General features: G+C 30.9%; 1 protein-coding gene and 1 long non-coding RNA gene across 2 annotated transcripts; both read left to right on the top strand.

Moving 5' to 3' along the window:
• Nucleotides 1-30,533: 30,533 nt before the first annotated feature.
• On the top strand, nucleotides 30,534-49,805 carry LOC129965468 (uncharacterized). Its single transcript, XM_056079361.1, has 2 exons — nucleotides 30,534-30,852; nucleotides 49,566-49,805. Exons 1-2 carry the CDS (start codon nucleotides 30,693-30,695, stop codon nucleotides 49,709-49,711), a joined length of 306 nt encoding a protein of 101 aa, XP_055935336.1. The 5' UTR covers nucleotides 30,534-30,692; the 3' UTR covers nucleotides 49,712-49,805.
• A 6,141-nt stretch (nucleotides 49,806-55,946) lies between these two features.
• LOC129967010 (uncharacterized) lies at nucleotides 55,947-57,157 on the top strand. The gene is made up of 3 exons (XR_008784338.1): nucleotides 55,947-56,417; nucleotides 56,643-56,902; nucleotides 57,080-57,157. It is a non-coding gene; the product is annotated as an uncharacterized LOC129967010 (long non-coding RNA).
• Nucleotides 57,158-72,089: the final 14,932 nt, after the last annotated feature.

Genomic DNA, 72,089 nt, shown 5'->3' on the forward strand with positions numbered 1-72,089 from the left:
TTTATAATGAAGTATTCTCTACCTTACTTATGTTAATTATCATTTCCTTTCTTATCTTGTTGTATGCGTAAATTCACCTATTGTGTAGTCCTTTAATATGTGGACTCAAACAAGACATCATTTGTTAAAAAAAAATTATTTTCTTACATTAAGCGCTTTTTATTTCCAAAGAAACATGTCTCTTTTGAGCGTCATAATTTAATTAATACTTAAAAGAAGCTTCAATTGAGCTATTATAAAGATTGTTTTAAGATTACAAATAAAATAATAGATTAAATGTAGCATTCTTAAAATTAAAGTTACATTTTACTTCAATCAACAAAGCCTCTAATTTTGAATATCTTTTGCCGATATACGTTTTGTAAATTTTTATCTTCTTTGCTTACATTCTGTTTAGTTAAAAATTTCATTTAAACTCTTTCTCCTAAATTTAAAGTTTGTTTGAAAACGGAAAATGAACAGTCATTTGTTTAAAAAAAATAAAGATTTACTTCAGTTCCACACAAAATTGAACAATTAAATTAACTAGATATTTGCATATAAGAAAACTCAAGTTTGAATTAATGTTATCTTTCACGAGAATAAATCAAAATTAAGTTAATTACATCATTTTATTCATGCAACGAACAGGAAACCTTGTTTTTCATCTTTTGTATTCAAAGATATATAAAATTAAGTGTTAATTAATATTGAATGCAATATCCACCCCCTTTTAAATTTATTTTGATGAAAGTTTAGTTTAAATATAAGATTTCTCAATTAGCTAAACAATATAGTAGCAATGGATATAGTGAGAGAACTGTTTATCGGTAGTTACCAGCTTTAGAAGGCATTAGTAAGATGTAGAAGCAATATATTGTTATAGAAAACATCATGTGGATATATGGAGAAAGAAGTTCAACACACCGGATCAGTAAAATGATTCTTTGTTCCATGAATATTTCAGAAAACTCGCAGCACAGGTAATAAAAACACAGCCAAGAGGAACACTAAAAACAACTTCTACGGAAACTAAATTAACAACCCAAGCAGATAGCATTAGCGGCTTCTGAAAATTCTACGAATTTAACTCTCAAGAGAGGTGTTCCTTACGAAAGTACCTGTACATATATATTCTCCCTACAGGACTTGAAGACGCGTGCCATTCTCTAGAAGAATTTCCAAATCTCAGTTCCTAGTTAATACAATAAATCCTAAGATATCCTAATGAAGAAAAATTTCTTTTCCAAATGAAATTATCAATATGGTTATGATAATTTCATTATGGTTTTGATATGACTTTATTAGGATTCTGAAAAAGCATTACAAGAATATAATGCATTTTACAAAACCTACCGCAACGGTTGCCAAATTTCTCCTCTAGTAGAAAATTCACAGCCATGCTTTTAGCTAAGATTAGAGATCATTAAACTATTCATTCAGCATCCTTTAATGATATCTGTGAATCACTCTAATTACAGGACTAACTATGCAAGGATATACAGTACAATAGATTCGTAAAAATATTTATTTCGTTTTGTGCATCAAAATTAATATAGAGCAGAAATCATTAAAAAAATGAATATTCATAAAAATGCTTTTACAAGTTTATTAATAAGTAGAATATAATTTTTTAAAAATATAGTGATTAAAACTAAAATGTTAAGCATTTTAACAATTATTTTCATTAATAATTATTTTCTACCTCTTAGTTTTTAAGCTGTTTTATATCTCATTATTACAAGAATCAGATTAGTTTAAAATCTTATGATTATTTTACTTTCAAATTGATTATCAGATGGTGACTTTCAAATGGAATGAAATTTGGGTGCAATTAATGAGATCATTAATAATTAGGCTACAAAAATTAAAATATTGCAGAAACAGGTTATGGAAAATGGAAATTTCCATAAATAGAAAATGGCTATTTTAAATGGAAAATGCTATTATCGAAAAGGCTATTTTTTATAAATTTAAAGTATGGAAAATTAAATACATTGTCATCAGAAAATATATATCTATTAAAAATTTCATTCTTTTCCTAAAAATTAAGGAATGAATGAAATCACGATTACAAAATCCACATCTGGAAAATTAAAAATATAAAAATATAAAAAATGAAATAAAAAATCTGCAGTATTTACTATTACTTACTCTGTGTTACGGTAATTATATGTATTATACGAAATTAGTACTTTTTGGATCAAAAATTTTTTTAACTAAAAGTTTATTTTATAATTTAATATTTATTGCATCATGCAATAAATAAATAAAAAAATCATAAAGATGACTTAACATTAATAAAACATATAATTTACCAACAAATCATCAATTTAAAATGAATTTCAAAATCAGTTTATATTTTAGAGTTCTTTAACAAAAGAATAACAATAACATGATGATAATTGTCAAATCATTTTTTATAAAATTATTTCTTTATTAAAATTTCTTATAGGTTTAAAAATTCGAGAAAGGGAAAATAACTTCTTTTCCCTCTTAGTGAATAGATTTCAAGTAAGCATATAAAAAAATTGACAGTTGCAAAGATGTCAATTTGAATTTCAAAGAAAATTCAGAAGTCGTAGACAGCGTATTTTGTTTGAGGCATTTGTCTTTGTTGACATAGAAAAAGATTTTTAAATCTGTCTTGACAATACAAGATTAAAGAAAACCGTAAACACCAGACTAGCTGTCAAGCGAACAGCAAAAGCATTTTCTAAACGTGAGTATAAAACGTGATAAAAACTAAATCTAATTAGAATTTTTTATTTTCTGTTCCAGCAAACTGCGCAAGCCATTTAGTATTTTCAATCATTCGTTGGAAAAAATTGCTGTGAAATTTATTTAATATATTTATATGGGGGTTCACACTTAGAAGCAACTCAGTGAAAAGTGCGTAAGAATATATCTTTTAAATATTAAGTTATTCCATACAGTAAATTTCAAGTGGTAATTTTTTATAGGTAATCCGAGGCATATGCTAAGGCATATGCGAGGCATAGGTAATCCGAGGTATTTCCATATTTTATTCAAATGAGATTTTAATTCATCGTATCTGATGGGTTGCTCCTCAAACCGAAATTGCAACATTTGACCTTGGGAGACGCCATTCGTTTTCATTACGCTTTCGCGATTCAGTTCTTCCGAAGTGATTAGTCGAAACAAGTATTGAATATGTTTTCTTTTCTCCAGCTACGTGGTATTTTGGTATTATGAAAGAACTGTTCTGATAGATTTATTTTATTTTTAGAATAATGATTCAACATATGCCTTCTTTTAATCGTATAAAGTGTGCAAATGTATTTCTCATTCCCAGGATGTTATTTTTTTTTCCTTTTTTTTTGTTGAGAATTCTGAAGAGCTAAATTCTTTTCAGTACTTACACAAAGTTAAACGCTGTTTGATTATTGCTATACCAAAGACATCTTTTTTTTTATTTGTCACAATTAGACATCTGCCTTTCTTTTATAAAGTGTATATATATATACTTGCAATTAAAATTAACAGTTGAAATATTTTTTAACTTAATTTCCGTCTTCATCTGTTGCTTTCATTTACGGAACTAAAACGTATGAAATTGTTTTGAACATAAATATATTTTTTCCATTATTGAAAATATATATTTATCACCTACTTGATTAATTATTATTATTATTTTTTTGCAATTTTTTTAAAAAAGCGATTTAAATAATTTGTGTTTGCAATAATAATAATAAATTAACTTTAATTATTTTTTTTGTATATTCAAGAGATGCGAACAAGTATTGCAAGAATGAAATCTGGTGTGTCTTGAAATTAAAATTTTTGTCAAATTAAATCAAACGTATCTGCATTAAATTTTGAACAAAATTCTCGAAAGAAAATGAGCATTTTTCGATGTTTTTAAATCACGGCGTGAAATAAAATACTTACAGCATAATAAAGCAAAATAATAAAACTTTTATGAAGTTTATTTGAGCCTATTCATTTTTATGGATTTATGATGAAATCGGTTGGAGAGAGAGAGAGACACTTCCGACTATTTAAAAATGGTAACAGCCAAAATTTATTTCTCCACTATTATTAGGTTGGCAAATTAAAATTCAGATTACTAATCAGAAATATTATAGAATGATAATATTTTTGTACAGATATGTCTGTTCTAAACATAGTTTGGCTTGATGCATCCTATGCTTTTAACGTAAGTAGTTTAAAGAAAGAAAAAAAGCCGACTTAAAATATTTATTAAGTTAAAACCATTCATTTTCTATTACAACCGTCTCGATTGAACATTATTTCGCCATCACATTTATATACAGTTATTAAATTCATGAATTGCATCAAAATATTACTAGACATTTTCATTAAATTTCGAACAAAATTACGCAAGCAAATCTAGGGATTAAATATTAGTGAAATATATATTTATCATTTTTTTAGTCAAAGGCAAATTATTATAAAAGTAATTCCCCATTTAAGAAAGAGAGTTTCAACAGCCAATCATTAGTAAAAAATACACAAAATTAGCCATTGTGTTGTAAATTTTGAAAAAATTCTGAAAAAAAATTAAATTGATCAATGAAGTTAATAATTTTTTAGACTTTTAAAATCGCTTACATTAGTTTTTGTGCCATAATAGGCCCCAAAGCTATTATAATGTTAAAAACTAATGCTTTAAGTCTTAATCTCACTCAATTTAAAATTCAATTTGAATTTTGAAAATTCCTACATTAGTTATCTAAAAAGTAATTACTTCCAAAATTTGATAGTTCTAAATTTGACAGACCGCCTGTTGAGACTTTTGGAATGATTGTATCAGTAAGTTTTGCACAATTTTCTAAAAGTACAGGGTTAACAAAATATAAGTTACCCACTTCAGAGGGCTCTAAAATGCGTTCTATTGGTGCAAATAAGATAAAATTTGATCAACAGATTATTCAGATGATACGCTTTACATTTATTAATTAAAAAAATTTAGTTCAAAAATTTATCAATAGATGGCACGGTAACACAAATGGCCTTTATTTGCATATATTGAAAATGTGAAACATAATTTGCGTTGAATAACATAAGTTGCAAGAAAAAGCGCTACTAGTGAAATTGTTCTACCAGAACCAACAAAACTCCATTGCAGCTCTAAAGGATTTCGTCGTCTGAAGCAGATACGAAGAGGTCCAATGTCTCCAAATGCCCTACGCAAGATGATGCAGAAATTTGAAAAAACTGGGCAACTTGTCATTAAAAAAAATCCCGTCTTTTAGCGTCGAAAATGTTGCGACCGCGCTCGTTAAAGCCAGCAGTCAGTCACCGCATAATAGTGTGAATTTGCCAGTTGTTTCCTGTGTTCTGGATATATATATTCAACTGTATGAAAAATCGCACGGGAGATTTTGCCTTTTTATACATACAAAATCAAGTCTGTGCACCTGTTGCAGGATGGGGACTTAGAGGTCCGTAAAAAAAGTTTTCCCTTCAGTTCCTTGCTCGAATGGTGGTTGACACAACTTGGCCATGGAACATTCCATGGAGTGATGAGGCCCACTTTTGCCTGAATGGGTAAGTTAACACCCGCAACTGTCGTATCTGTGGGCAGAGGAAAACTCTCACGTTATCCAGGAACAATCCTTGCATCCTGAAAAAGTGACAGTATGGTGTGGCTTTACAGCTACCTTTATCATTGGACCATATTTCTTTGAAGAAATAACTTCAAATAGAATCCAAACCTGTTCCGTCACAGGACAACGGTACCATGATATGCTGAGGGATTTTGTAATCTGAAATCTTCCTCAGCGTGGATGCCTTCAAGACATCATTTTCATGCAGGATGGAGCGCCACCTCATACTGATCGTCGTGTAAAGCGATTTTTAATACAGCATTTCACAGAATCACGAGTTATCAGCCGTCATTTCCCAACAGCATGGCCTCCTCGCTCGTCGGACAACACCCGTTGCGACTTTCGGTTGTGGAGTTATTTGAAGGACAATATCTTCCGTCAAAGGTCATCATATCTACCAGATCTGAAGGACAACATTTGGCGACATATTCTTAATATTCCAGCAGACTCACTCCGATCATTTATAGAAAATATGGTTCTACGATTAGAGCATATTGTTGAAAATGAAAGAGGAGAAATTTTAATTTTACTTTATTTGACAATTATAAACTATGTTAAATGGTTTTATGGGTATTACAACATCATCTAACGGCGAATTTTTGCACTAATTTCTTTATTTAATAAATGTAAAGCACATCATCTCAATAATCTACAGTTCTAATTTTATTTCATTTGGATCAATAGAATGCATTTAGAGCCCTCTGAAATGGATAACTTATTTCTTGATAACCTTGTATATCAACATGAAACCATTTTTATGTGAAAATTACTTTTAAATATTAAATCAGAAAATTTATCATGCTGGATATTTCATTATATACATTCATTATAAGCATTTTCTATTTTCCCCAAAATGTTGTTTTTCTGGTTAAATTCTTGTGACTTCAATGATGAATTATTTACTTCAATGAATTGAAAATATTATTAAACTAAAGGTTCAGGAACGATAATTTCCCCCCTTATATTTTTGAAAGTAAATGACTTTTGAATTAGGAAAATCTTAATCAAAGATTTAAGAGTAACTGATATAAAATGTTATATTTCTGCATAAATAAATATTAGAGCGTTTCTCATAAGATGAAGGAAATCAAGATTTGCAACACCTGTTACAGAAGTCATTAAGGCCGGTAATAGTTTGATAAAATGTAGGGAAATTTCAGAAAATATTATGATGGTTTTAGAAATCTCATTACTTTGCCATTGCCAACGAATCATTAGGGATGTATGCAATGAATGTTGACTTGGAACTCAGTAAAACATTCCAATCTATCATTAGTATGAGCAAAATTCGGAAACTTAAACACGAAACGAGTCGCTCCACTTTCCTCTGAAATAGAAGAAATGAAAGTGAAATCACTATCGAGATGAAAAGTGACAGCAATTTTTATTTTTTATTTTATTTTTGTATATTTGTTTTTATACATGTACATAATACATGTATATTAAATCTTTCTTCGGGATGCAAGCACGCATGTATGCACACACTTGGCTATAATATCTATCAGTCTGTCTATCTGTCTATCTATCCGTCTGTATATCTGTCTATCTATCCGCCTGTCTCTCTGTCTATCTATTCGTCTGTCTATCTGTTTATCTATCCGTCTGTCTCTCTGTCTATCTATTTGTCTGTCTATCTGTTTATCTATCCGTCTGTCTCTCTGTCTATCTATCCGTCTGTCACTCTGTCTATCTTTCTTTTTGCCTGTCTGTCTATTTGTCTCTCTCTCTGTCTGTCTATTTGTCTCTCTCTCTGTCTGTCTATTTGTCTCTCTCTCTGTCTGTCTATCTATCAATCTATATAATGATATTTCTTTATCTAATTTAAATCTTAATTGATTTCACAATTTCTATCTTAAATTAAGCCATAATATTTAATAAAATTTTTTCTCTTATTTCCCGATACAAATCCCACTTTTTTTATTTAATTATTTCCAATATGTGCTCTAAAAATTGCTGTCATTAATTTTCCACACTCTGAGCGAAAGGATAAATATCCCTAATACCAACACATTCCTTTTAAACATGCCTAAGATTCCTTTTCAAAGGTCTACACGTGTCTAAGGTATCCCTATAAGAATCTTTTAATAAAATCACTCAGGTAAAAATTACTTCCATTTTGCTCTTGTGTCGCGATGTAAAAGACATGGAATCATTGATCTTCCCCGCGTACAAAAGATACTTCCCGTGGTGAAATAAATTGCATTTTATTTTAAAAGTTTCTTTTTTTAGGCCACACATCTACAAAATTATGTTTACAATATAATATACATATAAAACGTATATATGTATTAGAAAGATGTCATAACATTTCTGGGTTGCTTACAGTTAAAGCATTGCTTGATGCTGGATATTTCAAAATGTCATCTAGAAACTATAGGTGTAAATTAAACATAGGAAAAAAGTTATTTTTACAATAAAATATGAGATCTCTAACCTAAAGGGCGACTGCCCGCTACAGCGAATTCTCTCGCAGAGAATTAAGAGAATAATAAGGATTCTATTGATAAAGTATAGAACACAGGATTAAGGGAATATACATTTACAATTCTTGATTACCAAATTCTTTGAACATTTTCTGCTAAAGGTTGTTGTTTGTATATTTGTATTACTAATTATGAATTAAACTTAATATGCTATTATTTAAGCAATTATATTAATTGTGCTATTATCGATTTAACCTGTTGTCTAACCAAAATAACATTTTCTTTCATTCATTTCATTAATCTAGTAGGCTTTCCCTTTGCGATCGCATTTCGCGATTTTATCTTTTATTGAAAAAAAAATTGACATGTTCTGTATACTACCCTTAAAGCCTTTAAAGTCAAAGTCTAATTTATAAAGATTTTAAGCCTTTAAAGACAAAAACTTACCATTAATGATGTTAAATATCCATTTGGGTATTCTGCGTATTCTCCTTTCGGTGTAGATCCTTATGAAGGAATTATATCGAAGAAGTAAAGGAGGCATGCCAGTTACTGGGACTTTTAATGATTCCGTAGAAACTATTCATCAATTAACGAAACACGGATTCTAAGATGGAAATATGAATTTCTCGACAAGGGCATATTTTGAATGATTTAGAATTTAGATGGATTCAGAATTTAAAAATTTTAGAATGTCTGGAATTGAGTAAATGTAAAACTTGGAGATTCATCAGAATCTTGAAATCAATTTTTTTTATGATTTTAACATTTCTCATATTGCATGGAAAATCAAAGCAAAAAAAAAAAAAAAAAAAAAAAAGAAAGAAAGAAAGAAAGAAATGTATAATAATTAAATAGAAAAGATAATTATTCTTGTCCTATGTTTGAGTTATAAAGCAAGAAAATCAACTGCGTATTTTGATTTTTTAAAAATACTAGTCACCTTCGGCAACCAGCATTTCGTCTATCACTTACATATTTAAAGTGAAACTGTGAGTGCTGCACTAAATATCTTGATAATCAAATAAGAATTATAAATGGTGTATAGAGCTTCGTTTGCTTAAACTAATTTAACAAATCTACCAAGCAAAAAGAGTTTACTTTGAGACAAATTCTAGATAATTTTTGTAATGAAATATTCTCTATTCCTTATTTGTATAAATTATTTCTTCCTTTCTCCTCTTATTGTAGAAGTAATTTCACCTGTGGGGTACTTTTAATATGACGGTTCAAACGAGACATCATTTGTCAATAAAAAAAAAAAAATCGTTCTTATATTAATCTACGTTTATAACCCCCGGGGGTGTCACCTCGAAATGAGGATGAGATGCTTCCGGTATGGTGGTTGGATCTCGTCACCCTGGAGGGTACACATAAAGGTGGGGGATCTAGCTCATCCCATCGATGGCGGGACGTACTTCCTTAGAGAAGGGTTGTATCGTGGCCGGTGATGGCCCTTTGGACTCAACCACAGTTCCCACCAGTGTTGCTGTTGCGGCGGTCAGGTAATTCAGTACTATTTATCCGTGTGCCTTCGGGTGGGGCGGAGAATCAGTGATATGACTAACCTACGTTTATTTTCTCCCCCACCCCCAAAAACACATCTCTTGTGAATCTTAATTTAATAATGATTAAAGGAATCTTCATTTGAGCTATTATAAAGATTGCTTTAGGATCCCAAATAAGATAGCTCATTAATTGTAACATTCCTAAAATTAGCATTACATTTTACTTAAATGAATAAAGCTTGGAGTTTCAAATATCTTTAGTCGATGTACTTTTTGTGTAAATTTTCATCACCTTTACTTGCATTCTGCTATTTAATGGTTTCCTTTAAATTCAAACTCTTTAATTTAAATTTTGTTTGAAGATGAAAACTGAATAGTCATTGATAGAGAAAGAAAACAAAAAGATAGTTTTACTTTAATTCACACAATCTTTTTTCACGCAGAGTTGCTAAGATAAATTAACTAGATATTTACATATGGGAAAACTCAAGTTTGAATTAATGTTACCTTTCACAAGAATAAATCAGAATTAAGTTAATTTCATTATTTATGCAACCAACAGAAAAATCTTGTTTGTCATCTTTTGTGTTTAGAAAGGTACCGATAGTAAAGTTGAGTGTTATTTAATATTGAATACAATGTTCGTCTCTTTTTAATGCAATGCTCGTTAATTTTTACATCGATGCTTTATTTTTGGATCAGATTTCAAAATTCGTTAAACAATATTGTAATAATGGAAGCGGTTGTTCATCAGTTGATACTAATTTTAGAGGGCATTATTAAGATATAGTATCAATATATTGTTAGGGAAATCATCATGTGAATGCACATGGAAAGAAGTCCAGCACTCTGGATAAGTCATATCACTGACTCTCTGTCCCCCCCCCCCCCACCGAAGGCACACAGATAACGAAAACTGAATGACCGGATCGCCGCAACAGCAACACTGGTGGGAACTGTGGTTGAGTCCTAAGGGTCATCACCGGCCACTCCACAACCCTTCCAAAAGGAAGTACGCCCCGTCATCGATGGGAGGAGCCAGATCTCCCACCTTTTTGTGTACCCTCCAGTGTTGCGAGATCCAACCACCATACCGGAAACCACCATTTCCAGGTGCCCCCAGGGGTTCAGAAACACTTTGGATAAGTAAAAGGACTTTCTGTTCAACGCATCCACAAATAATGGAGTGTAGGCAACAAGAAAACAGGTTAGAGTAATATAAAAAATAGCACTTGTAGACACAAAAAAAAAGGACTAATAATTAAGCAAGAAGGATAATTATTTTTGTCCTTTATTTTGAATTGTCCAACAAGAAAATTGGTTGCATATATTATTTTTTTTAATTAATAGCCACCTTCGGGCGATCAGCTATTCACCGATCATTTACATGTTTAAAATAATTCCCAAACCCAAAGAATCATGTCCCCAGCGGCGAAGATTGTACCTATTATGTCAATTTTATTTCGTAAGAAATTAAGATCCCCCAAAATCAAGAACTGAACCGATCTTGACAATTTTTGCCTAATTTAATTTTAAGGACTTTGTAAACTCAGCTAACATTCTAGAATTTTCTATCATTCATATGCAGTCCTAATTTAAAATAGTATTTTCTTTTGTTTTCATAAAATTATTTTGTAGAAATTCATCGACATGATTATATTAATGCCATTAATATGGTTGCCAATGTTTAGTATTAATAAGAATAATTTAGTCATGCCTGTCAACTTTGATGAGCTGCATCTTATTTCAATAAAAGTACAAAGTATCAAGCACATAATAAAAGTACATTAATAATATAAGTAAATATTATACAGTAATGATAAAGTTATCTGATTAATTAGTTACTCGTATACTTCAAACTGGAGAAATTATCAATTTCTTCCGTTGTTTCGACTCCACAATACAAAACTTTTTAATTTGAATATTCCAGGAAATGTAAAGGAAAAGGTTAGAGGAGTAATCATGACATGTCAAACCATCCAAATAATTCACGTGAAACAAAACTTTTATGAAGAACAGTGGAGAATATAAAAACCTTTATGACACATTATGACAGGAGCTTTCGCAAAAAATAATATTTTTGATGATCCATCCAGTGATTGGAGCTGGTGAATTCTGTTGCTAGATTTTCCCACAGAGAATGTAGAGTGTGCCAGTGCTTTTCCGATTTCTCAAAAATTGTATGTAAATAAGTAGAATCGACTCTTGGTGACATATCTAGAGATCATGATTTTTCATCTGAAAACAAAAATTGGCAAAATTGATCTTGTGGTTGAAGGTAAACGACTAGTTTATTGGTTTGTCTTATTATTTTAAATATATAGATTTTTTTTATCAACATGCTGAATGAAGTATTCGAATCTTCTAAAACATTTTACGTTTTGACCTCATCCCTTTTTTTTCAAATAGAGGCAGTGCGATTGAAAGCACGCATAAATTTATAAATTTCAAGTATCAATCATTCTGTCAATCAACTGTCAATCATTTTCTTTGTTTACCTTTGAAGCGCGTTCTTGAAAAATACCAATATAATATTATTGTAGGAAATTTAAAATCATTTTGTGTAAGAGACGTTTAATATTGCCCAGATATTCCTATCTCTCCTTTCCCAATAATATTTAACGCACTAAATGGTACACAACTTTCAGCTGACTTCCTATTTACTCCGCGTCTATTCCTAAGCTACCATTCTTCCTAGTCTGTTGGTCCCAAGAGTCTTAAGCGAGATGTCAAATGCCGTCTTCAGGGACCTGTGTGGCACTTGACGTGTTAATCTACCACATCAGACAAAGATAAGCCTGCTCTTAACATTGAGAGATATGAATATGGATAGAGATTACACTTCTTTTCCTATGCCATGGTTTTATGAGCTAGTGGATTTCGTTTGATTTGACTAAGCCTACTGAGAACAAACTAGTTTAAATATATTTGAATAAAATATCACCTATATTATCTATCTATATATATATATATATACACAAGACAATATAAAACAACTTCTATTTTCTCGTATAAGAAACTGAAAATTAACATTCTTAAAATATATCATTAAAATAATCTGATCAGTGTATTTCGCCACCAAACGTTCTATATTGGCATGAATAAAATTATTCAAATTACAAGTTTCCGCTTTAGTGTTGTTTACTTACTTTTCGTACTTCCTAGTTAATACTTATTTAATTTTAATATTCTCTAGAATAATATCGGAAATTATTATTTTAAGAAAAATATGTACATTCTATCTGAAATTAAAAAAAAAATTATTTATTCAGTAGAGTTATTTTGATTTTTGATGTCATTTTTGCTTGATTTACATACCTATTTTTTAAAGAAATCATAGCTAATTTTATACATTATGAAATGGATACAAAATAAATGTTCGAAATATTTTATTGTATGTCAAGTAGTAAAATTGTTAAAAACAATACAATAATAAAAAATAGCGCCTTTTTTTCACTTAGCCATTAAAAATAAATAAATGTGCTAGTTAACAAATTGAACGCTATTCAAAAACTGATTTTAGAAACACATAAATACTTGTTGACTGTCATAGAATCTTATATAAACTGATTAAAAAACGGCTATTGATTTTTAAAAGTGATTATGTGAGGATAAACATTGGTACAACACTTTTCAACAAAGTTTAACATTTTTTGATGTACGATCACTTGAACCCGTCACTGTGCAAATGGAATAATTTTCCTACAAAAAAAAAAGCATAGATTATGTTTCTTTCGAATAATATTTTAAGGTCAGATGGAAGCAATAAGTAGAAAGGTCCTGTCAGTCACTTTATATAATGAAATACACAAAGAGTGTGACTGGTACACTGAAACGATAGTTCAGCCAGTGTCGTACTTTGACGGTCACCTAAGACCTCCAAAGTCCTACTGAAGGCCAATCCCCCTCCCTCCTCTATTTAAGGTGATAAATATGCTACAGTGGAATTGCTTTTTCATTTTAATTATTGTCTCCTTGATATTTTAAATCATTAATATTAATATAAATGAAAAATGATAATTTTAAAATTGTTTTTTCTCCAAATTCTCTATTATAAGTTACTTTTTCTATGGAATTAAAATTTAATTTTATATTTAGATTAATGAAAAATTTTCAAAAGAAGGAAATGAGGAAATGAATAAAAAAAATCAATTAAAAAATTGCAATTTTACGAATTTAAAACAAAAACAATAAAAACTCGTACTATCATCAATAGAGTCAATGGAAACCGATCTGTGAAATAAAATCTTTTGGACATTTGTTCTATAGTTGCATCGCTTTTATATTGTTGGAAAGAAAATCGGTTGCACATTAGAAAATAGATTTTCTTAAGAATAAATTTCAGTTCCCATTCACTGAGTTAGACAAGATCCATTTTGATTATAGTGGTTAGCATTTGCTACAAATCTACACTGAAGACACTTTATACGAAATATTACGTTACGTTTTAAAATTATCATGATCATATATAATGGATCAAACAAATAAACAAAATTACATAATTAGAGGGATACTTTTTATTACCTGAAGAAGGGGAATCTTAAATGTTGAAGTTCATCAAGCACTAATTTCAACTTTTGTGGAGACTAAAATGCTTTTATTCTATAAATTTACTCTGATTCAGAAATTTCTGAAGGTAATTGATCAAGAGTCAAGACAAATTAATATAAAAAATAGCTAAAAGAAATAAGCTCCTGCAAAATGTTTTTTTGAAATTAAAAAAAAGTTATTTTCGTTAAAAAAGTCAAGAAAAGATAATTTTATCGTAGAATAAGTAAATTGATTTTTTAACAAGACACCGTTACCTAAAATGCAGGTTTGGTTATTAATAAAGAGCCAAGGTAAATAAATATAAAAACACTGAGAGATATAACCTTTCGAATTTTTTTTTTTTGAAAATAAAAGAGGTATTCTTGTTAAGGGAAGCCAAAATTTTTGTTTCTGATTATCTGAATTTTATTTTAGAAAATTACTTACTGAATGAGTGATATATAGAATTCGATTTATATCGTGATGTAAGTATGACTGATATCTAGAAAAAGAAAATGAATGTATATTAAATCTGAGGTATTTTTTTCGAAGCAACATAAAAGTTAAATGAAGTAAAAGCGGGGATCAAAAAAGTTTAAAACAAAACAAAACAACAAGAACAACATTAACAACAACAAAAAAAACAGACAAAGAAAGAGATGGAAAAAGATTATTTCTGATTATCTGAATTTTATTTTAGAAAATTACTTGCTTAATTATTGATATCTAGAACTAGACTTATATCGTGATATAAGTATGAGTGATATCTAGAAAAAGAAAATGAATGTATATTAAATCAGAAGTATTTTTTTTTGAGCAATATAAAAGTTAAATAAATTAAAAGTGGGGATAAAAAAAGTTTAAAACAAAACAAAACAACAAGAACAGCATTAACAACAACAAAAACAAACAGACAAAGAAAGAGAGGGAAAAAGATTTTTTCTGATTATCTGAATTTTATTTTAGAAAATTACTTACTTAATTAGTGATATCTAGAACTAGACTTATATCGTGATATAAGTATGAATTATATCTAGAAAAAGAAAATAAATGTATATTAAATCAGAGGTATTTTTTTGGAGCAATACAAAAGTTAAATAAACTAAAAGTGGGGATAAAAAAGTTTAAAACAAAACAACAAGAACAAAAAATAACGACAACAAAAACAAACAGACAAAGAAAGAGAGGGAAAAAGATTACTTCTGATTATCTGAATTTTATTTTTGAAAAGTATTTACTTAATGAGTGATGTCTAGAACTCGATTGATAACGACGTATATGGTGATATAAGTATGAATGATATCTAGCAAAGAAAAATGAATATATACTAAACCAGAGGTATTTTTTTCTGAGTAACATAAAAAGTAAATGAACTAAAAGCGGCAATCAAAATTTTTTTTTAACAAAACAAAACAACAAGAACAACAACAACAAACAAACAAAGAAAAAAAGAACTAAAACGAGCCTTAGGTGAAAAGGGAAAATGCATCGGGTGTCCAAACACAAAGCCGAAGTTAGAAAATTTCCTGTTCAGTCTTCTCTGTATCCAGAGGTAGAAAATGCCATTTTCCGTTTTCTGGCATATTTCCCTTAGCTATATGCAGAAAGCTGATTTTGATGCTGTTTTGGGCCGTTCGTTATTCAGTGCTATCTCATTGTATTTTGCTAGTACATTTCTTTCTTCTTTCTTCTCTTCTATTTTCTTCGTTTATTTTGTTGTCCAACGAAATCGCAATATGGAAATTTAAAAATACTATGTATTTTTCAATATATTTAACAAAATTGTGATTACTGAGAATACTGAAAGCTGGACTTACAATATTGTACTATATTATAACAACTTTCAAGAAGCACGCAATTTTTAAGAGCATTGTTACGGTAAAACTTTGGCATAAACATATTAGTTTTAGATTAATAATTTGTTTTATTTGAGATTTTATTCCGAAAAATTCAGTGGAACATTTTCAGTGGAATTTTTTTTATTAAAAATCGAATATTGTATAATATTGAACAATAATGCGGGAACAGTTATGAAAATTCCACTTCGAACAATGTTGAACAAAATTGCGAAAACTATATTGTAAATTGAATTTTCAGTAACAAATTCGGATGTATGTTGTGTTGGCGCAGCTGAAAATTCTGTCTTTAATAATAAGTTTATAATTCATTGTTATGTGTTTCACTTTAAATGCCCCAAAAGTTCAACGTCACCACAAAAGTTAAAATAATTTTAGAACTTGCTGCGTATCCATAGTCCTAATTTACGAACCTGCTCTGATTTTTGTCACCCTCCTTCATTAGTATTTTCTTTCATTAATTCATTTACCTCGAAGCTGAGTTTAGTCAATATCTAAATTGTCTTAGAATTCTCTTTTAGTTAAAAACATTTACACATTTACAAAATTAAAGGGCAGATCGTTGTTTCTCATTAACATTTCTAAAAATCACATTAAATGAAAACTTAATAAAGCATAAGTTTTTTATTATTTTCAAATATAGATTGAACAGTTATCATAAATTTTTTTTGGTTATCTCTTTATTTAACGCAAGCTTTTTAATAATGCAATTTTTACATGCGTTTTTTACAACATTCTTATCTTGAAGATTAAGAGAACTACAATTTCTCATTAATATTCCTAAATGGTTTTAAGAATGAAACAGGCTAAGGAATTTATAACTCTCATAAGACATCGCAGAAATAACTCAGATGCCAACTGACACATAAACCATCATAGAAACATTTGGTAAATTTTTAAATTCGGCGCAAAATTGATAGCTTCACAAATTTTACCTGAACTCTCTGAAACCCCCTTTAGTATGACGTTTCAAGAAGCTTATAAATTACGACATTTGTAGATATTTTAAAGAGATTTTTTTAAAGTAAATAGTAAGAAGACGCCTTTTCTGCACAGGTTCTGTTAAGATATTCAACATATCGCTCAAGGTAAAAAAATGAGTACTCTATGCGATTCGTTGAAAAATCCATTTGTAAATATAATATTCTGCTAAAGAATTTAAAACATTGCTCAAGATAAGAAAATGAGTATTCTATGCGATTCTTAGTAAAATCCATTTGTAAATATAATATTTGGCCAAGGTATTCACCACATAGTGTAAGGTAAAAAAAGAGTATTTTATGCTATTGGTAGAAAAGTCCGTTTGTAAACATAATTTTATTGAAAAATAACTTTGAGAATGTTTATATTGATAGCACTGTAATGATAATGAAATAATTCATAGTTAAATATTATTTTTTGTGAATTCAGAAAAAAAATTCACAACGAAAATTGTGTTACTGTCAAAAACCCTGACATGTGATTCACATATTAGATAATTAGAGAATCCGAGTCTTGGTAAATTTACGAGTATTGTAAATTCACGATATTATTTGCTAATAGTTGTAAATTTGCGAGATTATTTGTAAATTTCCCAGAAAATTGCTGATGAAATACAGAAGCAAGGAAGATATTCATTTTTTTGTTTAATATTTCAGAGAAAGTTTAAAGGAAATGTACTCAATAATATGAAGTATTGAACATATCTTAGGAAAAAAATTAATCATTTAATTTGTTATCTTTAAGCTTAAAATAATTTTGAGTTACTGCTTTGCCTATTAAAAAAATAATTAAAATTTGGGTTAAGCTTTTGAAAACGAATAACGAATTTCCATAGATAAAAAATACATTTGTTAAACATTATTTTCTTTTAAAATTACTGCTGATATAAAAAGACTTTGGAAATGCTAATAAAGTGAAACAGACCCGCTTATTTAATATCTTCGTAAAATGGAAATAAATCTTTGAAGTCCTTTTTTTTTGTAAAGATAGCTCTGTTCTTTAAGTAATTCCGCATATTTGTTTTGAGGTTGTCTTTGAAGTACTTTAAGTCATTATTCCATTCAGATTTTTCTAAAACAGCGAATAATCCTTTGTATAATTTTTCTTAAAAACAAAAGTGCAATAAAGAAAAAAGTACTCCGTGTGCAATTTAAATTTTTCAAATAATTTCCAGCTAGCTAACTTAGACTTTTTTTTCCCATAAAAGAAGATAGTTTTTTTACTAGACATTGCTTTTGCTACTTTAATAAAATGAGGCATAATTTTTTACTTAATGCACAATCAGAACAATAAGGGAAAAAAAGGCTTTTACAATTTAGTTGTAGCGTTAAATTTTTTACTGATATTTTAGTTTTTTTTTCAAAAGATAGTTCAAAAGTAAAAAATCGCACGGAAAGAAGCAATTAAAAGACACTTTCTTAAGCAGGCGAGTGCAATTTGAGAACAGTATTAAGTGTCATTTTATGCAAGTAATAGTTTTTTTTATAAATTTTTTTAGTCTGGAAATATAAAAGGTGGTTTTAATTGTTTAAAAATATCCCTTTGCTTTCAGTTTGGATTAACTTACTTTTTGTTACAAGATTGTGTACTCTATATCATTTTAACTACACATTGTTAATAAAAGTGTGGTATTGTTCGAAATTTAAAATTTATGACCATACTTTTTAAGAACTAGTTAAAAGAAAATTCCACAAAAAAAGTAGGCCTAAATTTATTTAGTAGGTACAGTGTTATAGTACTGTTATAGATATACTGTTTAGTAGGTATATTGTATACAGTAATCTGAATAACTTTGTTATCAGCTGGAAAGAAATTAAAAGTTTCTTTTTTTAATATTATTTATTATTTGTTATAGAAGTTTTCGATAAGCTATTTTTCTGGTTTAAAATAATTTACAATATGTTCTAGAGTTCAAAAGCTAAGCATAATTTGTAAAATGCCTACAACTGTGAGTAATTGTTAGTAAATTTGTTCGAAATAACGTCGGGAAGATTACCGTTTGAAGATAAAAATTTGTTCTAATGCAAAACATTTCAATCGACGCTTTCCTGCGCAAAACGCTTACTTACGTCAGAACGCCGATAAACCAGCTCTCATGGCATAAACAGTTCAGACAGATTTCGTGGTATTAATGTTCGAAGGAACATATTAAAGATTAAATGAATATCCATCTGGATGAATTTGTTTTAAGTCTTATTTAGTCTATACTTTTACACTCAATTTGAAGAATTAAATTGCATACATGTGCTTCAATTATAGAAAATCACGTAAAAATTGTATATTTATTAAAAAAACATCAATATTTGAGAAAATTATTAAATTATTTCGGACATTTCTTTAGCATGACTATTAAAAAAATCATACACATTTTCAAAGTCTTCTACGAAAATGTCCAAAAAGTGTGTGAAAATCACAGAATAAATAGCAAAAGAATAAAACCGGTATTACTTAAAAGCCAAAGCTTTTGAATTTTAGACAAATTAATGTTATTTACTTGCTTTTTAAAACTGTGTAGGAAATTTTAAAGATGGTTTATCACTTTTATTAATGGGTAAAAAATCCAGTTTTTTTTGCAATCTTTTATCTTTGATAACAAATTAAAATGATTCTTTACCAGCTACTGAGTACCACCATACTTATTTAAACCACAAGAAGTAGCAGCGGACTCTCGGCACTTCTAATAGAAGGAAAGGTGAGCGTCAGTAAACGTTCTTCTTCGTCTCCGAGGGAAGCATCCGAGATGGTGTAGTGAAAGCTTATAAGACAGTTAACAGCTACCCTACAGGGGTGATTGCTTTTGCATTGTGGTCATGTTACTCGGCTACGAACCGAAAGGTCACAGGTCCTATCCTCGCTCATCGTAAATCCGTCACAATGGTAATGGCACGATGACAGTAACGTGGTTTAAGATTCAAATTTGATCGGAATGTAATTTTGCACATTATATAATTGATACAGTGAATCGAATTGGGTCCGTTCCGCCATGGGCTTTGCACTTAACTGGATCGTTGTGAGTGTTTAATAAAAATTTAAAACGAATTAGAATGATATGTAAATCGGAAGGCTTAGATGCAACATTTTTCATTGATACATATAAAACAATTTTTCTACAACAGTTCATGTTCAAGTTTCTTCAATTACTAAGTGCTATGCATATGCAACTAGTATCTTCTGCGAAACATTCTTGCACTAGCATGATGTTGTAATTGGTGAAAGAAAAGACGTCTTGGGTATCGTCCTCATTACATAATCACTCCTTTCAATTGTGATATTCTTCCTGAAATACTCAGGAATCACAAACTGACGATTCCGACCCGCCGGAAGGCACACATAAAGACTTGAATGATCGGACCACCACAACAGCAACACTAGAGGAAACTGTGGTTGAGCCCTAAGGGCCATCACCGGCCACGGTACAACCCTTCCCTAAAAAATACGTGCCGAAAATAAGTGGAAGGAGCCAAACCACTATCTTTTCGTGTACCCACAAGAGTGGCGAAAACCTACGCGAGTAGCTTCTCATCCTCAATTACAAGGTGCCCCCTTTCCCGTGGTATGAAATGAAATGAAATCATTTTAGTTTAGTTATATTAATATTTCCTGTTGTAGCTACATGTAGATTATTTAAACAACAAAGATCGTAATTTTGCACAGATGTGGATAGATGGTGACAATACCTTTCACTTACTTTCCTGCACTTTCATTCCACACCAGCGTGGAGGCATCTGTGGTGAAAGCTTATAAGCCAGTTAACAGCTATGCTACAGGAGCCGTTGCTTTTGTATTGTGGTCATGTTACTGGGCTGAGAACCACAACGTCCCAAGTTCTACCCTCAATCATATCAATCCGCCCCACGTCTATCGAAATCAAATTGAAATCCAGACTGTTACAATTAGGGATTGCAATACCGGACCAAAAGTTCAATGCCGGTATTCGGTATTTTTTAAAACTTAATACCGGGATACCGGTTTTAATACCGGTATTAGAAATTTTAGAAAAAGAAAGAAAACACAGGTGTTTCTTTGTTTCATTTGCCAGTTTTGTTAGAAAGTGTAAATATCACAAAAAAATAATTTATAAATTATAACAGTATATAATCACAAAAAGTAAAGAAACATTTTATTTATTTAAATCGCAAAAAAAAGTGTAAATATCACTATTCAGTCTGTGGTACTATTACAAATTTTTGAAATGTGATCTTAAAAGAACCTAATGCATCAATTGTATTGTCATTAAGCCTGAAAAGTAATTTTGTGTAAAAATGACCAGCTGTCGAAAACGCTCTTTCGGCATCTACGCTAGTTGGTGGTAACGTTAGCAATGCACGATATACTTTTTCCAAGTATTTACCTCTAAATCCCTCATCTTCACATAAATCGATTTCTCGTCGGATGGTTTTGGATATAGCTGATTTCTGTATTGTATTTTGGTTCGTTGAAATTTTTTTATTTATCGCTAATTCTAATTTTTGTTCAAGAGACAATTCCTTTTCACTATCGACAGTAGTGACATCATAATCTTCGATAATTGAACCGAATTCTTCTGAATGTGGATAGGTTTGTGGGTAAAAAGTTTTAAGAAAATTTACTCTAAACTTTATCAGATTTGAATTGGTTATTTTCTTTTCTTCTTTTTCATTTTTAAAATCACTATAATTATATAAATACCATAAGACATTTTCTATTTCAGTATGCCTATCTTCTGTGCGATTTTTCAATATAATATATAATTCTTCAGATAGTGATGTGTGCTGTTCTTTCAGTGCTTGCAACATGAAATTTATTGTTGCATTAGCTATTAATAAATTAGAATCTCTCCGACATAATGCCTCAATAGTCAGTTTTATTGGAAGTAGAGCTGATATAGTTCTGGATATTAAGTCGAATTCACTATCTGAAAAATTAATTTACAGGTCTAAGTCGATTATTGCTTTTGGATTGGATTTCTCAGTTTCAAAAATTGTTCCATCATTAGGAGTAAACTGTTCCAACGTGTTTTAGAATCTAATATTAACATATATTCTGTTTTATTTTCAGTTGGTATATATTTTAGTAATATATCCTTTTTATAGGGGAACGTTTAAATATCTTAACTATTTTTCGAACTTTATAAATTATAGGAAGCAATTCTTGATAGGCTAATATTTCATCCTCATTAGCAATATCTTCTTCAACAATTACATTGTGATTATCTTCATTATCAATATTACTCTCACTCTTACTCTTTTCAAAGTTGGAATCCGAAATTTCTATATCCACAGTATTTCGATTCTTCTGTTCTTTATTTTTTGGTATAATACATCTATTACTCCTAATTGAATTCCATGTGCATAGCACAACTGCTGATTTGAACCAATCAACTTTCCAACTTTTTTCATAATTGTTGCTCCATCAGTCGTTATGGATACAATATTTTCTTTCAGGGATAATCCATGTTTAGCTAATTTAGATTTAAGCAATTAATTAAGCCATTAATTATCTAATTAATTTCGCCCGTTAGGAAGAAATAAAAAAAAACGTATACTATTTTGGTATGTTCGCGATACCTGAACATATAATGGAGAAAATTTTAAAAATTTCTAGTAAATACCGAAAAACCGGTATTTAAACTTTTGAATACCGGTATTACAAAATTGTACAAATGGCTCACAATACCGGTATTCGGTATCCCGGTATACCGGTATTGCAATCCCTAGTTACAATGTATATGGCGATTATTCTTTGAATAGGATTTTGAACTTAACATCACGGGGCTCCCACGGCCTTAACGTACTAAGAAAAATAACATGAGATTTAAGTAATCCACAGCATTGAACTGAAATTATTTCTCATTTTCCCATTGGATGTTGTTAATAATGTGTACGATAGAAAGAACATAAAAGAAAATCGTTTATATTTCTTCCCACCCTTTATCAACATATTTTTCAAGCAGATATATTCAGCGGAAGTTTATATAGTAGACGCAGATTCAAAACCTGGCGAGACCAAATGTTCATAAAAATTTGATTAATTTGGATTCTAAAAAAATGGTAATATTGAACTGATTGTACACCTATTGCACAATCAGTTCAATATTAACTGATTATACACTGATTGTACACCTATTGCACAATCAGTGCAACTAGTAGACATTTAAATATAATTAGTACACCAAGTTTACTTCACTGATTAGTGGTCACTGATTAAATAGTTGTTAATTATACACTGATCAATAGTTGTTAACTAAATAACTTCACTGATTAAATAATTGGCAGTGTCTCCTGAAACATCATCACTTTTCAACTTAAGTGGCTTTGGAGCCAAGGTGACGATATTTTTAAAAATTCGTAATTATATAGTGAATGTGCAACATCATCTAAACGTTCTAGAGTAAAGGTATAAACAACCGATAAGAAAATATAAAAATCTAAGTTATATTCAAAATGATTTCATGGCAATGACTTTTCCCCTCGTCTAGGCCCAAAGAAGAAAGTTCTAATTTTGGAAGCATTATCTAACACATTCCTAAAGCAGGCATAACCTGGTTGGTAGGACGTTGGATTCGCAACCCTTGTGTTGTGAGTTCGAACCCCGCCAGCTGAAGATTCCCTGTGTATGTGGTGGCTGGTGAAAGTATAAATCTGTCGTGGCCGCAAAGTCCTCCAAGTCGAGACAGTACCAAGTGACAAAACAAGCGATCGTTCTCTGGTTTAGGTACTAAATTAGGATCTGTGATGAATGAATGAATTATATGAATGAAGTCCGCCCCGTAAAAAGTGTTGTTACCCATGAGTAGGTAAGTGGTACTCTTGGCCCTAGATGGCGCTACTGAAAACAAGGGCCCTAAAATCCTCGGCTTAAATCGGTACCTTTATCAGCGGGCTTTTCTATGACAAATGCCATAAGAAACAAAAACAACAATTCGTTCCAATTATTTAAAAAATAATGTCGTAATGCAATAACACGAAAGGTACTTAAGTTCAGTATTATGAATTAATTAAAATTTATTCAGTGAAATCACAGAATAATCTACAATGAAAGGAAAAAAAATATTCAGAGATAAAAATATCTGATGAATCAATCTTTTTCTTAAAAAAATATTCTAATGAACCCTAAGAGGTATGTACGTACGCTTTGAGAGGTTGCTTAGAAATCTTTTATCACATTCCTTCAGCTAAAAGTAAAAATCAAAGCTTAGAATTATGCAGTTATGCGATGGAAAAGGGAAAAAAGCAGCAATCATTTACACCAGTCACTTAAATAATAATAATAATAATAAAAAAAACTAAGATTTTCAATTGACGAAAGTTTGCATACACTCTTTTCTAGAAAATTGAAATTTAATCACTTTTCTTTTTCAAATATCTCAACATTCAGATTTATTTTACAACTTATCGGCTTGAATTTTCAATTTATTACTTCGAACGCTATTTTATTCATTTTTTTTTTTTTTTTTGCTTTGGCAGCAATTTGGCGAAAATAGAATAAAAGTGAGATAAAAATAATAACTGGCACGCAATTGCTTTTTGTAATTCTTTTTTTTTGATAAAAATGATAAAGTCATTAATTTTTAAAACGCAATTTCCACTCCAGTTTCAGATTAAATTTAAGTAATTAATTCCGGGATTCAAAAAGAAAGAACGTGGTTTCCAATTATTCATAAAAGGTACTTCACTCAGCCAGAAGCAGAAGACATTATTTTCCATTTAATTTTCGTAATTGATTTCATTTCAGTATAGAGCAAAAACGAGTTGAGTTTAAATTAAAATGCAAACGTAGATAGAGAAAAAATAAATAAGATTTGAGCTTATCGTACGTGATCGAATTTATTTATTCCTTAAAGTATAAATGAAAGAATGTCTTCGAAGGTTCAGGAAAGTATCAACGCTTGTTCAATTTCCTTTCTAACTTCTTTTTTCTTTCTTCTTTCGTTTATTTTAATTGTTTGATAGAGTGCTGAATTTTCAAATCAGATATTTTACTTTTGTGTGTATAGATATATTTTTTTTCTGAATAATACGAAAATTAAATGAAATTGGAAAAGTAATTCACTTCCAGTGATGATTCGATTCCTTTTGTAGTTTAAATAAATTATTTTTTTTGCAGAATAGATCATTAAATTTTTTTGATTTATTTCGATGAAATGATATTGAAAATAATTTCAGTTCTTTGAGGGAATTGCTTAGAATATTTTTTTTTAAATATGAGTTTATTAGGATAATATATTCTATACGATGTGCATTGTAATATCTTCGTAAAAATTTGCTTCGGATTGAATTTCTTATCTTTTAATAAAATATGCGATGCGTTTGCTTAATGGGAATCTGACACTCGATTGAAGATTTAATACTATTAGATTATTAAACCCCAGATATGCGTCAGAATTTGATCTCCTATTCAGAAGTTTGCTTCTAATTACTAAGTTGGACTACGTGTAGTTCAGTTATATTAACGTCCCGTTGTATAAGACAACATTAGGGCTATTTTGGAATGTATCTCTTAATTTTGAACCGCGGTCAACATCTGAACTGGCACCTCCTCTCCAAGTCTTCCCCCTCCTTCTTAGTTTAGTTATATTAATATCCTGTTTCGAAGCAAAGTGAGGACTATTTTGAAACGGACTTCGTAATTTTGAGCTCCAGTCAGATGACAAGGACGATATCCGAACGGGTGCTCTCCAAACTTCCGCACCACACCAGCGGGAGGTGGTGTGGTGCGGAAGGATTTAACCTGCACCAGACCCGCTTACATGACCGTTTTTCAGTGGAATCGGGTCTCGAACCTGAAACCCTCTGGTTCCAAAGGAGAGACCTTACCACCAGCCCTCTGTGGCCCTATGGGCTATGTGTAAGTGAACGAGGAAACGAAAGGGAAGATTTATATTCTACTGCGTAAAAGAACATTTTGCAAACAGGTTTTTTTCCGGAACCAGTAATCTTTCCAAAACTTTTTTGAATACTCTATTTTAATCAAGTTACTCATCCTCCTCTGCTCCTCGCAAAAAACTGTGGATCTCGAGGAAAGCCAGGGAAATTCAAATTGTTATTTTCAAATTTCCTGTTATGAGAGTTGTGTCTAGTAGTATAGCATAGTAATTAAGACCTGTTAATGTGTCTTAATTCTATAGCACTGGTAAAGAACAATTAAGAAATATCGATGTTTGGCTCGAATCTAGCTTTTTTTTACAGCCTCTAGAAAACGATGTCTGATGTCTTTTCTGATTATTAATCTCTTGTCTGCGGTTTATACACAAGTATCAGAAATTCATATATGTATTTTGGAAGTCGTTTATCCCAATAAATTGAAGCCAACATTTGACATAAAACTGCAATAGTAGACACAATCAAGTATCAAATTTCGTTGATTTAAATCATTGCATTTTTTTTAGTTACCGTGTTTATGTTCATGGGAAGTGCAGACTGACGTTATAGTCAAACTTTTGATGGATTTGCTACCAAATTTGATGCGGATCAACATTATAGATGCCAAACTTGATAGACTTGTGCGCCATATTTTATATTTATAGACCTTCATGTTTTGATTATCTTGTTCCCTTGCAATCTAATAAACTGACAGACCTGCTATGAATGGCTTTCATTTAAAATGTGATAAATAACTGTAAATTTAGTGTTAAAACCAAATACTAAATTTCACACGTTTAGTCCAAAACGTTCTTGAGCTATGCTTACCAGAGACGGACAGACAGACAGACATAACGCCCCCAAAACAAGTTTTCCACTTTTTTTTGTTTTTTTGTTTTCAGTAAAGTCTGATGTAATTCGTTAAAATTTCGAATACGAATTTTTTGATGACTGCAATACTTCCTCTTTGTATATTTAGTGTTCGAGAAAGTAAAAATAAATGCAATTAAAATATTTTTTATTTGAGCCTTTGCATCCATGCATATTTATCATTGCTTATGCAATAATGCAAATGCAAATTTCATGTCTCTTTTTGCAATCTACTAAAGCTGCTTTGCCATCTTCAGAATGTTGCACTTCTTCGGAACTTGAGAATTGTTGTCTTTTAAGTAAATTCTTCTTCTTAGGAAATGTAAAATAAATATCATATCAGAGGAATAAACTAGTTTTGGAAATACCGAAATGTACTTTAAAATTCATTTTGATGCCAGAAGGAACTTACAAATTAACTCTTTAATGTAATGGGGTTCCTGGTGTGTCTTTCCATCGGCGGCAAGTTTTAAATGCCTGTTATCATCAGCTAGGTGAATACTCTGTGCTTGTCTGAACTTAATGAAATTGGCCTTGAATAGTCATACATACTTATACTTTTACTTTTCTACGGAAATACTTCTTACTTTTTCTACGGAAAACGACATTATTCTCTCATTTGTTAAATATTAAAAAAATTAGAATTTTCCGATCTTAATATAATATACCCCCTGCAATATTGCATTTAGTTAAATTTGCGAATATCTCAAATTAAAAGATTTATACCTCTTTTCTAGATTAGTTCAACTGCTACTTTCGATCTCAGTTTTGCTTCTGCACAAAATGTTTACTAAAATCTTTCTACTCAAATAAGAGACACGTTTTAACTTTTAAGCAAACGCATTCCCGATGAAAATGGAAACTTTTAAATGAATGAAAGGAAGTGGTGATTCTATGTTTTTCTTTCTTCTTCTTCTTTACTGCAAGGGATTTTTTTAAAATGTCCTTTACTTTAATTTTCTTTGTGAATTCAAGCGATAGACAAAGCGAGATTTTTTGAATTCCGATCAAAGTTCGTAGTTCTAAAGAATATCGAATAAGAAGAATTTCACTGAGTTCCTATCCAATGGAAGAAATAAAATAAATAAATAAATAAATAAAAGGAACAAAAACCTATCTTAATTTTATCGTGGTCCAAATAAAAGCACTGAGCCTTGTTTTCTTACCTTCTTATTTTCTTGCCTACGAAGAATACAAAGTGAAAATACCAATATCACCAATAACCAAGATTTTGATGAATTTTCACGTTTTAGACATCTCTGAGCTTGAAAAACACATTTTTGAAACTATGTCTGTTTATCTGTAAGTGGAATAATTCAAAAGTGCCTTGATCTAAACTGATGCAATTTGGTACATTGACTCTACACCACATTCATAGATATTTGTCAGAATTTTCAAGAAATCTTTTCAAGAGAAGCTTGTCTGTCCTTCCGTCCGTGTATAAGAGCTCGATAACTAGAAAATGTAAGAAGCTTTATAAATAAAACTTGAGGCACCGCTCAAGTTTCTGAAATGGTATGAATATCAAATTTGGAACAAATCCGTTAAGGAGTTGACAGTTTGTTGGTCTGTATTTTTGAGGGAATGAAAACGCAATGACTTAATACATGAAATTTGGCCTATGAATACAAATATAATCTATTCCGAAATTTAAATTCAGTTGTTCGGAATTTAAACTTCCAAAATATGTATTCTTCTGAGTCTTGACTATTAAAAAAAGGAAAAGAAATCGCCAATGATTGCTTGGTAGATTCAGTAAAAAAACAAGAATCACGCCAAAGATTGACATTTCTTTAACTATTACTCAGCAATGTCATGCAAGTAATTCATTAATGCCATTTTTCTTTTTTATACTATCATGCACAAAGCTATCATAAGTAAATATTTGAATATTCATTGCATTTAAGGCATTGCTTGTTTATTTTTACAATTACAAAATATATCCCCCTTTTTTATAACTAACTGAGATCCAGCGCTTCTCGTGCATTGAAACTTTCTGGGAGAGAATAAAGTTGTTTACCTTTCTGAATTATCATTCAATGTTAATTGAAATAATTGCATTGTTCGTGATTTATATTATTTCTTGAATCTCTTTTACTTTCAGTAGACAATAAAAAAACAGTGCTGCATTCATGCGAAAACGCTTGAGGATGAATCATGTCAAATGCTGTTAAAACTTTATTTGCACCCTTGAAGTTCAAGGGTTTTCCGCCCCAACTACTAAATTTAAATCTTGTACGAAAAGCAAATGATGTTAATTTTTTAAGAAGATTATATGTGAAACACACATACAGGGTTTAGAAAATAATGGTGTTAATCCAAATAGTTATAGTTCTTTAATACACCCCCATATTGTTAAAATTTATTCCTAGGGAATTATCCTTGAAATTAATTAGAATGTAAAATGTATTCGAAAAATGAAAATAATGTTTCGGATTTATTAGAATTCTTAAAAATCGAAATTCATTGTTGCGAGCGAAATGAACATGAACATATTATAGAATGGTAAATATAAAGAATATGCCACAGATGCCCCCTCAGAATGTAGAGTTAACATTTATTTAAAACCTAACCATAAATACGGAAAATTCAATAAGAATAAATTTGAGTTATTTAACATAGTTAATATTTGAGTTAATAACCAAACAAGAGCGAATTCTCCGCATGCACCTGCCTTTGTAATAGATGCGAAAAAATCTTTATTTTGTGTAAAATCTAAACCCAATCACGATTCTTCAACTTGCCGATTCTTGCTGGAAAGAAAGGCACATTGAAGAAGAAACGGGATATGTTTCTTGTGCCACATGAAAACAGGTCATGTTTACAAGAATTGCACTTCAAAGCAGAACATGTGGTAAATGTAGATGTAGCCTTTCAGAGCTACTTTGCGAAGTGTCAACATCCTCTGAATCTGAAAAGGGTGAAAAGTCACAAATAGGAAGAAGTAATAACTTGTTCGAATGTAAATATCAATGAGGGTGATATACTCTAGAATCTTGTTGGGCTTTATTGACGTTTGGATAATAAGAATAAAGAAAAAATGGTAAATATTATACCAGGCTGAGCTTCTCAGCGATGCTTTTTGAAAGAGGAAAGAGCTGACGTGTTAAAATAGCCTATAATGAGAAGATACTATAAAGAATCAACCTTCCAATAACTTAAGCATCCGAAACTCTGAATAAACAAAACGCAGAGATCATAACTGTGGACTAATGAGGGACTGCAGAGTGTTTTGTCTTCAGTATCTCGCCGCGCCCATCTCCAAAACAAAAAGGCAGCTGACTTTTTACATAAAGAATACGGGAATATTCCCGTTTGGGTACTTTTCATTATACCGGCGCAAATCTCGCCAAGCAGACTTTTTGGCGACAGCACACAGTCGCTGGAACAAATTACACCAAGCAAAATGTTACCAGTGGCGATATTCCGTTTGGCGTTGGTTGCATCATTATATGCGACTTTATCGCCTGCGCTGGTGTAATGGAAAACTAACCCCGTTTGACATCGTTTACCATTTCCCAAGTTTTGTTTCCACTCCAACAATTTGAAAATGGCTAGGATAAAAAAAACACCTGCGTTTGCAAAAGATTGCTCTAAAAGGTTCTCACATTCGAAAATTATCGTCTGCAGAGTTGACTGTTTCTTGCGTTGTCATTTGGATCCGTTTTAAAATTCTATACTGATATTTCCGAGCGTTGAAATAACTTTATTGAAAAGTAGTGAACTAATTTGAACTGCTCTATTCCTATTATCATTTGCTATAGTATAAGAAGACTTTCTTTTGGATTACATAAAAGTGTTGTTGCTTATGGTAACAGTTACAGTCAAGCCCGATTTTAAGCCGAGATTTAATGTCTCTTATTTCAGTAGTGCCAACAATAAATTTTAGCTACTCATGCATCACAGCCTTTTTCCCGAGGCGGATTTCATTCAGACATTTCATTCACAGATCGTTAATTTAGACCTGAATCAGAACGATCGCCTCTGATCTAGTACCCCCAGTGGTATTGTCTCGACTTAGAGGACATTGTGGCTACCATAGATTTATACGTGCAGCAGCCACTATGTGTTTCCCGACTTGGAGGACTTTGCGGCTACCACTGATTTAGACATGCAGCAGCCACCATGTGCAACTCGACTTGGATTACTTAGCGGTTACGACAGAATAATACGTGTAATAACCATCATGTGCACAAAGAGTCTTCGGCCGGTGGGCTTCGAACTCACAACTCAAATGAAGCGAATCCTACTCCCTACCAACCAGGCTAAATGTAAGTACATATTTTATAAGAAACTTCTAAATTATGGTGTTTAAGAACTGTGCTTGACTTTTATTCGTCTTAAGGCATTCAAAATTAAAATCCTTCTATCGTAAAATCAAGATTTCTGACAAATTTTAAAGATAAGTTAGAGAAAGACATTAGAAGTTTTGTAGAATTTTGTTTCTAAATTAATTTATTTTCTAGAAATAAAAATAAAATGAAGCTTAGGTTAAAAACTTGCTGAAAGAATGAAATACATTAATGAAGCCATTAATTCATATATATAATTTTATTTATACTTTATGTCGTTATATATTGAATTCAATACATTATGAACTGTCCACGGTAATTATTATTTGAATTTTCATCTTGCATCTTGCTGAAAAAGATCTAGTCAGTTAAGACATTTCCCCCGATTTAGATTTTCATTTTGCATCATTAATTCAAAATTTGGGATTTGAGAATGTTGTTCCTTGGACAGATTGAACTATTTCATTATATACAATGAAAAAAATTTGGAAGTTTTTATATTTATAACAATTTGCCGATAAGTTAGTTAAACTTCTTTAAAAAAATTCTAATTGAACTGAATAAATTCATTTACTGATTTCACCGCTGAAAAGTAATTATTTCAAAATTAATGCTGCTTTATAAATTTATTGATTGTTGAAAAATGTTATTAGTGTGAGTATATGATAGTTAAATTAATTTTATTATATGTGAACTCTAATTTTTCCCTTCAAACCAAAAATGAGTTATAAAAGTTAAAACTATTGCATCTTTAACTACTGTATTTTTAACTATATGATGCTACTGCTAAGTACTATACACTATTATACATTCTATATGATGCTTCTTCCTTGACTACTACTGTACATTCTATGGTTCATGGAACTTATTGCTCCATTGACCACATCAGAGGTCTCATGTGTTTTTTGTGAAAACTATATTTACTTGATCCCAAATGATTTCCTCAAGTTGTGACATATTTTGAAATTATTGTTATTTTTATCACTGTTTGAATTTTGGTCGTTTTCTGAAAAACCATTGTAATGATAGATAAACGTTTAAGTAAATATTTTTTTTTTTTCATTTTTTCCCCTTTGGATTGAAGGTTAACTTTTAAAGGAGTGACGAATTAAAATAATTCTGAGTTTTAAACATATTTCTATTTATAATTAAATATACAAAATGATACAATGTCTTACTTATGAATGGTTGAGACTTTAGATTATTAAGTCATGTTACAATGATATTTGACCACATCTTATTACATACTTGATATAATCAAAATGCTAAGTATTTATACCTAGCTTTAGTCGAGTATTACCAAAACCAAATTAGAATTTATATAGCCAGCATATTTTAAAATACACTGCATTTACTTCTGAAATACGTTTTGCTAATAAGTTTGACGTTGAAAAAAAAAAGAATCATTAATTTTCAATTTGATATGTTACTAATTTTTCATTCAAAACTATGTTCATTCACATGGTAGTGGAATTTTATTTATAATTAAATTTTCAAACGTTAAGATATAAATATAACTATGAAGATGATAAATAATTTAAATAATTTTTATAATCTTAAAATATGAGAAGTTTTACATTTTTTTTATTTCAATAAAGTTAAATTATTTGTTCTAATTCCACGAAACTGCATTCATTATGAAAACTAGAAAGCAGCCGATAATTCATTAAATGTAGTATTTAACGATTTTCGCAATATTAAAATCGAAAAGAAATGGAAAGTAGGCGTTAAGTTATTGAATGCAAAGGCAGATGGTTCAAATTTTTTAACAACGTAATACAATAATAACATTGTACATTGCCCAACTTTCTGACGAAAGGCAAATATTTTTTAATGCAGACGAATCCTGTTTTCTTATAGATCTATTTAATGTTGCTCTTGTGAACAATCTTTAATTATCAATTGTGCAGAATATTAAGATAAATTTTTGTTACCATTGATCCTAAGATAAATACCATTTCGGTTGTTTTATGTTATTGAAAATAGCAAATTTCTAGAGAAACTGAGTAAATTTAATTAAAAAAATGCTGTTATATTTATAATTACTTTTCTTTTAAGAATTAAATTATAATTTGAGTATTGAGAGAAAAAAATTAATTTTTATATATAGAAATAAATAATATATTAATTGAAATTATCGATAAATTGATAACTTATATAATTTTGAACATTTAAAAAATATATTTATATTTATTATTATTTTTCTTATAAAAACTAAATTCTAATTCAAAAATTAGGAAAATAAAAGTTTACCTTTGCAAAAAATTAAAAAATGTATTAAAATTAAATTAAAAGAAATAATATTAAAATTAGTAATATATTAAAGTGAAATATCTGTCAGTTATTAATTCGTTTTAAATATATTTTTTGTATTAAAAAGACATCTAAATTTATTTTTCTTTTAAAAAATAAAATTATAATTCAACAGTTAATAGAATGAACACTTTATATGCATTAAAAATTTAAAGCATACTTATTAAAATTATTTGCAAATTGTGAAATGTTTTTGGAAAGAGATTAAAGAAAAAAAAATAGCTAGTCTAGATTAGAACATTGGTCACGCAGGCACTACACGGATGTTATCCCGATTGCTCCATCAGGAATTCATATTACCCACTATGTTCAGAGTTTGAGGGTTATTTTCTCGAAGTGGCTGCATATTGCACTTTAAAATTTTACTGAATGAATATCTTAAAGCTATACTACCATCATACAAAAATCCCGTCCGAATTTATTTTTTTTCAACGAAATAAAAGTTTTGCCTGGAAAGAAACATTTTAATTCAATTCATGATATCTCAAATAAAATTAGATTCTTGTAAAAGTTTATATTAAATAATCATTTTGCATTAGATTGTAATAATTAATTAATTTTTAGGGAAATAACTTTATTATTCTTGACTTTCTGTTATAACTTTTTGATATGCTGATAGTAAACCATACCTGAAGTTAATTATTTACTTGAATTCCGTTAATAATCACATTTTTACATTGACTGAATCTTTGATGTAGTTATTTTTTTAAAAAGTTTCCTTATCACATTTGCTTCTGAAATATTTTATTGAATACTATCATTTACTGAATTTAATAATATTTGAAGTATTTAAATACACAGTTGTTGCTTTAATTAGAAAGCATAAATAAATATTAGAATTATTGAAAAATTATTTTATCAATTTTTTATAAGTATCCGTGTTCTCTGCGTTCCTGTCTTATAATAGTTGAATGTAAAATTTATACCAATATTTGAACAATTTCCTGGATTTCCATTAATAATTAAGACTGATAATAGATATAAAATTATTTAAAAAATTTCGTTTCTTCTCTTTTTCAATTTTTTTTACTCATTTCAATCCATTGCGCTACATATATATATATATATATATATATATATATATATATATATATATATATATATATATATATATATATATAATGAATATTTAATTTTTTTCTTGTATAATACGATTAATTTCTTATCTGAATTTAATGTAAATAATGCTGCATAATTTGTAATATGTATATATCTTTTTAAAAATAATTTGTACATAAAATTATGATAAATTGAAATATTCGTATTTGTAATTTTATTTGTCACTGCACAAAAACAACTGTTTTGTACAAATTCTTTTATTTTAATTGCATCTTGGGCAGTAAATAATAAAAAATATTTTTCTAGAAATATTTATTCTCGAAAAAAACAAAACAATTCTACCATTTCTGAAAGTTATTGGATATATAAATAGTGATTAGTGTATTTAAAAATGCTAATTTTGCTGAATAAGATATTCATATTAAGTATTAAGGATTTGAATTACTAATTTCTGTTTATGACCTAATATACGGCTAAGACTAATTTGCCTAATTTTAAATTATTAAATTTCAGTTTTACTACTTTCAGTTAGTTCAAAAACATCGCATATTATGTCAAATGTAGTTAAGATATTCTTTGCATGTTTATAATGTCTTTAATGACAGATCTATTCCACTGCTGACAAAAATTCCAATCAGCCAGTCGGATGGGAAAGAAAAAGTATCAACTTTCTATGTTGGTTACTTATAGACATAGCTTAAAACATCGCACACAGAATAATCAAAATTATGCTGAGAATTTCAGATTTATGCATTTTTTGCATAATTCTCCAGAAAACCTAGTCGAACTGACATTGAACATCAGCCATGCAATCAATCAACCTGAATTTTTGTTTCGCAATAGATATTTCGGAATTTATTAGAAACTGATGAAAATAATTTAAGCGCATCTCTTTCAGAAAATGATTATAACTTTGAGCAATGGTTTTGATTACTATGCGCAGTTCTTTTATAAAATGGCAAGTATTATCGCGAAGCTACCCACTTTTTTTTTCTAAATAAAATTTGATTATGTGATTTTTGTCTAAATTACATGATTTTTTTAAACCTAATTATTCGCAGTATGTGGATTAATAGCATGTAAAAATGATGATATTCGATTAAAGCAGTTTATTAAAACTCAAAGTATTTTAAATATTCGAAGTAATATGAATATTTGAATTAATTATTTTTATTGCATTTGTTCAATATATAGATTTTTTCTTTAGATTTCGAGAATATCATTAAGGCAACTTTTACAAATATTCCATTTCCATTCATTTAATGTCCAGGCAAATATCAGATTGACGCTGACTTTAAGTTCATTTGCTCTTCCTAAAAGCTGAATGATGATTGATAATTTTTATGCTTGATAATTTTTGAGTATGAATCTTTGAATAGATTTATTAAATTACATAAAAGTAATCTCTGCATGTTTATAACTTGAATACCCAATTTACATTGCAATAAATTAAGTATCAAAACCGGCAGATTTTATTGTATTATTAGCATAATTTATACAAACATTAAAATTATACAAACTTGCAACTCTAAATTATATAATCAAGTAAATAAATTTCTGCACGTCCCTAATATACGTCAGAATGGCTTAAAAATAAGCATATAAAAATATTGACTAATAAGCAATTTTTTAAATCCTAAATTTGAACAAATTTTTGGGCAATATAATTCCTCTGGCCGAAAAATACTTTTCAGATTCTACATTTGTGTGTTTAAAATCTATGCTGATTAAATACATTTTTCTTGCATTTTGCTGTTGAAATGCTCCAGCTTTTAATGATTTCATTAGTATGTATGTTTGTGGGCTTGCCCAAGGAGCTAGTTACCATATTGTTCAGTAGAGCATAATTAAAATCAAAATAATGATATTAAAATGTCTATATGTGGGAAAAGTTACCCATTAAGCAATCTATCTATAATTCAAAATCTTAGCAAAATCAAATCCTTGGCTGAATATATAATTTTAAAGTTCAGTTACATCGTTTAATTCCCACAAAATTTACAACATACATTTATGAATTATAATAACTTTGATTGGTGTAATAGAAATTAAATTGTCGGCAAAATGTTGACACTTATTATGATGTAAGTCAAAGGACTCTTTTTAAATAGTTCTGGTATTCGAAGTTCTTAATCCTCAGATAGAGCAAATAAGGTATTGAAATTATTGGTTATCAATTATAGTGAGCAGTAATAATAAAATATTAACAATATTTCATGTGTATTAGGCATGAGCGAAACTTTTCCTTCCTTAGTCTATGGAAGCTGGCTGATGCTAGAATCATTACGATTGTGTTTATTGTAAAAAGTTAGTTATTTTTCAACTAATAGTGTGCATTTCATTGTATTTGGCATAATTTGCCTTTCAAAATTTATTATAGTGGTACTTTTTTGAAAGATATTAATCTTTTTTCCCCAGTTTTTTTCACAGTAGGCTTTTTAATCAGTAGTTTTTTTTATTAAATTTGTTGCAGTAGATCAGGGGTGGCGAACCTTTATGGATCAACATGCCATTTTTCTAGAAAATGTCTAATGAGGTATAGACGTGCCCATCAAATAATTTTGCCTTGTGATTTTTAGGAAGATAATAAAATTAAATACCAACAACTCAAAATTCTTTATTTACTACGAGAAAATACATTTTACACTGTATAGTAGTAATTTTAATTATAGGTGTACCTCAAATTAAAGTAGCATTAATGTGACTTCTGTTGTTGTAGATTAGATGATAAATAATTTTATATTAGGATTGTAAGATATTCAGAATGCACGCTGAATTCATGTCATCTGCCAAACGGTTTCTAAGCGAGTCTTTAATGTTATTCCTCTCTGAAAATGACTCGCAGGCAGAGATGAAAATATGCGTAAATTAGAATGAGCCAGGTTCTTCAAACAATTCAATGTTTCCAAAATTTTCGTTGTTGGCATTTTTACTTATATTGCTTGTTAACCTTTCTGTTTCAATCAATTCCTTTTCCTGGTTTCAATAAATTTTTGAATCCACTTTGAATTAGACTGGAAATCAACCAGTTGCATTTCAAATTCTTTGATTTCCATCCAATCGAATTGGAACAAATTCAGTTTATCAAATGAAGTCACATGCAAGCCGTTTTTCAAACCGTAAAATATAAATCGTTTTGTTAGGCGGTGTGCCTGAAATATAGTGTCGCGCGCCCTCGATGGCACGCTTGGCACAGATTCGCTATCTCTGCAATAAATGATGAAACAGTATAATGTATGGGTAAAAAAACCCCAAACAAGAATCGGAAAAGACTTCTCAGAGCCGAGTTTAGGAAGTACTAGATCCAAATGAAAACAATTTTGGATAACTCCGTTTTTCAGATGATTTAGACTCGGATAAATTATGTAAAATAGTATGAATATAATAAAAACGGTTTTTAAACACGCCCTTTTACTAATGTGTTAGATCTTAGAATTTTTAATAATTTTAATTAAAATTTGTCCCTATTATATTTTATTCCATAGTAAAGAGGAAACAGTTTGTTTTGAGAATTTCAAAACTGCTATTGCAGACTGAAGATTTATATATACTTATAAAGATATTCATAATTTAACTTAAACATTATTTCCATTCATTAGGTTCACAACATTCAAACGGAATAAATACTTAGTCCTAATGAATTTGGTTACTCTTACATATTTTATAGAAATACCTATATACAGAAATTTTTAGGTTCTAATAAAATAAAAGATGATTTTATAGACGAATAATACAACAAAATTAAAAAAAATGAAAAAAAGGTGCTTAAAAGAAAAAGCATTTAGATGCTTTAAAACTGTCGGGACCACAATAAATTCTTTTATCAAAAAATTTGAGTTTAAAAAACTTTAAATAAAATTTAAAAACAGCACTTGAAAACGAGATAACAAAAAATTATTCTTAAGGGGACAGTGGACTTTGAAATAAGCAAAAATGGACAAAAACGTGCAATTTTATTTCTATCGTTTAATCACCAAAATATATGTTTATATTCAACTAATAGTGTTATAAAATGCATTGTTAAGTAAAATGAATATTTGAAGGATTAAGAGGGAAAAAGAGTACATCTTAATGACTTTTCCCAAAATGATATTATAATTTGAAATGTTCCAAATGTCTTTTAATTTTTAAGAAATTAAATGAAATTAATAATAAAAGATTTTAGTGAAACATTAAAAGAAAATGGGGTATGCATTTTATAATTTAAAGCAATTACGCGGTTATCAAACTATTCTTCTAAGAAACGGGAAACGTCACCAGTAAAACTTCACTTAACGCCATCTTGTCTAAACCAGGATGTTTCGGATGGTTCGACCATCAATGGTAAAAAAATCATGCAAAATTTGAATATATCATTTTGAAGTCATTGTATCATGTAGAGAAAGGCGTCAAAATACTCCTACTGGAAACAGCTGCCCTTTTTCTTTTTTTCTTTTCTTTTTAAAGAATAGACTGATTTTGGAACACACAAATGAAGGTCTCAGTTTCCCTCCCAAATTAACCAATTTAGCTTACTGACGAATCCATCGAAATGGAGATATGCTTCATCTGAAAACCATATAGAGTTCACATCAACATTGTTACCGTCAATCAAGTTGAACAATTCAGTCGTAAACGTATTTCTTTTCTCTGCGGGGGGCGGAATGTAGCGGTTGCTGTGAATTTTGTACGGGTACAAAACTTAGCCAACACGCATTATCTTATGCGCCACCGTTTCGCTTACCTGACTTCCTACTGCAGTTTACCTGACTAATTTTTTAGGGAAACGTGCAATTAATTTTTCCCTCAAAGGTCTGCACATTTGCTTCTGTAATATTTTAACGATGTCGTCCAACATTTTCGACTTTCTCATCTGCAAAATTATCGGTTCATTTGAATTTCTTGTACAATTACTTCGCTGTATTGGGCTTTTAGCGATTTGGAATTCGCACTGAAAGTTCCATCTTGTTGCTGTAATACTCCCCTCTCCAATAGACGGAATTTCAATGAAAAAAAAATCCTGTCCTTCAACGAATACAATATTCTCTAAATATTCCTACAGAATCTGCTGTTCATAGAATACTCCTTAGAAAGTCAAAACTGTAATCCCTTCTTGAGACTATATTTTGTTGATTCGCATGCGAAAAAAGAGATAAAGGATTTGCAGTACCATCTATCGACCACTTTTGAAACTAAAACCAAAAATTATGGGAGAAAAAATTTATACTCTATTATATGAATTTGCTGCAATAATTGTTAACAGTTTTCCTATTATGCATTTTCGAAAATCGTCATTCTATTTCACGACACCCTGAATATTCTTGTTTATTTTTAAAAATTCATTTTTTATCATGAAGCCGCGGATTTTTAACAAAATTAAATGAATTATCGATGCCTTTGTTTTGATTAAGTTTAAGATTTTTAGTGAAAATCCCCCTTTTGAGTTAATAGAGAGGTAAATGCATTTTTAGATTCAACCTATGAAATATACACCCGATGTACGTGCACTCAATGGGATTTTGGAAAATTCTGACCTCGAATATGCTGTTGTTCTTTCTAATGTGGTAGCGCTCACCCGTGACTGACAAATGAATTAATGGACATTGTAGAAAAAGAAACTAATTCAGTGATAAATGTTTGTGCCTTAAATAATGAAATAACTTTTTGTTTTCAAAAGCATTTTTTGACAACCGTAAATATAAACCATAAAATAAAGACACTACATTAAAACTTTTCCATTAGAATATTAATCAAATTGTTTTGGTACTTTTCTTACTAAATACAAGTAGCCTTTGGCGACCAGCCGGTTCGCTGATCTTAATGTTTGTTAAAATTTTCATTTAAATATTTTATGTAACCTGTCTTTAATAACTTCTTCATCAAAATATTTTGAACTTCAAATTTTGATAATTATATAATTCACACATACTATTAAAAAGCCCTTGAGCCAAAATGTTCTATGTATCTCTAATTTTCTGTCAGTTCCCGTAGAACTTCTACTTTAAATTAAAGTGGGAATGATTGAACTGCAATTAATATTAAAAAACATTTTTTACTAAAATCATAAATTTTTTTAAAAATTTGAGTACTGAAACCGAATCGTTCAGCATTTAAGTTTTAAGTTCACTGCAAAATAATTTTCATAATTTATTAAGTATATTAAAAATTCTTCTACAAAAATTTCACAGATTCATCATAAAATTGAGTTTTTGGTTTTATTTTCAAAAGGATTTAAATGACATTAGTAACAGAATTTTATTCTGTTTTGGTTCATAAATATAGTTAAAAAATTATGAAATCTAAATTTTATACAATCCTTTGGTACTAAGGAATCATATTCTGCGAAATATTCTTGATACTACAACTTTTAAATAAGTAAATGAAGGTTACTATCTTCTACTATAAAATATGATTGAATTATGAAGTTTTGAGTAGAGTAATTTGGAACAATCAACATTTTCATAATAATAGGGCAATCAGTCTGGAAGAACTCCTGGGCGCTGATTGGGGTATCATCTTTGAGACGGTGGATGAAGTGGCTTAAAATTAAATAATAATGGTCAAATTTTCATTAATTAGTCAGTTTTAGTGATTGATTTAGCTGATTGGAGTGAAACATTTTTGAAATATTAGTGTCTCAAGAATATTTTGTTAAATATAAATCATAAAACAGAGTATTTAGAAAAAAAATTAAATTCATACTTTATCAGAGCATTTATTGAATCAAGTTAAGTAAAATATAATTATTTATTTCATTTAGAATACATGCATTTCTATTATTAAAGGTTTACAAATTAGCCATTGGGCCTAGAATTGAAAAAGATATATATTAAATCATATTTACCTTAAATAAAGCTGCTTCATTGAATTAATAATATAGATATTGTAAAAGATCATAGAAATATTTTTTTTTGCATTTACTTTTTATAAAATATCCTATTTCATATTTATTTTATTTCATACAGACACGTGCTGAAAATTACAACTTTATATGTTTATTTTGCAATAACAATTGATTTATTTTTTAATTTCAACTTTAGTCAATATGATGACAACACTGATAAAAGGTGATTTTTTCACACACACACACACACACACACACACACACACACACACACACACACACACACACACACACACACACACACACACACACACACACACACACACACACACACACACACACACATTGAGCTTTATTATAAGTACTTTCTGCCTTTGGTGACCAGCCGGTTCGCTAATATTAAGCTTCAAATTCTGATAGCCATATGATTCACTAACATTGTTATAAAGACCTTAATTCATAATATGTCTAAACTTCTGTAAAATTTCAATTTTAAATTAAATTGGAAGTGATTAAACTACAATTAATATAAAAACATTTTTTTACTGAAACCAAACATTTTTTTTTCAATATGTGTTCTGAAAACAAGAGTCTTTCAGCATTTAAATCTTTTGTGTACTATTTCATAATTTATACAGTATCTCAATATCATAATTTTCCTAATTTATGCTTTATTCAACAAAAATTTCTCAGAAACATGATAAATTGCAGTTTTTAATTTTGCTTTCAAAAGGATTTAAATGTTGTGAATAACAATATTTTATTTTGTTTCGATCTATATATGAAAAACCGTATGCAGTCTATAAATGTACTATATACAGTTTATAAATATACTTATGAAGTCTAGATTTTATACAATTCTTTATTCCTTGGTGATATTGAAATTTTTATAAATCGATTAGCTTTAGTGATTTATTTAATTGGTTGGAGTGCAACTCTTTTTATTTAAAACATTAGCGTCTTAAGAAAATTTTGTTAAATGTGATTCACAAGACACAAGATATCTGTAAAAATTTAAAATTTATAATTCATTAGCATTTATTGACTCAGATTATATAAAATGTAATTATTTATTTCATTTAGACCATTTGTTAACAGATATATGTCTGTTATAAAGGTTTACAAATTAACTGTTAGAGTAGATATTTAGTGCATTTTAAACCGTATTTGCCTGAAATAAAACTGTTTAAATGAATTAGTAGCATAGGTATTATGAAAAATTATGGAAAACCTTTCCTTGCATTTACTTTTCCAAAAATATCATGTTTCATATTTATTTCATTTCATACAGACATGTGCTGAAAATTACATTTTTATATATTTAATTTAGAATGTTAGTTAACTTACTTTTTAATTTGAGCTTTTGTAAATAAGATGGCAACTCTTTAATAAAAGTTAATTTTCCCCCATTAACGTGCAACGTGCTCGTGCAGCTTAAATTTCATCTTTATTTTGCGCGAAATAAATTTTTAAAAAATATAATTAAATTATTTTTTAAAAATTCATTAAAATTAGTAATTTAATTTGTTCGTTAAAACATTAGTATCATTGAAAAGATTATTTTTTGAACTTCATTATGGTAAAAAAATTAATTTTGTGCTGTAATATTTTCGTAAGTTATAGCAGAAAAACGCCAAAATTTCGCTTAATTTTTAATTAATTAAAATTCTAATTAAAAACTCAAAAAAATCACTCATGTAGAGCGCCAACACACACACACACACATTGAGCTTTACTATAAGTATAGATAGAATAGATGATTTAAAAGTGAATCATTATTTGGTGAAAAGTCCTTATATCGATTTCTGTCACCAGGGTAATTAAAAATTATTTTTTAATCTAGGTCTAGAATTAAGTTTGCTTCTATAACAGCAACCAGAGTTATTTTTAATAATTCTTCAAAAAATGTCTTTAAAAAATTTCCATATTATATAAAAAATTTACGATATACGATATACTTCGATATACGAGTTCGCCTCGAATTGTGTTAATATGCCATATCAATTGATTGTTCTTAAATCGAGTTTTAATACTTTACAGCATTGTCTTTTTTTTAAATAATTATAACAATTACAAAAATAACTGTGCATTCTAATAACATATTTTGTCGACGTTTAACAGAAAAAAGTCAATTAAGGATTTAAAAATCAAAATTCAGCTATTTAAATAATTATTCAATTACAAATTCTTCTCCGATAATTTGTCAAATAAAAATTGTGATAAAGTATGTTTAAATTTCGTAGTTTGTTGATGAATTATTTCAAGGATATTTTGCATTCCACTAAGCTATAATTCCACAATTCATTGTTAAAAAGCTTTAATCGTCGGTATGGATCAGAGAGAATACTAGTCTTTTATTAAAAATTAGGAATTAGATAAATCACTGCTTGAATCCATAAGCAAAATAATCAAAAAATAAAAGACTTAGCAGCTTCCATGGAACTTCTAAGATTTTCTTTAAATAATTTTGAATCAAAGCATTAATATGTTTGCCAGTTATTCTAAAAATGATCTTAATAATCCTTATGAGATAAGAAGAGCTTAATTGTCACGAGACAAAATTAAATTAATAGGATAAACATACTTAATTGAATGCGTCAGTGGGTTTTTTGCATTACATAATCTAGACTTGCGAAATGATTCAAAAACAATTCTGAGCAGATAATGAATACAGTTAAGGCTAGTTAATAACTTATAAACGCATTTTATCTTTTGCATTATTTACTATTGAAATCGAAATAATTATTTGAAAACTGAGTGTATGAAAGAGAGAAAAAAAAGACTATGAAATCATAAAAAAAAAATCTACGCCTTAATATTCGTATGAGCAGCTGAACTAAATCAGTTGTTTACTTAACTAGTTAAATCAAGTTCTAATTTTCCATAAATTTTTTGTTGCTTATTCTATAAAGTGAACAATTCTCATAGTCCAGATAAATTATACAGAATTTAAAGGAGTTTACATTTTAATTAGCATTCTTTGAAGAAACTTCGAAATTAGAAAATATATTTGTTACTTCCTTGCATACAAAGTATTTTAAATCGTCCAAAGATTCGAATTCTAGATTTGGGCCATTCTTTATCGTTTGGGGTGGGCTTGAATGCAAGAAATGCATTTTTGGAATTATATTGTTATATAGCTCCACTCATTTGTCTATGAACACGATAGATCAAAAACGCTTTGAGCAAGATGAATGAAATTTGGTATATGGTCTCTACACCAAATTTCTTTCAAATGTTAAATGATGATCTACTTTGTGGAAGTGTATCTTTCGAGATGTACATCTGTACATTGTATTGTACGTCTGTATTGATATTGAAGTTCAAACTGAATTCCTGAATGAAATCACAATTATATTCAATTCCATAATATGAGGGCGGGAACTAAAAAAAGATGGTTTTTAACTAAGTGAACAGTGCTTTTATAAACTTAGCCAGAGTTCACTTCTACGTAGATTTCTATACAAACAGACGGTTTCTGAAGAATCAATTAGATAATGAGACTTGTGATAAATGAAGCCTTAGTCGAAAGATGACTTTAAACTTTATGATTTTTCCGTGCCAATATTCATTAGATATGCACGCGTTACAAAATCGTGTTGAAAGTTGACGATGAGATTCTACGTTGTTTAATATATCAAAAAGTGAAATTTTTTTGAAAGATTCCAAAATTTATTATTTTCTCAAAACATAAAAAAAATACATGATGGCATTTTCAATACTTGATGAGTAGTGTAAAGTATTTTTTAATTGTGTTTTTCATCAATTATAAGAAGAATAAAAAAATAACTTGTTTGAATGGTTTTCACAAAACGTTCACTCATATTCTCTAATAAAGGTATTGTCCCCCATCCCTCGCAAAAAATTATTAGCCTTGGGTATGGCAGAGAACATCTTGCATAGAATTAATGCAAAATAGTTACGGAATATTAATCTTTGGAGCGAATTAAGTATTTTTATTGAATCTGTCATGTGACACTTGCCGATTTTTTAGCGATTAATCCCTGACATATGATTAATAATATCCAAAAATTGAATTGTTTTAGATGTGTTTTGGCCAACCGTTTAAAACAAAAATTTGACACAGAACTAACTACACATGTAGTCACAGAATCATGCACTAAATTTTATGTATTTAAGTCATTGCATTTTTCAGTGTTCACGTTTATATGCTTCTGAAACACGAACCGTGTTTATATGCTTCTGAAACAGACTTGTTTTTGAATTTGGCATAATTAGTATAGTACACACACGATTAGTATAGTACATGATAGTTTATTTGACATGATTAGTATAGTGCACACACATTATTGACAAAATCGATTTGAAATTCGTGTACCGAATTTCATCCCTCAAGCCTTCTGCATTTTGAAGTTACCGTGTTAATTTATAATTGAACAGCCAGACAGAATCTGCTGAATCAGTTTCATTCAAAATTTGACAGAAATCAACCAATTTGATGTAAAGACCATATACCAAATTTCTTCCGGTTTTTCTAAAAGAGTTTTTGAGTTTTCTTTGTCAGAGACAAACGAAAAGATATAATATTCTTGAAATACTTGTTTCAAATTAGAAAGCAGCATATTTTACAATTATCTGTCGATAGTATCATAGCGATCAGAATATTTTTTTAATGTAGATGTGTGCCAGGAAACCAGGCCTGCATTTTCTTCTATTCTGATCCCAGGGTAGAAGAAAATAAGGAATGAATATTTTTTTTTTGATTTCTGTCATTTTTTTAAAACAACTTAACACATATGGATTTAACCTAATATCAATATGAATTCAAACTTTCTTGAAGTTGCCATTATATCAATTTTGTTGAACAAAATAAATGTGACGATAAATTGGAATTGCAATACATCTTGTAATGTGGTATAAATCTTTGGATAGTAACGTTAATTTATGTTATTTTTATCATTAATAAAATTGTAATCATTACATAAATTTCGATTAATTCAAATTTTCTTAATGAAATTTCGATCCTAATGTCATTTTAAAAATAAAATATGTAATTTTTTAGGATTTAGATCTACTAAATCAGATCTATTCAGATCTATTTTTTGCCTACTGTTTATTCGTTAGAAAATAAGGAATGCGTTACTTAAAATGACTATAACTTTCACCCGTTCAAATAAAAGTGGTTGTTTTAAGGTCTAAATAGTTTTCTATGGTTTCAAAAAAGCCATTATAGTAGTATTCCAAATATATGTTAATAAGACCATATATTTGGAAACATATGGTAATAATTTCATTATTATTCCCAGACAATTTATTTCCACTCTGAAATAAACATTTTACTAAATTATTTTCTCAATAAAAATTACTAGAAAAGTTTATAACTAAATAGTTTAATTAATGAATATTTCAGAAGCCTTAATTAGTTCTGTTATTTCAATAACTATTATTTTTTAATTAAGAGTTAACACATGAAAAATTGGAATAACATTAAAAAATTTAATTAAAGTTTCTAATTTATGATAAAATTTAAATTAGCTTGAATTACTTCTGGTAGAAGAATTCCAGTGATATGACAAGAGGATTGGAGCATAAGTTTTAATGTATTTTATTTTGTAACATACTATTCTTCAACACTTACATTTATTTTCCTGGCAAAACATTTATATTTATTTCCAGAAGCTTCATGCAGTTATCCTTTCATTTTTTTTTCTAAGAAAATGTTTAAATTAAAACATTTGAATATTTTTTATATATTTATATTTCTTGATAATTATTTTTATTTCTTATTGGTTTTCAGTGATTTTTTTTACTTCCTTTTATCATTTATATGTTTATATCCTCTCTCACAAAACATTTCATGTTCCTTTTATTTTACTTTACATGCGTTGGTGTTATTGCCAACAGTTTTGTTCATTCTAAAAGAACTCACCGCAAAAAGCTGCAGATAGATGTCTCTTATTAATTTTTTTATTGAAATTAAACTATATATTTTTCAGAAAGGTTCGTCTTTTAGCTCAAGTCGATTACTTAGCAAACTGTTCTCATATGTATTTTTTAAAATTTCTAACAACACTATACTCAAGTTTGGTATGGTTTCTTGAAGAAAACATTTTCGACTCTGGATTCTGTGTGTATAAATAATTCTTTAAATAAATATTTCATTTGGAAGAAAACACGTTATGTAATCTATACTTATAATAAAGCTCAATGTGTGTGTGTGTGTGTGTTGGCGCTCTACAGGCTAGGTCATTTGACTACAGCTATCAAATTTGGTACATGTATACCTTAGAGGTCGGGAATGTGCACCTGGGGTCCCATTTTTGAAATTTTAATTAGAATTTTAATTATTAATTAAAAACTAACTTTCCCGCCAAAAAAATCTTCCATTTTCCCCACCGCCAAATGAGTAAGACTTCTATTTTTTTTTTCTCCCAACAGAAATGAGGCTAGGGTTAACATTTTTCGGCGGATTATTTCAAACGATTCTGTTTATTTTCTTAATGTTTTATGCATTTAAAATTAAACATTGTTAATTAATCCATATTTCAGATTCATTCTGAAGTACTTTTGAATTAAAATAACACAGAATAAAGGAAATTAAAAATGTATAATCTGCATAGCGTTACCCCAACTGGCGTAGAAAAATTCACGCATTTGCGTTACCTAACTGGCGAAGAAAATTCACGCATGCGCATTGTTCTGATTGTTGTCATGACAACCACTTTCAACGGATGATTTAAATTATTTTTAGGTTAGTTGCATGCTTTTTTAAGTAAATTGTATTTATGTTAGTTATATATTTTTTGTATATGCTTATAGTTTTAAGTACATCGTTTTTTAAGTAGATTTTTTAACCTGTTTTCAATTATTTAAATTATTTTTAGGTTAGTTGCATGCTTTTGTAATTAAATTGTATTTATGTTAGTTATATATTTTTTTGTATATGCTTATAGTTTTAAGTACATCGTTTTTAAAGTAGTTTTTTAAACCTGTTTTCGACCGATTATTTTAAACGATTCATTTTATTTTCTTAAAGTTTGAGGCATTTAAAATTAAACATTGTTAATGAATCGACCTGTTCATGATGAATCTGAGAAAATTTTGTTGACAAATTCTTGCGATATTACATAACTTAAGAAATATACTCTTTAGTGCCCATAAAGTTTAAACGCTCAGTGACTCTATTATCAGTAATCATATTATTAAAAAAAATGCTTTGTTTCAGTAAAAAATATTATATTAATTGCAGTTTAGTCATTTCCATTTTAATTTTAAGCATAAATTCTACCGGAACTAACAGAAAATTAGAGAGATACATATTATGTTATGGCTGAAGGACTTTATATTATTATGAGTGAATTACATGACTATCAAAATTTGAAGCTTTAAAATATTTGATGAAGAAGCTATTAAAGTAGGAATTACATAAAATATTTAATTATTAAAATTTTAACGAGCATTAAGATTTCCGAACCGGCTGGTCGCCAAAGGCGGCTAGTTAATAATATAAACGTGTGTTTTAAACATGCAGAATTGAAAAAAAATATTAAATTAACTCTTTTCGCATTTGAATGCGAATCCTATCTTTGTATTAAATATTCTAATTTCTAATATTTTCAGTGTTACTGTTGCCTATTTATTTTTATATAGGTGTTATCTACTTCCAATGCTTCTTCTGTAGTTTACACATTTTTTTTATTTCATTCTAATTTTCTTTTTATTTTGTCTTATATTGCAGTGCATTCTTTGATTCTTTTAAGAATGATGCATTAGAAAATATAATTTAACAATGAAATCTCATTTGGTGTCCTCTCATCCATATAGGAATGAGAAGTTATCTGTAACAAGAAACGTTCTTGTTTTCCTTTTCGGCCCAATAATGGTTATGTCGCTCCTGGGCCCATCGCCGATATGGGTCTACTTAAGTATGAAAGGTAGATATATGAGACACTCGTTATGGTGGCTACTGTTCGACCCAATCTTATTTTCGTTGTGTTTACATTATGCAGTTTACTGCACCGGTTGTGGCATAATGGAGTTAATTATATGTTTATCAACGGAAGCGAGTGCATTTTGGAAATCTTTAATGTCTTTTGGAAAACAGAAGAAGTATTTGCTATAATTTAAAATTCTTATACCAAACATGACATATATATTATATAGGAAGGGATATTAGCAGTAAACTTGTTTCAGGGGTGGTGATTAATTGAAGTATTTAGTTGGGTTCGATTCTAAGAGATAGCGGCGCCAATCATGTCAGGGCACCTGGAAAGCTATAAAGAATAATCACTTCGAATTCTTTTTTCTTCCGGCGGCAATGGACTAGTAAGGTCGGACTCGGTTTACGTGCTCACTTTACGAAGTCTTTTTAGGTTTATCCATGCTTTGCCGTCCCCATCTTAGGTGAACCCTGCTCCTAATTAAATCTTATCCCCTTTCTGAAACGTTTATTTATTTATATGTAGTCTTAATAAATTAATTATTTGCTTATTTCTGATATTATGATTCCTTTTTCTAAATTTCCCCCTCTTTTCAGGGAATCAACGAATCAATTCAAGAGGGCTTGCATCTCTTCTACACACGACTGGATTATTCAGAAACAAAAGTGTACGTCTGGATATACGTCTAACCTCACCCTCGGTTTCTCTTCGGCAAAACGAAGTAACTGCAGATCTGGTGTGAAAACAAAATCCGTCACCATCATAAAAGAACTCTATTAGACAGTCGTCATCGCAGAGATATTATTTTCCGAAACAGGCCAGACAAACTTCCTTTCTTTCAAAACCATCTTTTATATTTGAATTAAATAAAATTGTGTTGATTTATATATATAAAAAATTATCTGATTATTTTGAAATTTCATAAAGTTAGTATTTTACGAAGAATTAATTTTTGCATTTCAATTAATCAATAATTTGTATTTTATATCCTAATATTTTGAATATGAAAATTGTGCAATATTTTCTCATTCATTGATGTAATAAGGGGTTGATGGTTGTTGAATTGGCATGTCCGCTACACCCATCGTTGCTCCAGTATAGGGGCACTCATCGGTTTAAAAAGGTGTTGATGGTTGTTGAATTCACATGTCCTCTACTCTCTTCATTGCTCCAAAAGAGCAGCACGAGTAGCACTCAACGATTTTTAAGAGGTTGATGTTTGTTGAATTGGCATGCCAGCTACACTCGTCGTTGTTCAAATAGAGTAAGCTTTCATTGATTTAAAAAGGTGTTGATGGTTGTTGAATAGACTTGTCCGCGTTACTCTTGTCGTTGCTCCAATAGAACAGCATTAGTAGCACTCATCTATTTATAAGAGGTTGATGTTGAATTGACATGTACGCTACTCTTGTCGTTGCTAAAATACACTAGCACTCATCGATTTAATAAGTGGATGATGGATGTAGAATTGTCATGCCCACTAATATCGTCGTTGCTCCGATATAGTAGTACCAGTTGCATTCTTCGATTTATAAGAGGTTGATGATTGTTGAATTGAAAAGTAGTCTGCTCGTCTTTGCTCCAAATGAGTAGCACTCACCGATTTAATGAAAGGTTGGTGGTTCTTGAATTAACACGTACGCTAGTCTCGTCGTTGCTTCAATAGAATAAGCGTTCATCGATTTAAAAAGGTGTTGATGCTTGTTGAATTGATTTGTCAGCTACTCGTCGTTGCTACAATAGAGTAAGCGCTCTTTGACATGAACAGCAATCTCGTCGTTCTTGCAAGAGGTTGACATGCCTCATTGACATGCCCGCCACACGCTCATTGACATGCCCGCCACCCTCGTCGTTGTTCCAGTAGGGTAGGCGCTCGCTGACATGCCCGCCACCCTCATCGTTCTTGCAAGAGGTTGACATGCCTCATTGACATGCCCGCCACACGCTCATTGACATGCCCGCCACTCTCGTCGTTGTTCAAATAGTGTAGGCGCTCAATGGCATGTCCGCCACCCGTCTTTCTCGTCGTTGTTAAAATAGGGTAGGCACTGACTGAAATGCCCGCCACTCACTGACATGCCCGCCACCCTCGTCGTTGTTCCAGTAGGGTAGGCGCTCGCTGACATGCCCGCCACCCTCGTCGTTGTTCCAATAGGGTAGGCGCTCAATGACATGACCGCCACCCTCGTCGTTGTTCCAATAGGGTAGGCGCTTAATGACATGCCGGCCACCCTCGCCGTTGTTCCAATAGGGTAGGTGCTCAATGACATGCCCGCCACCCTCGCCGTTGTTCCAATAGGGTAAGCGATCAATGACATGGCGGCCACCCTCGCCGTTGTTCCAATAGGGTAGTCGCTCAATGACATGCCAGCCACCCTCGCCGTTGTTCCAATAGGGTAGGCGCTCAATGACATGCCGGCCACCCTCGCCGTTGTTCCAATAGGGTAGGCGCTCAATGACATGCCCGCCACCCTCGTCGTTGTTCCAATAGGGTAGACGCTCTCTGACATGCCCGCCACCCTCGTCGTTTTTCCAATAGGGTAGGCGCTCTCTGACATGTCCGCCACCCTCGTCGTTGTTCTAATAGGGTAGGCGCTCGCTGACGTGTCCGCCACCCTCGTCGTTGTTCTAATAGGGTAGGCGCTCGCTGACGTGCCCGCCACCCTCGTCGTTGTTCCAATAGGGTAGGCGCTCCCTGACGTGCCCACCACCCTCGACGTTGTTCCAATAGGGTAGGCGCTCTCTGACATGCCCGCCACCCTCGACGTTGTTCCAATAGGGTAGGCGCTCAATGGCATGACCGCCACCCTCGCCGTTATTCCAATAGGGTAGGCGCTCAATGGCATGCCCGCCACCCTCGCCGTTGTTCCAATAGGGTAGGCGCTCTCTGACATGCCCGCCACCCTCGTCGTTGTTCCAATAGGGTAGGCGCTCTCTGACATGTCCGCCACCCTCGTCGTTGTTCTAATAGGGTAGGCGCTCGCTGACGTGCCCGCCACCCTCGTCGTTGTTCCAATAGGGTAGGCGCTCCCTGACGTGCCCACCACCCTCGCCTTTGTTCCAATAGGGTAGGCGCTCAATGACATGACCGCCACCCTCGCCGTTGTTCCAATAGGGTAGGCGCTCAATGGCATGCCCGCCACCCTCGCCGTTGTTCCAATAGGGTAGGCGCTCAATGACATGCCCGCCACCCTCGTCGTTGTTCCAATAGGGTAGGCGCTCTCTGACATGCCCGCCACCCTCGTCGTTGTTCCAATAGGGTAGGCGCTCTCTGACATGTCCGCCACCCTCGTCGTTGTTCTAATAGGGTAGGCGCTCGCTGACGTGCCCGCCACCCTCGTCGTTGTTCCAATAGGGTAGGCGCTCCCTGACGTGCCCACCACCCTCGTCGTTGTTCCAATAGGGTAGGTGCTCTCTGACATGCCCGCCACCCTCGCCTTTGTTCCAATAGGGTAGGCGCTCAATGACATGACCGCCACCCTCGCCGTTGTTCCAATAGGGTAGGCGCTCAATGACATGTCCGCCACCCTCGCCGTTGTTCCAATAGGTAGGCGCTCAATCACATGCCCGCCACCCTCGCCGTTGTTCCAATAGGGTAAGCGATCAATGGCATGCCGGCCACCCTCGCCGTTGTTCCAATAGGGTAGGCGCTCAATGGCATGCCCGCCACCCTCGCCGTTGTTCCAATAGGGTAGGCGCTCAATGACATGCCAGCCACCCTCGCCGTTGTTCCAGGAGAGCAAGCGCTGACTGACTTGCCCTCTACTCTCGTCGTTGTTTAATTGAGTTGTACGAGTAGCATTCATGGATTTATAAGAGGTTGATGGTTGTTGTATTGAAACGTAATTTAATCTCGTCATTGCTCAAAGTGAGTAGCACTCGTCGATTTAAAAAGTTGATGGTTGTTGAATAGACTTGTTCGCTACTCTCATCTTTGCTCCCTTAGAGTAGCACGAGTTGCAATCAGATTTATAAGAGGTAGATGTCTGCTGAATTGACATGTCCGCTACTCTCGATGTTGCTTCAATAGACTAGCACTCATCGATTTAATAAGTGGTTGATGATTGTTAAATTGACGTGTCCGTCACTCTTGTTAATCCAATTGAGTAGCACTCATCTGTATATATGAGGTTGATTATTGTTGAATTTACATGTCCGCTACTCTCTTTGTTACTTCAATAGAGTAGCACGAGCAGCAGTCATCGATTTATAAGAGGTTGATTGGTTGTTAAATTGGCACGACCGTTACTCGTCGTTTTTCCTGTAAATTTAGCGCTCATCAATTTAATGGGATATTGATGGTTGTTGAATTTGCGTATCCGTTACTCGTCGTTGTTCCAATAGAGTTAGTACTCAACGCTTTAATGAGAGTTTGGTGTTTGTTGAATCGGTATATCCGCTACTCTAGTCATTGTTCCATTATAGAAAGCGTTCATCCCTCTAATGAGATTGGTTGTTGTTGAATTGGCATTTCCGCTATTCTCGTCGCTGTTCCAGTAGAGGAAGTGGTCATCACTCTAATGAGAATGATTGGTGGTTGGTGAATTGATATTTCCGCTACTCTCCAGGTGGTTCCAGTAATCTTTCGTCACTTTAATGAGGGATAGATGGTTATTGAATTGGCGTGTGCACTACTCTTGCTGTTGTTCCAATAGAGTAAGCGCTCATCTATTTAATGAGATATAGATGGTTATTGATTTGGCGTGTCCGCTACTCTCGCCGTTGTTCCAATAGAGTAAGCGTTCATCGATCTGAGAGATTGATGATTGTTGAGTTGGCATGTTCGCTACTCTCATCGTTGTTCCAACTGAGTAAGCACTCATTGATCTAATGAAAGATTGATGGTTGTTGAGTTGGCATGTCCGCTACTCTCGTCGTTGTTCCAATAGAGTAAGCGCTCATCGATCTAATGAGATTGATACTTGTTAAATTGGCATGTCCGCTACTCTCGTCGTTGTTCCAATAGAGTAAGCGCTCATCGATATAATCAGAGATTGATGGTTGTTGAGTTGGCATGTACGCTACTCTCGTCGTTGTTCCAACAGAGTAAGCGCCCATCGATCTAATGAGAGATTGATGCTTATTGAGTTGGCATGTTCGCTACTCTCGTCGTTGTTCCAATAGAGTAAGCGCTCATCGATCTAATGAGAGATTGATGGTTGTTAAATTGGCATGTACGCTACTCTCGTCGTTGTTCCAACAGAGTAAATGCTCATCGATCTAATGAGAAATTAATGGTTGTTGAGTTGGCAGGTCCGCTACACTCGCCGTTGTTCCAATAGAGTAAGCGCTCATCGATATAATCAGAGATTGATGTTTGTTGAGTTGGCATGTCCACTACTCTCGTCGTTCCAACAGAGTAAACCTCATAGATCTGAGAGATTGATGATTGTTGAGTTGGCATGTCCGCTACTCTCGCCGTTGTTCCAATAGAGTAAGCGCTCATCGATATAATCAGGGATTGATGGTTGTTGAGTTGGCATGTCCACTTCTCTAGTCGTTGTTCCAACAGAGTAAACCTCATCGATCTGAGAGATTGATGATTGTTGAGTTGGCATGTCCGCTACTCTCGTCGTTGTTCCAATAGAGTAAGCGCTCATCGATATAATCAGAGATTGATGGTTGTTGAGTTGGCATGTCCACTTCTCTCGTCGTTGTTCCAACAGAGTAAACCTCATGGATCTGAGAGATTGATGATTGTTGAGTTGGCATGTCCGCTACTCTCGCCGTTGTTCCAACAGAGTAAACCTCATAGATCTGAGAGATTGATGATTGTTGAGTTGGCATGTCCGCTACTCTCGCCGTTGTTCCAATAGAGTAAGCGTTCATCGATCTGAGAGATTGATGATTGTTGAGATGGCATGTCTGCTACTCTCGTCGTTGTTCCAATAGAGTAAGCGCCCATCGATCTAATCAGAGATTGGTGGTTGTTGACCTGGCATGTCTGCTACTCTCGTCGTTGTTCCAACAGAGTAAGTGCTCATCGATCTAATGAGAGATTGATGGTTGTTGAGTTGGCATGTACGCTACTCTTGCCGTTGTTCTAATAGAGTAAGCGCTAATCGATCTAATAAGTGGTTTGGGTCATACACACGCAAGCGTACGAAGCGGGACTTTGATGAAAAAGTAGGTTTAGAAATGCTAATGTAAGTGCCTGAAGTCGTCTCGAAGTATGGCTTAAAAATGAAGTTCAAGAAATGTCAATTCCTAAAAATCAAAGTAGAATTTTTAGTAGAATCGTTGAAAACGGAACAATACGCCCGTCAGTGGTTCCTCGTGTTGGTTATTCTATTGTGCCTTTTCTCGTCCCTCTGAATCTGCGTTCGCATTGCTCCTGAATATATATATATATATATATATATATATATATATATATATATATATATATATATATATATATATATATATATATATATATATATATTATTTTGCCTATATTTAATTTTGTATACGTATTCTTTTCTGTGTCTCTCTGTTTGTTTTTAATATTTTTCAGGATCGCTATGGATATGAACACCGATGATGCCTGTCTGAAAATTAGAACAAAGAATGGTTTAAGGACGTGTTATGTGTTTGAAACTAGACAAGTTTTATTTGGAATTCCTCCAGAAGAGAACAGATATGATTTCTCAAGCAATTTGTATATTTGCATGATATGTATATGCGAGGTAACTTTTATTTTTGCTTTTTTCATAGCCAGTACATACTGTTCACAATATGGATTAATATCGTAACTCGTATAACTGTATTTTAAAATTTGGTGAAATGGGATTTGTGTTGATTATAAATTTTTTATGTAATATTTTGCAGATACAGAAAATGGTTCTCAGCCTTAAAATGGAACATTCCACCAGAAAAATTAGAGTACATCTTAAGGAATTTCAGAATTCGTAAAAAACATTTCTCCTATTTTTCTTTTACTAGCACGCTGAAGAACTGTTTAAATAAATTTGAATTTCTAAATGTTACAGAAGGAATATCTACAGCAGGAGTTGATTTTTCTTCATTGTCTTCTCCCGAATCTGTAAATTCTAAAACATCAACACATGATGACTCTCTGCCTCTACCTGCATCCAACTGCTCATCTGTTGAAGACAATAAACATCTCATATGTACTCCAGCAGTATGAACCCATGCCACAAATAATCGTCTGAAGACAACTCCCAAAGCAAAGAAAATAAACACTTTACTTTAAAGTGTTTTCAAATTAAAGAAACATCTATATGAAAATTTTACTTCTTTTCGCCTTTTGGGACAGCTACAAGTAAAATTGTCAGATAAGCCATATTTGTTTGAATTTATTCTATAACAACTGCATATGCAAGGGAGGTCAAACAAAGGTCGACCACAGAAAAGTCATTTGCACTCAATGTTTATTTACACGGGCCAAGTGCATATCGAATGCTACAAAAACACTTTGCTTTTCCAAGAAAAGCAATCTTACACAGGTAAGTTGTTAATATTTTCCAAATGTATATTAATTAGTTTGTTTAATACAGTATTCTGAGTTTGTATCATTCATAGAAAAGGAAAATTTTTACACCTTTTAATAACCATCCCAAAGTGGTCATGTTAAGCAGAGTCGACAGTAATGAAAAATATATGCCTGCGATAAACAAAAATATTAATCCTGATTATTTCATTATTTATTATTAATTTTTTTACTATTTCAGATATGCTTATAATGTTTCTAAAACTCCAAGATTTTGTCCAAATTTGATCAAATGATAAAAAACGCAATCATCTCGGATGAATGATTCGTAAAATTATGTGTTCTTTCACTTGATGTAATGTCGATAAAACCAGGATTAACATATACTACAGACTTAGATTGCGTCGATGGGTTCACCAGTTCAGACAGGAAAACGATGATAAACTACCTTTTGCAACTGAGGCACTTTTATTCATGGCACGAGTCAAAAATTGGAAACAGGTTATTATGAAATCTTTTTATAAATTTTTAGTATATATGCAAGTATAAATATATACATAGGAATATATACAAAATATATTAAAATTTTCAAATCATGCATATATTACCGTTCTTTTGATAATTTTTTACTCTTAAACCTGTATCTTAAGCAAAAAATTAAATTTTTGTTAATTTCAGGTATTATGTTATTATTTCACCTCCCCTACAATTTCAATTTAAAGAGTTTGGTAATAGAAGCAAGCGGCATTTTACATTCTTGTCAGGTAGAGGTTGTTTCTATTGTATGAGTCCAAGATTAGCAGAGTTTTATGATTTTTAATAATTGTATTTTACTGAACCATTGCACAGATTTTAATGAAGTATTACACAAATTTTAATGAACCATTACACTACTGTACAGTCTTATTCTAAATTGAAACTAATTTAATTCATTTCTTTAACTACTTTATAAATATTTTATTACACATTTTGTTTGTTTTTTCTTCCCTGCTTTATAATATGTGTATTCATGTTAAATTTCCAGGTCCAAGAAACAAAGGGCTTTTTAAAAACTTGAATGTGACAGCTGAAAATCCTAGCTTTATACGCAAAAATAAGAAAATTTATGCAATGTGTGATCCAACTCACCTTCTAAAATATGTAAGAAATAACCTGATGAATCACGATACTTCTTATAAAGACACGTCTATTGGAAATGATTCTGAAAACGTTATATCTCGTATAGCCTTTACAAATTGGAAACATATTGTTGAACTCTATCAGATAAATTCAAAAGAAGCAAGAACAAATCATTTTTTTTAAAACACCTTTTATTAATTCACCTAAAAAACAAAGTTTTTTCTCTTGCAGCTTTCATTGGGTCTTTAATTTTTACAATTTTAACAATTTATAATATTTACACAAACCAAAACTTAAAAGTTGAGTGTAATCATCAGTATTAACTGTTAAAACTTTTTATAATAAACATTATATTTTGTATTAAAACATTGATACCTATATTTAATATTTTCTTATATATTGATTGTAATTTCTTTGTTTTAGGAATTCAGTGTTTGCAGAAAGTTGACAAGGAATCAAATTGTAGTATCAGGGCATATGAAAATGAATGTGAAACTTGCAGCTCAGGTAAAACTCATTTTTTCCTCATTGAATACTTTTTTCTATTTACTGTAATTTTATAATTTCAGTTTTTAACTGAAGTATTCAAGCATATACTGATGAACCGTTTCATTTTTATTGTTTATTCTTTTAGGTACTAAGTCATGCGGTTGCGTTAAGTCTATATGTCACCGTCCAGAAAATTGAAAGTAATGCAATTGATACAGCACGTTTCATAAAGAAAATGGATGTACTGTTTCACACTTTAAATTCTAGGACTTTGAAATATTCACAAAAGGAACTATGTGAAGTCACAAAAGATAAATGCCACATAAAGATTTGGAAAGAAACTAAATCCTGGATTAAAACATGGGAAATACCCTCAAGTAAAGGAAAAAAAATGTTGCTTCGTGTAAAAACAGTTAGATTTTAACGATAAATGCATTCCTAGGAATTTCTGAAGATTTATTAAAAAATAATAAATGCATGCTAACTAATCGATTTAGCCAGGCATGGCAGAAAATACATTTGTATTCCATAAAACGCAGAGGAAGATTTATGGAGAAACCAAGTATATGCGAATTTAGGCATACTATTCAAAAAGTTATTATAACAAACTTTCTCAGACACTCGAGTGGAAAAAAATTGCCAAGATGATGATGCAAATTCGCTAATAGATTTCAGTACATTTAATAAAAAAGAGTTATTTGAAGTTATTAATTCTGAAGAATGTTCAAAAGAAAGTGTTCCAGAAGATGTGGATACTTTAAGCTTAACAACCATAAATAGTGTTGAAGAAAATTTGTTATGTTATGCTTCTGGTTATTTTGTTATAAAATATTTGTCATCTGATCAATGTTTGACATGTCAAAAATTATAAGCAGTTAAAGATAAAAATCTTAGATAATTACACATTTTTTTTAACATTTGAAATAATATGATTATGTTAAATTTGGCCAGTAAATGATGTATTTCAATATTTTGTAAAATTACATGAATGTTTTATGATGAACTTCCTCTTATTTTATGAAAAAGAATGTATAAGTAAAAAATTTGCTGCTGTTTTGTACAAAATAAATATGGGATTTTTTGATAATCATGAAGTTCACTAAGAGAAAGTGCAAGTATTTTTTTAATTTCTTTTTTTGTTAGGATGATGATATAACATAAAGTAAAAAAGATGAACAATTATGTAAAATCCAATTTTAATTATAAAAAAAGGGCGAAATATTTGTGACTTGTTTTTTAGAATGTTCCTTATTTATAATATTTTATTATGTGTGTTCAATAAATTTGTTTTATAGTATTTTAAATCTGACATTTATTATAACCTTTTGGTGCAAAAGCTAAATAACATTTTTTCCCCTATGGCTAAAAAAATGATAATTAACTGTTCAACTGAATTTTCTTTACCATAATTATATTCCATACATTTTTATTCCTTTAAAAATGCATGAGAAATGAGAAAAAATGAATTTAGTACTTCAATATATTTTGAACATGTTGTACAAAGTTAAACTAATCTCCCTAAAAAATAATTTCCTGGAGTTAATTTGTTAAAAATGATATTTGAACGAAATGTTTTTTGAGGGAAGAATAAAAAGGAATTAATTTGAAGAATACTTAAAAACTTTATGATCGTATTGTAAAATATTCATACTCTATGAAAGACTAATTTATTTTCTGTTCATATATAAAAATGAATATGATTTTATTTGAAATAGACTTAATAGTTTTTAATTTCCACATGGTTCAAATTATTAGTTCTTTACAAAAAGTGAAGCTAGAAACAGTGAGAAAAGGATGCTGGATTGGAATTTTTTTGATAATAGTCATGGGATGGATTATTCACACGATGAATGAGGATCAAAACTAGCTAAGATTTCTGTCCCCCCGATATCTAAAAATAAAGAACAAAATTTACTCCAGTCTGTTGAAAAAAGCTGAAAATCTCTTTACATTGATGGCTAAATAGTAATTTTATATTAAGAATGCATAAAAAACTTCTGCTCTTATATTTCATAATTGTCGAAACATGATGAAAATTAAAAAAAAAAAAAAGTAACGATAGTAATTGCAAAACCTTTTTATATCGTTGTCATGGTGACAGGCATCCTCTTCTGCCGTGATAACATAGTCCGGTTAGTTCAATTGCAGGAATTTGGCAGTGCTATTGTCAATAGTAAGCGCATTTTTAAAAAAAGTTGCCATTAGCGTCTATGAGAGTGAGATCTCTGGTTCTTCTTCTCTGTGGTTTTAAATTTAATATGTTGAACTAGTTCTCTTCTAGCCTCTTCGTCCAGAATTCTGGCTATCCCTTCAACTAAACTAATAATGCGTAATATAATTGATATTTCAATTCTTCATTTGTTAATTGATAAGAGTTTGATAGCCCTTAGTGCCCTCATTCCAGAAATGACAACCTGATTTCGTGTCAATTTGGAAATAACATACATGGAACATCCGTGCCCCGAAGGCATCAAATTGACACCGACTTGCTAGCACCCGCTATCTTTTCCTTCACCATCCAATTTCTTATTCTTTAATGTAATTTATGAAGCAACCTTCGTATCAGAATACGTGATTGCATTAAATTTATAATAATAATATTATTAATGAAGTAATAAACTTAGCATGTATAATTAAGGGGGGGAAATATAAAGCAGTTAACTTATAACGTTAAAAACATGATAAATAAATAACTTATAAAATACTATGAAACTAATATGCTTGTGTCAAAATAAGTTTACAATGATAAATATTATATAAATTTTTTTCAGAACCTTGGTAGTTTAGTTAGGAGAGGACAGACTAGCAAAAATGATCAGGTAATAAATATATGGAACTGAATGTTCAGAGAATTTTCTGATTCCTTCCCAAAAACAATGCTGCAGTTATTTTACGAATACAACTACTGTTATAATTTTTATTCACTTTGAAAAGGCAAATAATATAGTATAGGATAGATAAAAAAAAAAATTCGTCCGAATTCATAGATGATGGTATAGGTCAAAGATATGTGTAGAAATAGGAAAAGTGAAAATTTTTATTTCTCCAAAACTCCCTTATTTTTCAATTCCTACTATTAGTTCACACTCTTCCTATATATATTTATATATCTTGTTCAAATTTTCAATCGTTAATAAAATACTTTTTATTCATCCACTCAAGTTCAAATACATTTTTTTAAAACTTGTAGTGGATGACACTTGATGTTATACAGTTTTTTCAAACATTAATTCATTAATTAAATTTAATTAATTTTTAATATTTTAAATAGAATTTTAGCAGTTTGTAATGAAAATTGAAATTAACAGGCAGTTTCTCAATCGGTAAAATGCAAGGATTTCAGTATTTTTCTTGTGAAGGTGATGAATGCGAGTTCAATTCTTGCGAAAATCAATAAAACTATAATTATAGGACTAATTAGATAAAATTTAATTAGAGGACTCTAAAAACTTCAATATTGTAATGAAAAGTTGAAAAAAGTAAAGTATTAATAGAATTACCTATTTATTATGTTTGCATACTTTCAAATACCTTCCCAAATTTTTTTTCTCATATATCTGCTACTATTTTGAACCAATTTGTTTAAAATTTCATATATCTCATTATCAGGCACCATATGCAGTTAAAAGAAAGTAAAAGTTGCAAGTGGAAATTTAAGGTTACTCAAATATATGTCAGTTGATCCTTTATGCGAATGCAATTAATACTTTTAAAGAAGGCATTTTTCGAAATTTTATGTTATCGTTTCTATGAATTTAACTTTTATACATCACAAACAATAATAAATATCTGGATACTTTGGTGGTGGGCTGCCCAAAAGCGGTGGGAAATACGACCTTGTAATTTTTATCGTATGCATTAAAAGGTTCGAGGTTAATAATTGTCAACTTTCTACTATACATGTGTTTTAAATTTGTTAGTGCCCCAGTCCTGATACTATACGGATTACACCTCTTATGCGAGTTAGATGTGTGGTGACGCTTTATAAGCCAGATAACAGCTACGAGACATGAAAAATTTCTTTTGTCTAGTGGTCTTGTTACTCGGCTACGAACCCAAAGGTTGCGAGTTCGATCCTCGCCTATCGCCAGCAGCAACAGATGCATGTTAAATTACAATGAAAGAACATTGATAAATATAACCGATTGACAGCGCTTCCGAAAATGCACTAAAGATTGTTTTTATTGAAATTTAGAATAAAATATTTTTAGTTTCAAAAAGATTTTGTGACGCATTTGTGTGAATAAATATAGATAAAATTTATTTTTTAAATTATTTATTTCTTGAAAGAGATTGTTTCTATGGAATCTGAGGGGGTTTGTTACTCGGAATTAAAATTTCATATAACTAATTTTATAAGAGTAAAACAAATTATTGCCTTTTGCAAAGATTGAGAAATTTCCGATCACTACAGAAGAGTGACCACCATAATAAATCTCAAAAATAAAGAGTTGACGGGAAGGGGGGGAGGGGATCCAAAAGGGACATCAAGAGAAAAAAAAGTATTTGACGAAATTAACCATTACTTGCCTTATTATTCATATTCTTTGTTAGCCTCAAGTTCCACAGCGAGACAAAGAATTTTTAAAAGGAATCTGTAAAATGATATGATAAAATATGAAAAAAAATATTTATGGAAAAATGTTTCGAAAAAATAAAGCTGAGATTCATAAAATATTGAATTGCATCTAACAAAAATCATTAATCAAAGAAAGTATGATTAATTGAACAACAATTATTTAAATCAAAAATTATGTGCTGCGTTTTTGAAAGGGGTTAAAAGGAATAAAACAATTTCCCTTAACTCCATACAGATATTAAATTTTTAAATTAGTTTGTCGTGTGAATGAAATTTTGCAATCGATTTTGCACAAATCTTCCTACAAGCAAATTACTTGTCATGACACCACATGCCGATAATTAAAATTTTTAATCTATTGAAAATTTGTACCCAGGAAGGCGACTTACTATTGTATTGTCATCCAGCTCTCAGCTGTGTTAAAAGTTTTAGATTTATATCTCACCAGGAAGTTATATTAAATTAATTGCAAAATTTGTACTAGACAGAGATCAAAGCAAGATAATAAAAGCCTGTTAAAAAGAATCAATTTATAAACAAGGTGCTTCAGATATATAAAATATTCGCAAGATCATATATCAAATTTCCTTCATTTAATCATAGCATTTTTGAGTTATTGGATTACACGCATGAGAAAGGGAAGACCGACAGACATTTAAAAATAAGCGGACTTGGTTTCAAGTTTAATACGGATCTACATTAAAGATGTCAAATTTATGTACCAAATTTCATTCATCTAGCTTTTTTCATTTGGTAATTATCGTCTTGATTAGTACTCGAACAGCCAGACAGATTTCCTCTGAATCGATTTCGTTTAAAATTTTACAGAAACCCGCACATTTGGAGAAAAGTCTATGAATTGAATTTCATCCGTCTATTGAACGCATTTTTTAGTTATCGTTTCAGAAACAAATTAGAAAACTAAATCTAGACCATCAATTTTAAAACTCAGACTCTGGGTGGCCTGTATCGTAGAGATTTTAATGAACCTGGGAGTTCGAATTTTTCGACGATGACGATACTTTTTTGCCCATGAGAAAGTACAGATAAAAGAGGAATCTAATAGAAGCTAATATGAACTAAAGAAATTTAGGGCTAAAAACTAAACCAAAATTGGTTATTTGAAGAAACTTTTCCTTATAAAGCAAAGCATATTGAAATTTGTACCTCACTATCATCTAGTTAGTGATTAAAGAGTTTATCCAATATTATATGAGAAGTATATCAATCGTATTAATTTTTCGCAAATATTGGGTAGCTCATTTCTTAGTGTAACTCCCTTAAGAAACCAATATTATTGCAAGATAACCTAATGTAGCCGTTAATGAATATGATCCTGTAAGAAAATTGCTCTTGAAAAGTTTTAAAAACTAAGCCCTGAGCAACCCAGACAAAAAATATGCGATTTATAAGTACATAAAAATTGAATAAACCTTTTTGTGAGATTATAACTGCAAATTATGTCGATAAATGGACATGAAGGAATGGATATAGAGGAAAAAGACTCAAAGATTTTGAACAGATTTTAGTTTCGAACTATCGAAAACAGAATATCCCAGTTGTTGTTTCTGACGGCACTTGCCATGGACAAGACCCGCGATGATCGAAGTCAGCGATTTTAAGCCGAAAGAGAGCGTCTCTTGTTTTTTAGTAGTGCCAACTAGGTCCAAGAATACGACTTTGCTACTCACGCATCACATTCGCTTGCAGCCCCTTTATACAAAGAGGTGGGCACATTCACACATCTCACAGATAGAACTGAAAAAAATAATCATGCCCGAACCGGGACTCGAACCCAGGACGCCCAGATCATGGAGAAGACGCGCTATCCCTATGCCAGAACGCCGACAGCATATAAGTACAATATAGTGTGCGATATCTTTACGATGTTCGATATTTTAAATACCTGCCAATATCGTGAAGATATCGTAATGTTGTTGGGAATTTTGTAAATCTCATGATGGTCGCAATATTTTATGAAAGACTTTTTTGAAATTGAAAGCAAGGAATAATTAGTAAATTAGAAAATTACAAAATGCTAATTGCAATTTCAAAAACTCACCGGAACATTGTGGAGAATACTATAAAATAAATATGAAATCATTTGTTAAAGATTACGAAAAATCAGCATTTATAGTTTGGGCTCAATCAAATGCTTTTAAATCAAATATAAATGCAGTTATAGTGTTAAGCTTAAAAATAAATCAGAAATTGACTGTTTAGCCTTAATTTATGGGTCATAAGTCCTCGAAAATATTTTAATAAGAAAGATGGTCTGAAATATTTTAAATTCCCGAAATTATGTGTTAAATTTTGGAGCAACAGAAAAAAAAATCAAACTAGTTATTAGTGCTAATTAATATTAATAAGAAGTGCATATTCAAGGTATTAAAATAAATACCTTTTAAAATAATTAGTCAATGGTAAATTACGAATATTATATTAAAATGAGGTCACCAAAACATTTTTAATAATTTAACGGCAATTGGATAAGATGATGCTTCATCACAGGAATTCTTTAAAAACGAAGTATTTTGCAGAGCCTGACACAGGCTTGGAACAGGCAAATAAAATGCTTCGTAAAATAATTCATTGTGCTAAACCATAAACATCTCAGACAAAAAACAAATATTATTGAATGGACAATAAAATAAATAAATTTATACAAGAAAATGCGTGGAATATTAAAATTAATGTAGAATTATTACATAAAAGAAAGTGATTTGAAGAAAAAAGTAAATTCCTCTCCGAAAATATTAAAATCTGCTTTTCTTCGGAAACTTGTCACATCTCTGCTTTGATAAATGTTCTGCTGAAATTTTTATATATATATATATATATATATATATATATATATATATATATATATATATATATATATATATATATATATATATATATATATATATATATATATATATATATATATATATATTGAAGCTATTACCTTGAATAAAGTAATTAACAAATCTAAATCAATACTTTCTTAATGAAATACATTGTATGTCTGTTCTGTAGAAATAAACTTTGATAATTTTACTAACCGAAAATCAAACTCAAACCCTGCCTGCATGCAGAAAAAAAATAACACATTTTTCTTTAACACTGACAAAGTGAACATGAACTTAAGTATAAAAAGAAACAGTATAACTTTTAAAGAAAAACGAGTTATAATATTATAAACACTACACATAGAAAGGATATAATAGTACATATTGAAAACGATGAAATGTGGAAAGCAAAACCCACAAACTGAAAAACCCATATAATTTTGGAAGACGGAGACCAATTTTCCAATACTTCAGTTTTGCTGAATAAAATATAAGGTCTGTTCAAAAGTAAAGGTACGAAACGACACTTTATATATAAATGAAGACTTTATTCAAAGTATATATCATAGGCCTTAGCATCACAATCCCATTGATTAAACAAAGCGATTCTTTATTCCTAGAATTCATGTGGCCGTGACGAGACCCAGTCCTTCATAGCGTCCTTGAGTTCGCCAGCCGAGTTGAAGCGCTTCCCTTTCAGATGTTTTTTCATAGGAACAAACATATGAAAATCGCAGGGTGACGTATCCGGGCTGTACAGCAGATGGTCCAGTTGCTCCCTCTTGAACTTGGTCAGTTCCGCATGTGTGACCCTGGAGACGTGGGGACGCGCGTTATCATGGAGCAAAATCATCCAATCACATCTCTAGATGTCTCGCTACGTTCTCCCATAGCTGCATAGGCAAATATGTTAACGGATACGTTGTTACGACGTTTCGTACCTTTTCATTTGAACACCCCTTGTATGTGTTTATAAATGGAATATTCCGACGTCATAGGGTTATAAAAAATAGCAAATTGAAGCATTATCCTGCTGTTTACAGGAAATCAAAAATAACAGTTGAAAGTAAATTCAATATAGTTGTTCAACAAATTAAACGTGAGCTTTTCCCAGAAGCACGAAGGATATCAAGACGGTATGCTAACTTGCCTCGCACTTTTTTTTCTGCATTTCTTGCGTATTTTGTGCGATGCTTTGAAAGGTGTATTAGCTTTATGCAGGAAGCATTATATAAATAAATTATACACTAGACGCAAAAATGGTCATTTTACAGTTGAAAAAAAAATGTTAGAACAACAACTTTTATAAAATGACTGTTTTATATTCTTAAAATGCACCCCCCCCTCCCGTAAAAAACTATATAGAAAGTGCAATAGCATATTGCGTAGAATATTCTATACAGAAGCATGGTAAGATGTGTCTTGAACCTGAAGATAACATTAAATATTTATCATTTCAATTTCCCACAACGAATAAGCGATATCCTTTTTTCTCCTTTCTTCTTTCTCCATTTTTTCCTCTCATAAACGGATTTACTAAGTCTATTCTATTCTGACCTGTAAAATCTCTATCGGCGAAAAATAATTTTAGTTATTTAAAATTGCAATCGTAAATCGTATAGAAAAAATTACCGACACAGGTTGTGATTTCACTTTTAACGAATTCTAAAAAATAATGTGTGCCTGGAAATTGTCATTGAAATCGAATGGAAAAGGTCGAAGAATGAAAATGCACTGGTTCCCAATACCTATTTATGTTATGAAACTGTACTGAAAATTTCATGAAAATCCATTAAATGGTTCAAGTATGTTGCCAGTAAACAGCGATTAATCAATAGTACATCTTCCAGAAGAACAACGTATGCACCCTATTTGAACTGCTTTCAGGAACGAATATGAAAGAATAGGCGAGGACCCATGCGAAAGAATATGCGAGAAAATCTATGGCCCAGTTGGATTTATTTCTCCTTTTATTGTAATCATTAAATGCCCATTACAAGAAATATGAGAATATGGTTTAAGTTGGGATGACGAACTGCCAACTGAATTAAAGAAAGAAAATAGAAAAACTATTGCTCTCAAATTTGTGGTGAAAGCTTATAAGCCAGTTAACAGCTACGCTATCCGAGCAATTGCTTTTGTATTGTGGTCATGTTACTGGGCTGCGAATCACAAGGTCCCAGGTTCAGTCCTCGCCCAATTCAATCTGCTACAAATTTATCCTTTAAAGGACTTGGCATTCGAAAGGAAATATTTCTCCTTTCCTTTGAATCAAGCGAAAGAATTAGAACTGCACATCTCTTCGAATGACAGTCCTAGAGCAAACAGCTGCTTTCGTTATGTAACAACTGATGAATGTATATTCACGAGTTATAACAGCCAAATCGCGTGTAGCACCAGTTAAGAAATTAAAACCTCCCTATATTAGAATTAATGGGATCTGCGATTGCTGCTAGAATTTTGCGATATTTAAAAGAAAATTTTAATTTTCCCATTTCCAAGGTAATTTTGTGGAGGGATTATTTAATCTTTCTCCATTCTATCGAAGGAGCAGCTTCTAAATGGAAACCTTTTGTTTCCAACCGTGTGATGGTAATCCAGTCCAACAACGATTATGCGGATTAACATAACTGTAGTGAGATAGATAACCCTATTGATTACATATCTCGAGGAGCCCTAGGAAGAAGCTTATGAATAGTCCGATTTGAACTCGTGATCCAGATCGGCTTCGTCAGGAGAAAGAAAATTGAACGAAAGGCTCTGATTTCGACAATTTCTCTGGTGAATCATGCGAGAGAAAAATGAATCAAAATGAAATCTTAACTTTTGTGTGTGAAGCTCAAACGAACTCCTCCGCTTTACTTGATATCAAAGAATACAGTTGCTTGAATAAATTGTTTCAAGTTGCAAGTTGGGTGCATCGTTTCATACACAATGCTAGAAATAATATTAAACGATACGATAAAATAAGTGCTGAAGAACTTGATGGTGCCGAAAAATGTTGGATAAAATCAATCCAAAGAGAAGTTTTTGTTGAAGAAATTGCTTATTTAAAGCAAGGAAAAACAGTATTGTAAACTTCCAAGATTTTGAAATTAAATTCCTTTCTTGGTTCTGGTGGGCTGTTGCACGTTAAATCCGTCATGCCAAACGTTCTCCCGCTGGCGTGGTGTGGCGTGGAGAGGGGGGTGGGTGGGTGCTAGCTCAGGTGTCGTCCTCATCATCTGACCGCGGTTCAAAATTACGAGGTACGTCTCAAAATAGTCCTAGTGTTGCTTTACAACGGGACGTTAATATAACTAAGCTAAAATCTTTAGTTGAGTAACTTGAGTATTAGGAATATCAAAACTACTCTTAGGGTTCTATGCTACATTCTTCAAATCTAAGGAACTTATACTAGTTTAACATTACAACATTTTTAGTTTGGTTAGTTGAATAAAATTTCATCTTAATCTGACCATTATTTACAATCACGTAAACGCACTAACTTACATAGAAACGAAATGGAACCGATTTTTTTCTTGCACAGTTTTTGTCGAACTTCAAAGAATGCTTGCACCAAATTTCACTAAAATCTGTCTTACCTTTAGAGAAATGATACCGGAGCAAAACTACATATAGGTATAAGTGCTGATCAAATGAAAACAATGCAGCCTTTATAATTTGATGCATTGTTGTATGAGTGAGGTAAAATGTTTATATGTATAGAGTGACAGGTAAAAATACAACCTTTTTTTACCGAGTAGATTTGCCGGAAGTAATCGTAGGTAATCACGGGATTATGTTCTGACGATCAGAAGGAAGCTAAAGAAGATTAACGTGATACTGCCGGCTTCCTGGCATAGGGATAGCGCGTCTTCCCCGTGATCTGGGCGTCCTGGGTTCGAGTCTCGGTTTGGGCATGGTTGTTCTTCCGTTGTTCTATTTGTGAATGTGCCTTTCTGTAAAAAGGAGTTGTGCAAGTGAATGAGTGAGGCGTGAGTAGCCAAGTCGTACTATTGGCCTTAGTTGGCGCTACTAAAGAACAAGACACGCCTCCTTTCTTCGTAACAGCGGGCTAGTCCTTGGCAAGTGCCATTAGAAACAACAACAGCGTGCTGCTATTCGTTTTTTAATGCTAGAAAGAGTTAGATTTCTAGAATTACACTGGTGGATGAACAAGTTTATGAATAATAGTCATTGTCGTTGATTCATGTGCAAGTGCTTCTGCATCCTCTGGAATTGTCCATGAAAATGGACATCCAATAGCATATTAAACAAATTGGGCATTTTGTGGACAGTATTGAAACGCTTACTATGTAGCCCCGACCTTTCACCATTGAATTTTCACATATTTATTCTGTTAAAAAGGAACTGAAACCTAGCCTAATTTTTGTTCGGACAGCAAATTCATGAACATTGTTCAAAATTAGTTTAAATCTCAACCAAACAACTTCTAGAACAAATTATCCATCAAGTGGTGAACTATTGCGATAAGTGCCAGTGTAATTTTAGTGATTATTTTTTTAAAAATAAACAATGCCATTTTCTTTTCTAAATTCTGACCCATTTTTGTTAGATGTGTAGATATAAACACGACAATTTCTTGTACATAAATAGTAAGAAACCTTGACCTAGAATGTTAACTTATCCTTGCAGGAGTTTCTTTGAAATAGCGAATGTGCATGCTTCATTTCTGCTACATTATATTCATATTTATTTACAAATAACACTAAAATGTTTCCGAATATTCTGCAAATTAAATATCGGTATAGAGAGAATGATTACAATTCTTATTTATTTCTGTTCAAGAAGTCGAGTAAAATCGTTCTATTTAAGTGAAGTAGAAGCATTTGACTTTCATGTAAAATCTTTCCTGACGGAAATGGAATCTTTTAAATGAAACGGGGGTTGTAAAGTTTTTATTATTTTTATTTTCTTACTCATTTCTGGAGAACTTTCTTCGCTCGTTTATTTAATCGTATTAGTGAGTTCAAGTGAGAGAACGAAGAGAAATCTTTTGAATTCCACTGAAGGTCCGTGCTTCTAAGGAAAAGTCAGAGTCGCAGAAAATCGAAAGGAAGTATTTCCCCATATCTTTTATCCGACCAAATGAATAAAAAAATAAGAGGGAGAGAAAGTTAACTCTTTTCGGATCGTGTTCTTAACACAGAAATAGTAACACGTTTTGTTTCGTACAAAAAAATTCTTGAAGAATTTGGAAATTAACTCATATAAAATTTCCAAGTGTTTTTTCATGGCTCTTATCAAATAATATTGTTCAATTTTAAGTGGCCTGTTAAGTTATCAATCAAAAAATTTATTAATATTCTTGAAAATTCAGAAGCCATTCAGCATAATTTAATAACTGTCATTTATAAAGATTTTAACAGAACTTTTCTTGTTTAGAATATATTATAATTGTTAGTACAATTTGATTTATGGTTTTTAGTCAAAAAATTTAGGGAAGAAAATAATATTTAAAAAATATTAATTTAACATTAAACTTTTTCTAGGGTTAGATACAAATAGTTTCAATTAGTATTTGTGATTAGTAGCCATTTGCGGCCAGCTGGTATTTCAGGAATTTTGATAATATTTAATTTAATTGAATCCCTAAGACCCAACTTTCTTTCTCTCTATTACGAATTCCACTCAAAACTATTTTTAATTAGCAGACTGTCATGAAAGTTAAAAACAACTTATTTGAATAATTTTACGCTTATTTTGTTCATTATACATACGATCTTATCTAATGAAAAAAAAAAAAGAAAAGAACTATTTAAAACTTAATTTTTCGGTTCATCTATCTTTCAACTTTAGTGATATTGTAATCTCATTTTTTATATTTATTCACTTTTTTTTATTTCTTATATAGCTATTATACAGAGTCCCTTTTTCTTTTCTTATTACTAATGAAAAAAAAACAAGGTATTAAATATTTGACGAAACAATGAAAATATTTTGAATTTCAAGACAATAGTATTATCAATTGTAGAAAAGCAGACAAAAATATATGAAAAAAATTACCAAAGTTCAAATATTTTTTATGCTATAATATTTATGGAGCATGTTATTGGTTCTTTCACTTATTATTATTTAAATTTTTAATTAAAATTTCAAAAAAAAATTCAAATTTTTTTGAATATTTTTTTTCTTTGAAAGCATATTTATGCTAACTTTGATAAATAATTTTGATAGTGTGTCCTGTAACTTTAATGTAGAGCTATACATGTGTCTCCATAAGTCATTTACGAATTTAAAAAATAGATTAAACATATGGAAACAAATAATTTGTACAATGGATTATGAAGTCGGAAATTCAAGGAGGAGAGATCCTTGAATGATTCTATGTGAGAATCCTTGTTAAGTAATTTAATAAAAAAAATGACACTAAAATAACGAGCCACTACCACCTTGCTGTAATATCAATTTTGACAAATGAATGAATGAATGACAAAGGGATGCTATGGTTGAATCCTAATGGCCATAATCACTCACTGTGCTTACCCTTCCATGGGAGGCACGTGCCATCATCAGAATAGAGGCGATTTGGCCTCACGTTTTGCATTACCCATCAAGAAAGAAAGAACCAATAACCATACCAAAAGCGTCTCATTGAAACATCTGGGGTGCCCAATGGTAAGAAAAAAGAAAAATATAAATCTGAAGAAATGCACAATACAGGATG

This window comes from Argiope bruennichi, chromosome 4, assembly GCF_947563725.1.
Source record: "Argiope bruennichi chromosome 4, qqArgBrue1.1, whole genome shotgun sequence".
NCBI lineage: Eukaryota > Metazoa > Arthropoda > Arachnida > Araneae > Araneidae > Argiope > Argiope bruennichi.

What these genes read in the sequence shown, in the direction of transcription:
- LOC129965468 (XM_056079361.1), top strand. Translation starts at nt 30,693, where the DNA reads ATGCAGCAGCCACCATGTGCAACTCGACTTGGATTACTTAGCGGTTAC. An exon ending in CCCTACCAACCAGGCTAAAT is followed by an intron (nt 30,853 to 49,565) that starts GTAAGTACATAT and finishes CCCTCTTTTCAG; the next exon opens with GGAATCAACGAATCAATTCA.